Source organism: Buteo buteo, unplaced genomic scaffold (assembly GCF_964188355.1).
Source record: "Buteo buteo unplaced genomic scaffold, bButBut1.hap1.1 HAP1_SCAFFOLD_87, whole genome shotgun sequence".
In the NCBI taxonomy this organism is placed as follows: domain Eukaryota; kingdom Metazoa; phylum Chordata; class Aves; order Accipitriformes; family Accipitridae; genus Buteo; species Buteo buteo.
Window position 1 is genome coordinate 260,293 of NW_027439251.1, and position 69,302 is coordinate 329,594.

The window sequence follows — 69,302 nt, forward strand, 5'->3', positions numbered from 1 at the left end:
TTAGGCCCACAAGACTAACACCCTCCAACTGCTGGAAATGGGGAGTCTGCTGAAGACCTGTCGATAGCATTGGGCCAAAGAGAAGGATGTCAGAAATTCAAGGCTGGCCTAGAGCAGATACTGTCATTGTCTACAGCTAGCTTATGGGATAGTGCAGAGGAGGATGAGTCAGACTCTTCCCAGGTGGGCACAGTGGAAAGATGAGCAGCCATGGGAAAAAGTTGGGCCATGGGAAATTCTGACTAGGCTTAAGAGAAAGGCATCTGCACTACAAGGTCTGTCAGGCACTGGGAGCATGCACCCAGAAAGGCTCCGGGATCTCCACAATGGAGATAGTCAAGCCCCAACTAGATGTAGTGCCATGGGGGTTTTTGGTTCGTAATGGATGACTACCTGATATGGGTAGAAAAGAAGCCTGGGCAACAGCACCCAAGGTCCCCAATATTAGAGGGGATCACTCTCATTCCTGCCTTCACTGACAACGGAGCCACAGGTACTTTACCCTGCAGGGAATGAAAAATGTGTGGGTCTAGGTATTGCAGAGTCTGCTTGGAGACTCTCCTGTGTCCCAGATACATTGGACTTAGTGCCTGTTTGGCTCTTCAAAAGAGAGCATTTCATTCACTTTGTCTCTTCTTTCCCCTCTGTGAATCAGGGGAGCTCATGACTTCAATGTGTGACATGCTGTGTGCAAAGAGCGGATATGGACAGATAGAGTGCAGGGCAGGGAGTGTTTTGGGGGGTCCTGGGATCTCTGCTCATACAAAAATGTGGGTTTTGTTCATCCAGGGCTATCCGCTGTGGGAAGTGGACTTCAGAGGAGGTAACGTGGACTTAATATAGAGCCGCTGAGTGTATTGCATCACTGCATGCCTGTGTGTAGCTCGTTCTCCAAGCAGAAGGGAGTTGGTGCCCATGGGCTGAAACATGCAGCTACAGACTTAAGAAAGCTCAGATTTGAACAAGGCTGCTGTAAGTGCCAGGTGGTTGAGACAAAAGGTGGGGCTGGAGGTAGGGATGAAGAATGACCATAGATTGTTCAGACATAAAGGGTCTTGATCTTTGTAATCTTTCAAACTCCATTAGGAGGATCGATATGAATTGAGGATTTCTGATATCACATAGTGCATGAGCAGAAACATAAAGAAAAGGGGGGGGGGGGGAAGAATTCTTTCTTATTGTTTAGTGTTGAAATCTTTCCACTTTGACTACACTCCTGAAGTCTGTCTAATTAACCATATAAGAATTGAAGACCTAAAGGAAAATTATACACAGAGCCTTGGCTCGTTAGGGAGTTTTCATGTTCATGAGCCCTCTGGTGCCAAGTTCCTGAACTGCAGATCCTGAAAGATTGAACAAGCCTCTCGAGAAGTAGAAGTCAGCATCAAACTTGCAAGTTTCTGAGGGTGTTAGTGGGCTCCACTGAGGAACATCACTGAAGAGACTGTGGAGGGAATGACCATACAAGGAGGCTGTCCCTGGGGGCTGGTGAAACAGGAAGTCAGAGGCACTGGTTACAGGTGGAAGATCAATTGTGGAGGTGGCTGTGAAAGCCCTAAAAGTGTTTCACCAAGCAGGATGGCCAACCCCTGACACCCATCCCCCTGGGAAAGGGGATCCTTTCCTTCTTGGGATGCTTAGAGATCTTCCTGGGAGCAGTTTGATGTGTGTGGGGGGGTGTGATGCCAAGTGAAGGACAGCGGTAGGACACCTCCCAAGCTCTTTTGGGGGTTGGTGAGGAGTGAACAAGGGCCTGGGGCTGTAAGGAACCGGTGTCTTCGCAAAGGGCTTCAGTGGAAGAGACAGCAGCCACTGTGGAGATGACAAGGTCTTCAGTTCACCATCAGTGAACACCGTGGGACCAATCACCGGCTCTGATTGATTTAGTTGCTTTTATGCAAAGCGTATTTGACTTCCCATTTTAATTAACGGATGAGAGGGAAGATGATACCCAATTTGCCCAGTATAATTTGCCAAGGCTGCTTGCAATTCGGATCTATTAGTGAGACACCATTCAAAATAATCTGTTTTAACAGGCACAGTGATACATTCTGGGTAGATGGCTATCAGTTCGATACATCGAACTCATGTCTTTATGATAATTTGGGCTAAAAGCTCAAAAAGACCTGGGGTGTTTTTGTTTGGTCTGAACGGTAAGAAGGCCCATTCTAACACATGCAATGGATTTGGCCAATCGGAATTCCATTGTGCGATCATGGCAAAAGGTACCAATTTGTCTATTAATGCAAAAACCTGAATTGAAACTGTCAGATCAATTCTCTGCACATGTCTATGCAAAATTGCTTACTCTACTTCTGTAATTACTTGTTTTGCCTCAGGAGTTAATGCCCATGGTGCAGCAATATCTGTATCACCCTTCAATAAATCCAAAAGTGGCTGTAATTTCGATGATGGCAACTCTAAATAGGGTCGAACCCAATTGATCACTCCGGCCAATTTTTGTACATCATTTAAAGTTTCTATCTCCAATTGTAACTGAATGGGTTGTGGTACGACCGTCTGATTTAATACTTTCATACCCAAATACAGCCACGGCTGTTGACGCTGTACCTTTTCAGGTGCAATAACTAGACCTAATCGCTGTAGTGAATCACATGCTGTGACTTCCATTTCGCTTAACATCTGTTGAGATGGAGCGGCTAACAAAATGTCATCCATATAATGATAACAATAACGTGTTGGGAATGCAACACGAACTGGACTTAAGGCCTTTGCCACAATCCACTGACAAATGGTGGGAGAATTTTTCATTCCCTAAGGCAAAACTTTCCAATGATACCTTTTCACTGGCTCACTGTTGTTCACTGAGGGTAGAGTGAAAGCAAACTTCTCCATATCAGGTGCGGCTAAAGAGATGGTGAAAAAACAATCTTTTAAGTCCATTACAAAAATTTCCCATTGCATTGGAATCATAGTTGGAGAAGGTAACCCTGGCTGCAATGCCCCCATGGTTGCTATTAACTCATTAATCTTTTGTAAATCATGCAATAGCCTCCATTTTCCACATTTCTTTTTAATCACAAACACGGGTGTGTTCCATGGGCTATGAGAGGCCTCAATATGTCCTGCAGCCAATTGTTCTGCAACTAAAGATTTCAAGGCGAGGAGTTTTTTTTGATTGAGGGGCCACTGATCCACCCACACTGGTTTATCTGTTAACCAGGTCAGTGCCAGTGTCGGGCGCTCCACGCCCTGCAGCACAGTGGCCCCTATGAAAAATCCGTGGTAAGACGCACCCCCCCATTGATCCAACACTTCTCGACCCCATAAATTAAGTGGCAAAGTGGTGACATATGGCCTCACAGTGGCTTTCTGTCCCTCTGGGTTGCTTATTAGCACAGGTTTTGCCGCAATGAAACTATTTGAAACTCCAGCTACACCCAACATTCCTTCCGCATTTACAATCAATGGCCAAGAGGGGGGCCAGTTATGCTGTGCTATGATGGTCTTATCAGCCCCAGAGTCCAGCAAACCTATCGATTTTATCTGTGATGGGGAAGCATTTCCCATAGTGAGGGTACAGGTAATTTCTGGCTTGCTTTCCATAATGCATTGCAACCAACATACCTGCGGCTTTCCAGTGGACCCAAAACCTTGAGTACCACGAATTCCCTGTTCCGTCGCAGGCACATAGCTCATAAATGGTACGAGTTGAGCAATTTGTGTGCCTCCTTTTTATAGTGACTGGAGGGGTTGCAGTAGATACCATTGCACGTATTTGCCCATGGTAATCAGCATCAATAACTCCCACATGCACCATTAACCCTTGCAAAGTACTACTGGATCGTCCTATTAGTAAGGCTCTTAATCCTTTACCAATTGGTCCCCAGGCTTTCAGGGGCACTTTATGCACTCCTTGGGTAGATAAAGTTACTGTGTGGGCAGTGCATACATCCATCCTGGCTGCTCCTTGGGTTTGTCCCCGTAACTCGTCACAAAGGCTTGTGGTGTCTGCGCTGGCTGTTGTGCCAGAAAGGAGTTGCTGGAGTGGTAGGGCATTTGTGTCTGCATGCGCCCCTTCGTGCTCTTTCTGTCATTTCCCGACTGGAGGGGTTGACCGTTAACATGAAGTTTAGATTTACATTGCTTTGCAAAGTGTCCCAGCTTTCCGCACTTGAGACATGTAGCTGCTCCCACGGCCACCTGCCTGGATCCTCCTTTTCTCTTTTTTAGCCTTGACATGTCCAGTCTGCCTGCAGCAGTAACATTTCTGATTAGACATATGCATTGCAGACAGCTGTAGCTAATGCAGACATTTTGTGTTCAACAGAGCCCACCTTCCCGCAAGCCGTAATCATAGCTTCTAGGGTTGGATCCCCAGCGAGCGTCTCAATCACCTTTTGACAATCTGTGTTAGCATTGTCACGGGCTAACTGTTTTACCAGCATTTCTCGTATATGTGCATCAAATACCTGCTGCTCTATAGCCCCCATCAATTTCTCTACAAATGACAGAAACGGCTCTTTAGCCCCCTGTTTAATCATGGTATATCTTACCTTAGGCTCTGCCAGCTCTGCCGTTCAGAGCAAAGCTTCTACACCAATAGTCTTTACTTGCTCCAATACAAGCGGATGCCATTGAGCCTGATGTTGAGGATTATTAAATTGACCAATCCCAGACAGAACATCAGCTCCATTACCATAACGTGGATCAGTTTGTGAAAGCTGCAAATTGTGTACTGCTTGCGCCTCTGCTCTCTGTGTCCAGATACTACAAAAAAACGGCACATTGCACAGGTTGGAAAATAATTTGAGCAATTTAAGCAATATCATAAGGTGTCATTTCTTCCATAGTTAATAGGCGTATTAATTGCATAACTGCGGGGCAGTTGGGACCATACTGCGCAGTTGCCTTTTGTAATCCTATATAACTCTCCACGAATATGGTCTATGTACATCCATAATTCCTTGTCCTGGATCACCCCGTACCACTGGGAAAGCCATCGCCCCAGTCCCCCTTAAATTCGTTTCACTGGAGTTGCCTGCTGTTACAGGAATGTTCATTTCCTCGGATAGGTCCAATTTCCTTCCTACAGAGCTCGAGCTTTCACCTGCTGCCAGAATTTCAGGGGGCTGTGGGGACTGACAGTAATTCGAGCTGGCGGAAGGATCCAGGGCTGTCCTCGGCAACGCGAGCCTCCCTGTAATTGTCCCTCCTTCGGTGTTCCTGCAGACCCCCCAGGTTCAGGATCCCCCATATTATTGTCCATGGGATCATCCCAATCCTCTGATGTTTCGTCTGGCAGAGGGGGGTAGAGGCATGAGGTCCCCTGTTCCCCTCCCCACGCCTGGGGGGGCTATTCATCCCTTCTTGATCCTCTGAATCAGGTGGCAAGGGAGGGGCGGGCAGGTTAACCGGTGCCTCTGCTGTTTCAGCGAGGCATATGTCACTACCAGGAAGCAAGTCCCGGGGCCACTTATATGTTCTATCTTTAATAGTCCGAGGATGTCCTGAGGGCTGCTCATCATCAGTCATCAACGAAAGGGTTCTTTTGTCGGCCCCATGGCTTTGGCTCCCCCGCACGCTTGTCAGAGGACTGGGCGACAGACCCCACGTCCTCTGTGGGAGAGGACTGCCCTCCCCCCCATGATAGGGACGTCTGGCTCCTTCATCCTATCCCTTTGTTCTTTAATGTCTTGGTGCCAGGTGCCCACCAAAACTGTTCTATCACTCCCCCATCCTCAGCTGGACAGGGGAGAGAAAAAATATAACAAAAACTTGCGGGTCGAGATAAGGACAGGAGAGATCATTCACTAATTACCGTCACGGGCAAAACAGACTCAACTTAGGGAAAATAAGCTCAATTTATTACAAATCAGCCAGAGTAAGGTAATGAGAAATAAAATGAACTCTCAGAACACCTTCCCACCACCTCTCCCTTCTTCCCGGGCACAACTTCACTCCCGGATTTCTCCACCGAGCCCCCCCAGCGGCACAAGAGGGACAGGGATGGGGTTTACGGTCATCACACGTTATTTTCTGCCGCTCCACCTCCTCAGGGTGAGGGCTCATCACACTCTTCCCCCGCTTCAGCGTGGGGTCACATCCATGGGAGACAGTCCTCCACGAACCTCTCCAACGTGGGCCATTCCCACGGGCTGCAGCTCTTCACGAACTGCTCCAGCATGGGTCCTTTCCACGGCGTGCAGTCCTTCAGGAGCACACTGCTCCAGTGTGGGTCCCCCGCGAGGTCACAAGTCCTGCCAGAAAACCTGCTCCATGGGCTCCTCTCTCCACAGATCCGCAGGTCCTGCCAGGAGCCTGCTCCAGCGCGGGGTTCCCACGGGGTCACAGCCTCCTTTGGGAACCCACCTGCTCCGGCGTGGGGTCCTCCACGGGCTGCAGGTGGAATATCTGCTCCACCGTGGACCTCCCTGGACTGCAGGGGGACAGCCTGCCTCACCAGGGTCTTCACCACGGGCTGCAGGGGAATCTGCGCTCCGGCGCCTGGAGCATCTCCTCCCCCTCCTTCACTGACCTTGGTGTCCGCAGGCTTGTTTCTCTTACATGTTCTCACTCCTCTCTCCCGCGGCTGTTTCTCCCTGTCCCAACTTTTTTTCCTTCTTAAAAATGTTATCACAGAGGCGTTACCACTGTCACTGATTGGCTCGGCCTTGACCAGCGGCAGGTCCGTCTTAGAGCTGGCTGGTATGGGCTCGCGCTCTCTCGAACAAAGGGGAAGCTTCCAGCAGCTTCTTACAGAAGCCACCCCTGTGACCCCCCCGCTACCAAAACCTTGCCGCACAAAACCAATACACAGGGCTTGTGGAAAGTATGGAAGACATGTAGGTGTTTGGGAGAGGAGTCTGGTCTGTGCCCTTGGTGGTGTGGATAGACTGCGAAGGTGGCTCAGGGTCTTTGTCACTCCCAGCGTCTCTCATTGGCCATTTCCAGCACTTGCTGGTCACCCCAACTTGACGGGTGAGTGTTGCTGTGAGGCCATCTCCATCTTCCTGGTGGTCCAAGGGTTGTTTTGGGGAAATGGACAGCCCTGCCCAGCCTCCCTCCTTCCGCAGACCCTGGAGCAGAGCTGTCTGCAAAGCCCCATGTGGGATAAGGCTGCAGCAGGGCAGGGGTTGGGACAGGTACAAAGCAGGAATTTCTATTGCCTTTGTTGTGGAGGTATGTGTGTAGGAAAAGAAAAGCTCACCTGGAGATGCTGGTTGCAAGGGAATTAAGAAGCAAACAGAAGAGGTTTGGTCACTTCTGAGAGACCAAGGCTGAACAAGGGAAATGCAGGGCTGCTGCTGAATGGGGAAGGTGATTTAATAACAGCAGATTCAGGTGACGTGGGGAAAACAGACTCCACAATCAGTGAGATTGTAAAGTAGGTATGTTCATTCAGTGCTGGGCAGCACGGGGGGTAGTCCCACCAAAGTCGTGCACACCCGACTCGGTAGTTCGCTTCAAGTTTATACAGTGAAGTGTTACATATTCACAATACGCCTATACATATGCACGACCTATCCTCGCTTCATATTAAAATTAGCTCCGAGAGGTCATTTCCACTTATGCAGTGCCTCTTTATGGTGGTCGTCTGGTGGTCGCAGAGATGAAGATAGATGACTCCTCTTCGTCATCGCTAATAACTTTTTTCTTGCACAGGCTCAGTGGTTTCTTGGTATTCAGCCAAGCCATCAGGCCAGTCTTGGCTGGTTCTTGGGGCCAGCTCCTGCTTCTTATCAGGAACTGTCTCTGCCTCATTGGCTAGTTCTTGGGGCCAGCTCCTGCTTCTTATCAAGGACTGTCTCTGCCTCAGCTAATTTCAACAATGTAAGCATCAAACATCATCTTTCATCCCCCTTTTTTATATCTACTGAGACTCTTTTGACTGCCCTTGTCTCACTTGAGGTGGACAAATCCCCTGCAATGATAGAGGCCAGGGACTGCCTGTGTGAGAAGCAGCTCTGTGGGAAAGGCTCTGGTGGTCCCTGGGTTTCACTAGACAAAACGGGAGCCATCAGCAAAGGTGGCCAACTGCATCCTGGACTGTGCTAGCAGGAGCACAGGCAGTGGAAGGGATTATCCCCCTCTGCTCAGCACTTTTTAAACCACATCCAGATTACTTCTCTAGTTTTTTACCCCCCACAATGACAGAGGGAGACTGGCAAACTGGAAAAAGTTCAGTGGAGGGCCACTAAGGTGGTCAGGGCTGGCGCACATGTGCTGTGAGAAGAGGCTAAGAGCTTGGGTTGTAACGAGGTGGATGTCAGTCTCTTCTCCAAAGTAGCAAGTGATAGGACAAGAGCAAACGGCCTCAAGTTATGTGAGAGGAGGTTCAGATTTGATATTAGGAAAAATTTCTTCACTGAGAGGGTTATTAAGCATTGGAACAGGCTGCCCAGGGAAGTGGTTGGGTCACCATCCCTAGAGGTGTTTAAAGGACATGTAGATGTGGCACTTAGGGACATGGTTTAGTGGTGGGCTTGGTACTGTTAGCTTAATAGTTGGACTCGATAATCTGAAGGGTCTTTTCCAAACCAGATGTTTGTATGCTTCCATGATTCTATGTCTACAGCCTATAAAGGCAGAGGTGCAGGTGTGGGACACCATAGGATAGCCTCTGGTGGAGATGACAGAGGGATGAAGAATGTCTGAAAAGCCCTCAACAGAGAACAACAGTTCTTTCTTTGCTTGGATATGGCTGACCATATGGAACTGGGGTAGTATTACAATGTGTAGATGATCTATTGATAGCCACTGAAATGAAAGAACTGTGTATAGTATGGACAATCAGTCTGTTAAATTTCCTTGGACTTAATGGTTATTGAGTCTCTCCAGAGAAAGCCCAAGTGGCTCAGCAGCAGGTAACTTACCTCAGATACGAGATAACTGCTGGCCAAAGGACCCTAGGAACAGCAAGAAAGGAGGCCATCTGTCAGACTCCTCGACCGCAGGCAGCTAAAGAACTCAGCACATTTTTAGGGATGACGGGATGGTGTCACCTATGGATATGTAACTACAGACTCTTGGTGAGGCCACTTTATGAACTGTTGAAATCTAATCCAAAAGACCTCACCTGGAATGGGGAAGCAGAAAGAGCATTCCAGCAACTGAAAAGGAAATTAATGGACGCCCCTGCTCTGGGGTTACCAGATATTACTGTCTTTCTGGCTATTCTCCCATGACAAGCAGGGAATAGCCCTGGGAATCCTAGCCCAAACCTTGGGACCATATAGAAGGGCATTGGCGTATTTCTCCAAACAACTTGATGAAGTAAGTAAACGTTGGCCTAGCTGCTTAAGGGCGGTAGCAGCATTGGTGCTACATATTCAAGAAGCTCATAAATTTACATTGGGCCAAAAGATTATAGTGTTGATATCTCATACGGTATCTACAGTATTAGAGGTAAAAGGGGGGCACTGGCTCTCACCACAAAGATTCCTTAAATATGGAATGGGATGATGTGGAAATAATGGTTACTAACATTGTCAATCCAGCATCTTTCCTCAGCGGAACCACGGGAGAACCAGTATCACATGACTGCCTGGAAACAATTGAAGCGGTCTATTCCAGCTGACCAGATCTAAAAGAGGAGCTGCTGGAAGATGCTGAAGGTTCCTGGTACACAGACAGAAGTAGCTTTGTTCGACAAGGCGTCCGCAGAGCAGGGTATGTGGTAACCACTGCAGATCAGGTAAGAGAGTCCAAAGCCCTTGCCCGAGTACCTCAGCACAAAAAGCAGAAATAATAGCTTTAACCCGAGCGTGGGAGCTAGCCAAAGACAAGAAGATTAATATCTGGATGGACTCCAAATAGGCTTTTGGGGTAGTCCATACCCACGGAGCCATATGGAAAGAAAGGGGACTCCTATCCACCCAAGGAAAACATATAAAACATGCTGACGAAATTCTTAAGCTCTTGGAAGCAGTACAGTTGCCCGAAAAAGTGGCTATCATGCATTGCAAAGCTCATCAAAAAAGAAATATGGCTCAGGAACTGGGCAATGCTATGGTGGACCGTGAAGCCAAAAAAAGCAGCTGAGGGAGGTGAATTAGAGGTGCAGTCTTTGGTCCCAGACGGTAAAATACAAATGGATGGTGAACCTAGGTATTCCAAAGAGGACCGGAAATTAGTTGAAGACTTAGGTGGAAAAATAGAGAAGGGTGGGTGGGCAAAGACTCCACAGGGCAAAATAATCATCCCATTTGTGTTATTGTGGGCCATAGTTATAGCAGAACACAGAAAATCCCACTGGGGAGCTGAGGCATTGTATAAATACGTAAATGGGTGCATAGTTGCCCAGAACCTCTACGCCACTGTTAAACAAGTGACACAGCAGTGTGAAATATGTTTGCAAAATAATCCTAAGGTAAGCCCTAAAGCCCAACCCAGACAAATAGGGAAAGGAAACTATCCAGAGCAGCAGTGGCAAATTGATTTCTCAGAACTCCCAAGAAAAGGGGGGTTCCTATATCTGTTGGTTCTAACGGACACCTTTTCAGGCTGGCCAGAAGCATTCCCTTGCTGAACCAATAAGGTTAGGGAGGTAACTAAAGCACTCCTACAAGAAATAGTACCAAGATTCAGGATTCCTGCCACAATTTCCTCAGATAGAGGACCACATTTTATTGCAAAAATTGTTCAACAAGTTAGTAAACTCTTGGGGATAGTTTGGCAGTTACATACCTCATATAGACCACAAGCGAGTGGTCAAGTGGAAAAGATGAATCACGTAATTGAGTTACAGATTGTAAAACTAGGGCAGGAGGCCAGATTATCTTGGCCACAATCATTATCTTTGGCACTCCTGAGGATTAGAACTAAGCCCAGAACTAAAGAGGGGTTGAGCCCTTTTGAAGTATTGTACGGGAGGCCCTGTATCATACAGGCGGGAATATCAACTCAGATTGGGGATGAAACATTGTCTGAGTATGTAATAAGCCTGCAAAAACAGCTTGGGGAGATAGAGAAACTGGTCTTAGGAACCAGAGCCCGAGGTCTTGATGGACCGGTGCATGATATTAAGCCTCATGATTATGTGTATATGAAGTCTTTTACAGATCCACCTCTGGAACCAAAGTGGGAGGGCCCCTTCCAAGTGCTGCTAACATCCCATACAGCGATCAAGATGAAAGAACAGACCTCATGGGTACATCACACCAGAGTGAAGAAAGCCCCTAAGCCACAATGGAAATCGACACCTATGGGACCATTGAAGCTTTGCATCCAAAAACGATGATAGGGGTTCTTATGACTCTGCTGAACGGTAACTTAATAAGTGCTTGGGAGTGGCCTTGGACAAATGCTTATTTTAGGTATACGGGAAATGCGGGAAAGGATCTAAAAGGGATGAATTTGGCAACTGTTGTAATACATAATGATGAAACATAACGAAGCACTTTTAAAAAGCAAAAGAATTTGCTTAGGGGAAAGAAAAGGGGGGAATTGATACAGGGAAATAACCATCTGCCTTTTGACCACTTAGATGTTTAATAATTCTGTTGGCCCTGTTAGTTCTTTCGAGGCTTGCTTGCCGGGGCCTGGCGCCTGTGGCGTCTGTCAAGGGTTAAGCTTATCAGGGACTGGTATTCCTCAAGGACTGACCTGCCAGACAAAGGGAGTGATAAGGGGAACTGCAATGCTAGTCTTACCACAGAACTTGTTAGGACTTGTTAAAAACTGCTGAAATCACCAAGTAAGAAGAGAGCATGCGTGAATGACTAAAGTTCACTAGAGGACAAAAGAAGAAGAGGACGATAAGACCCCTGAAGAAGTAAACGACCCCCAGGGACAGATCTGAGCCTGCACAAGATGACATAAACGTTTTAGAACTGCTGACACAAGCTTTTGAACTAACCCCGCCCCAACTTATACATAAGAATATTTTGTATTGTGTGACCCTGTGAATATGTATGCCCTGGTGTAATAAATATCTGGCTGCTTGCTGAGACAGTGTGCAAGCTTTGAGGAGAAATCCCCTTGCACCCCGGTGCCAGAATAAACATGCCTGCTTTATAACTCACTCTCCGAGCTGTAAAGTTTGTTCTGCCTGTCAGCAGAGTGGGCCAAAAAAACGCCTCTAGATTTCAAAGAGAAGAAATGCCAAGCCCTACCCCTGGGGCACCCTAACCCTGGGCAACAGCCCTGGGGTAGAGTGCAGCTCAACAGAAAAGGCCCTGGGGGTCATGGTGGACAACAAGCTGCAGCGAGCCCCTGTGGCCAAGAAGGCCAAGAGCAGCCTGCCTGTATGAACAGAAGCATGGCCAGGAGATGAGGGGGACGGATTCTCCCCCTCCATTCACTGCTTGCTAGACCACATGCACAGCACGGCACTGAGTTTGGGGCCTCCTGCCCCCAGCACAGGAAAGACATTGATCAACGGGAGCAAGTTCAGTGAAGGGGCACCAATACAGTCAGGTGTGTGGGGGGGTGCACGGAGCTAGAGAACTTTCCACCTGAGGAAAGGCTGAGGGAACACTGTTCAGTACGGAGATGAGACGGCTTCATGAAACTTCATGGGAGCATTTCAGTACCTATCAGGCAGTTAAGAAAACAGAGCCAGGCTCTTCATCGTGGTGCATGGTGGGAAAATGAGAGGCAAGGGACAAAAGTTGAAAGAATGTTCAGGCAGGAGGTGAGGTCCATGAGGTCATAACCATAAGGTCACTCACGCACTGGAAGAGGTTGCCCTGAGAGGTTGTGCAGTCCCAGTCCTTGGAGGTTTTCAAGCCTTCTCTCCCCCTAAATATGGTCTCCAAACATTGAACAGAACACTCTTGCTCATGCAAGAAGGAAGCAAAAGCCTGAGGCACCAGCAAAAGCTCTGCCTCCCCTGGGCCCTCTCTTCCCTACGAGAGAGGTCTTCCACCAACCCCACCTTTCTTCCACCTTCAGCTTTGGCAGCTGCCTGTGTCTGGCCTGCCCACTTGCCTTCACCACTCACCTTTGTAACTGAGGCCCGACACATATCTTGGCACTCCCACTGTAAGCTGGCACCCACCCCACACCTGGAGTCCACCTGGCCATGGAGGCGGGGACAGGCCAGGTCCCCTCTGCCCGACACTGGGCACAGCTTTTCCCTGGGAATGTCCCCAAGGAGCTCTCTTCATGTGTGTGTCAGCCTGTGGCCTGGCAGGGGTGGAGCTGGGACAAGGGCTGCCAGGGCAGGGCTGAAGTAGCTCAGCTGGGAGAGCGTTAGATTGAAGATCTAAAGGTCCCTGGTTCAATCCTGGGCTTCAGCAAGGATTTTCTCCTGTAGATTTTTGCAGAGACTGCCTGCCTGCCTTCTTCCAGCCTGCCCTGGCCCTCCTTGCTCCTTCACCCCTTGCCAGAGCACTGCCCGTGCACTGTAGCTGCAGATCTGCAGGTTAGAATGAGCCTGCCTCTTGCACTGCAAGCCCCCAGACTTCCCCTGGACAGGACTCTCCATTCAGTGCTTCTTTGGGGTGGTCTCCAGCCGTCCCTCCTTCCCTGCTCCACAGCACTTGGCATCTCTCCTTTGCGGGGTCTCTGCAAAGACCCTGTCTCTCTCCTCTTTGCCATTCTCCATGGTGCACAGACTGTTCCCCTTGTCATAGACACATCACAGGAGAAGAGCATCTCTCCTGCTAGCAGGCATCAAGGGGATGTAGCTCAGTGGAAGAGCGCCCACTTTGCATGTGGGAGGTCCTGGGTTCAATCCCTGGCATCTCCAGGGGTGGTGCTTTTGCCCTGACTGCCCAACCTCAGGCAGGTGTGGGCTGGAGCTTGGGCACTGCTCCTCTCCAGGCCCTGTGGGCCTGCCCTGCCCACCAAGGGCTTGGCTGTGAGCTGGGCAGCTCTGTGGGACTCTCAGCTGGAGTTTTCCTTCCACCATCGCCACTGGCTTGAGCAGAGCCTCAGCTCAGGGAACCTGGATCTGCTGAGGTCAGGCACCGCCCTGCAGAGAGGGGACTCGTGGGGCTGGTGCCCACCTCTTGCTCCTAGGGTGTGTGGTGACTCTGTCCACCCTGTGCTGGTAGGGTCAGGGAGTCACAGGTCTGTCCACAGCCATGCACAGGCAGTGAGGGCCAGGAGATGGTGCCTCAGCTGCTCCCTGGCAATAACCCCCACAACCAAAATGGGGCATGAGACATGGATTCTCACTGCAGGGTGCCCAGCACCCTGGTGAGCCAAAACTCAGAGAAATAAGGCTGCTCTCCTATGGGCTTTAAACAGCCAAGCTCTGCCCAGCATGGGGGCTGCAGTGCTGAGACCTGGGGGTCTCACTGTGAACCCCCTCAGACAGGTCCTCGGGAGCTGCAGGAACAACCACAGATCTGGGCTACAGCAACAATCTTGCTTTGCTGCAGAGAATGGACCCAGCCTGCAGGGCCAGACTGTTCAGGCCCCCAGATGCCATGAAACAGGCTCTTCCTGCTCAGGTGTGCTGCCCCCCTCAAGCACACACAGGCCTGTGGCTCATCTCCCCCAGGAGGAAGAGGAAAATGTCTGCCAGGTGCCAGAGTAAGGGAGAAATATTACACCTGTGGGAGGGCAGAGCTGGCAGCGAGGTGGCACAGGACAGGCGCTGGGTTCCTCTCCTCAGTCCCCACTTGGAGCACCTTGAGTCTGCATGTCAGTGTCCATACTGTCCATAGCCCCCACCAGCCTGTGTTCAGAAGATAACACTCCCCCCTTCTTCTTTACTTCACTTTGATACCTTCCTTCTCTGAGATGCAGGGCTGGAGCTTGCCCCCATGGGAGTTTTCTAGGGGATGGAGGCTGTGTTTGCAGTGTCCATGTATGTCAACCATCACCGTGGGGGTCTCACCCTGGGAACGCTGCTCTCCCATGGGGTCTGCCAGCAGGAAGGCTCTGGGGTATGGGGCAGAGGATTGTGTGTGCCTGGGCTTCTCCGATCCCCCCAGGATCACCCCAGGGGTGGAGGAGGTCCCAGTAGGGAATGGGGCAATGCTGAAGTGGGAGAGGGTGTTGGTGACAGCCACCTCCTCCCCGCTTCTCCTCTAGGGCCAGATCCTGCTGCTTGCAGCAGTACTGAGCTCCAGCAGCTCCCCACAGGGAACCCTGCCACAGACAGCCAATGCACCTTCCAGCCCGCAGCAGAGGAGCCTTTTGGGGAAGTGCCGGAGGGGTGTGGAGACCCACCAGCAGGAGCAGGGAGGGCGGTTCAGGTGCCAGGTCCTGCCCAGGTGTCAAACCCTTCCCCCCGCCTGGCTGCTACGTAAGAAGTTTCTCTGCCCATAGGCGCTGGGGCAGGTGAAAGCCATAGCCAAGGGAGAGGAACCCTGGCTCATCTCCCAGCAGTGCCTCTTTCAGGGGAGGGACACAAAATCTCCTCTGCCATGGAAATGTGCCCACATGAGCATCCTCCCAGATGAGCCCTTCTCCAGGTCAGGGACTGGACCATGGCTTCTGGCTGCAGCACACATCTCCTGGGGATCTTTTCTCCATCCTCCCAGCCCTCTAGCAGTTCTAGGGGAAAGGTGCCCCCATCCCCCCTGCTCCCATCCCTCTTGTACCTGCACACAAGTTCTGCCCTGACACAAAACCAAACTGACATCCCTGTCGAGGCAGCAGGCGGGCAGGGGTGGGAGCTGGAGGAGAGCAGGAGGAGGGGGTCCCAGGGCTGCCGTGGCACCTTACAGCCTCTGCTGAGGAAGATGGCAGCTCAGTGCCTTGGCAAGAGTGCTCAGGGTCTGCGAGGGCCCAAGGCAGCAGGAGCAGCCCATGGAGACTGGGGTCCTGGCAGAGCATGAGGAGAGGGAATCCCAGCCCCGTGTGTCCCAGAAAGTGGCTCTGCAGCCTGTGCTGGGGCAGTGGGGAGCAGAGCTGCCTCCTAACCATTGTGGGAGGTAATCCATGGGCCATGATACACCCTGGGGCTGGCTGGGATGTTCAGGGCACTGCGGCCACCTCAGGGCTCACTTCTGTGGGGTCACAGCCCAGGGCTTAGCCTGATACGGCAGCTCTATCATGGCCTCTGCACTGTGGGACCAGCACGGCCCAGGCCCTGCTTGGGTCAAAGAGCAGCTGGGAAACCCTAGGACAAGGAAATGGGTGCTCCCACTGCAGTGCATCATGGGAGCTATCAGAGAGCCATTTTGAGTAGAAACTGCCTGTGGCCAGTAGGTTGGAAATGTCTCTGTCAGCAGGATTATTCCCCAGCGACCATGGGCTCTCGCAGCCCCACAGCCTGACCCCAAGTCTGCTGTCCCTGAGACGTGCCCATTTCCCCACCTCCATGACTTTGTTCTCTGCTCCTCCTGATCAGCCTCAGGAAGATGCCCTGACACTTGGGCAGGCAAGCACCAGCTCCGGGTCAAAGCTGAACACAGCTGTTCTATTATGAACAAAGATGATGCACAGCATAAAAAGGGGAATAAAAATAGAGGAAACTTCAGGCGGTTTCTGTTGCCCCTGAGCCAAGGGAGATGGTTCCCTGGTGCTCACGGCTATCCCAGCTCCACAGACCTCTTCTCCCTCCTGGCTGCACCCAGCTGCACAGCAGGGATGGGCTCTCATGGCCTGGGGCTCCGGGACTGTTGTGCACAGAGCTCCGGTGTCACAGCCATTGTGTCCTCAGGGGGATGTGCCAGAGAGACCTCTTCAGCATCATCATAGCCCATGCTCACCAGGGACAAGGGCCACGAGCCTCCTTCAGCTCCAGGGACCCCAGCACTTCTCCAGGAGCGCAGGCTGGCCCCTGCAAGCAGCAAGGCAGGACATTGCAGTTCACCCCATGGGGTCTCTACATCATCTTCCTCCAGGCTCCTCACCACATTCAGCTCCTTCTCCCACCCCTAGTCCCTCCAAGGAAAACTCCCAGGACAGGTTCCCCCTTCCCAGGAGGCTGGGGTCTCAGGACAGCAGCAACTTGAATGGCACCAGGGATGGCATCCCAGGAACAAGCAGTGTTAAATTTCCCTCTCACCTCTGGGTGCATCCCTGGGCTCTGCTCCCTCCTCTGGCTCCCTGGGCATTTCCCTCTCTCCCTGCCCAGGGGCAACATCCTCCTCCAGATTAGAAACCTCCCTGGCATCATCATAGCCATCCGCTGGGTCACCTCTGGGTGGGACAAGAACATCTGAAAGGAGAGGGGAGCTGGTGACAGTCAGAAGATACATCCTGCAGAGCAGAGGACGGGAAGATGTGCAGGGACTCAGGGCTGAGACACTGGTGTTGGCAGCACCACAGGAGACCCCCTTGTCCTCCCCATCTCCAACAGTAACACTCAGTGAAACCTCTGTCCATCACATGTCTTCAGGGAGATCAACTCCTTCTTGCCTCTGTTACCTGCTGCTGATCCCAGACCATCCTCCTCCTCGCTGACCCCAGGGTAGGGCTGCAGCTGGGTCAGGGACTCCTCTGAATAGGAGCCTGGAGAGATGCACGCTGGCTGTTATGAAGTGAGCCCCGCTGACCTGGCTCGTGGTCAGTGCTGCTGGGGAAGGGGGACCCACAGAGCTGGGGCTGCATGGGGAGGAGGGCTGGGAAATCAGCCTGCCTCCCTGGGGCAAACCCTGTCTCAAAGGTGCTCCCAGAGCTGCCCTAGGACAGCCCTTTCCTTCACTCCACGCGTGTCACATGGGGTGCAGGGGCAGGAAGAGAGGGGATGTCCAGTGGGACAGGCAAAGCTGGTGGGGAGAAAGCTCCCCTCCCAGGCCAGGACCTGGATGCTGTCCCCACAGACCACATGGCCCCAGCATCACAGTGGGCTGGGGGCTTCAGGGAATCAGCCCAGGGTTGGGGCCAGGGGAAAGGGTCCTGCAGATGTGCCTCCAGGGATGACCCACACCCACCTGAGCGACCAAACCTCGCCTGCTTCTCCCACACTGGGCTGTAACCGACCTCCTCATACACAGCCTCAGGGAACATCTCCTGAGCACTCCTGGAGCCTGGGGACAGAGGCAGGGCTGGCACAGGGACAGGCAGAGGGGCAATGGGATCACACTGCTCTACCCCAAACCTGTTTCTTGGGCCAGCTCAGGACTGGCCCAACGGCGCAGCCCCACTGCACTGTCCAGGCACATCTGCCACATCCCCAGTGAGGGCAACATCGCTGTGGAGATTATCTGGGGCAGTGTCACTCTTGCATCATCCCATGGGAGACAGTGCTCATGCCCCTCTGGCCCCAGGGTCATACACCCCTTGTCTGACCCTGGAGCAGCTCCCATGTTTCCTCTCCACCTGGAGCTTTCCCCTATCTGTCCCATGGGTCTAGAGTAGGGCCCATGTCCTGCCAGGGGGTGGGCAGAGCTGGGCAGAGGGGACAGCCTGGGGGCCTAACACCATGGGGATGGACCCTGATACCCTGCACTCCTCCCATCATCACCCTTGTCCCAGAGCACCCCCAGCACTACCCAGAGCACTGCCAGCCTTGGCCATCTCCTCTCTGCTCACATATCTCCCAGCCCCGCTCTGCCATTTCTGCTGTCTCTCTCCTCGCCTCATCGCTACCTCCCCCCATTTCTGGGCTCTCTCCACCCCTTGCTGCCGGTGCCCCATGGCCAGGCAGTCAATGGGGTGGTGCATGGGACAGGTGGCAGCACACGGTCTCATCCCCCCAGCTCTGCCTGTGCCCCTCACTGACACCCTGCAGCCCTTCCAGGAGGTATCTCTCTTCCCCTGGGACTGCTGTGGAAAGACCAACCTCTGCGCCCAGCCCTGGTGCTTAGCGCTTGCCCAGCCAGGAGGGCCAGGAGCAGGCAGAGAAGGACCCCCAGGATGATGCAGATGATGATGGGCACTGAGATTCTCCCGCTGGCAGTCAGACGGCCCTGGGGGGAATCTGCGTGGGCAAGAATATGGAAAGGCCAGCACCACACCTGGGTGAGGGGAAAAAAGCACCATTCCTGACCCCCATCACACAAGGCAGCAGGGGGTGGAGGGCCCCAGGGATGAGCGATGGAGAAGCTTCTACCCTGAGGAGTAAATTACAACCTTCCCTAGCCCCTCACCACCAGACCAGTGCCTTCTCCTGGGAGTTTCACACCTCAGCAAGGAGCCCCTTCCACCCAGCTGTGGGTCACAGTCTGGCCCTGGGGATACCCAGCCGCAGGGGAAGACAAGTTACCTGCTTGGGGTGGGGATGCTGCTGTCCTGGGTGTAGCTGCAGAGGAGGAAAAGGAGAGCTGGGCTGAGAAGGTGGCTGTGTGGGTACCGGGGAGCCTCCTCCCCAACACACCGTGTGTGTGTCTGTGCATGTCCCTGACACATCCCACCCAAATTGCCCCTCCTGTAGTGCTAGAAAGAGAGGCTGGGAAACGGCTCATTGCCTCTGCTCTGGGTGTCAGGCGGGATGGCACAGGCAGCCCAGGGGATAACCCTGGGGCTGCAGGGCCCCACAGGCAAGGGCCAGAACACATCCAGTTCCACCGAGGCTGCTCCCCACTTGGCACCAGGCTCCTGCACTCCGCAGGAATGTTCTTGCTCTTGGGAGGTCAGGGGCCATGCCAGGACCAAGGCAGCAAAAGGTCTTCCCCAGCTCCCTGCCAATACCCAAGCAAGGGGTCCCAGCCCTGCCACTCACCTGAGCAGTTCACAGCAGCATCTTCCTTATGCCGGCAAGCACCACCATCCCCAGGCCGGGCCCAGCAGTCCTGCAGAGACAGCTCTGTCCCCCGGCACTCCACCTGCTCCAGCCAGATGGGGCCCGTCCCCATCCCAAACGCAGCCTCATGCAGGGCAGACACCGCGGGGCCACAGCCCAGCTGCCTGCACGCCACCTCGGCATCCCGCATGTCCCAGGAGTCGTCGCACACCGTCCCCCAAGAGCCACGGTGCCAGACCTCCACTCTGCCCGAGCACCTGTCCTCACCTCCCACGGCACGAATCTTCTCCCTGTCTGGAGAAGGCAAAGACCTCCCATGGCAAGGAGACAGCAGGCAGAGCCCTGCCAGACAAGAAGCATCCACAGAGGAGCAGCTCCCTACCTGTGCACGTCGTGGAGTTGGGGCACGGGGCCAGCGGGATCGAGAGTATTTCTGGGCGTCTTCCTGAAGAAGGAAACATTGTGGTGAAAGGGCTGGTTTGGGAGATTGTGCAGAAGAGAGCAGGGCTGAGCTCTGCTCCTGCCTCCCTCTGCCATCTCGATCACGGCAGCAACTGAACCCTGGTCATTCATGGGACATGTACAGGACTGTGGGGGGACCCCAACTGCTCAGCCCCAAAAGGTCCCTGTTTAACAGAGCAGCAGGAACGTGTCTATGGAGGGGAGGCTCTTCTGAACCCTGTCGGGTCTCTTCTGAGACCTCACCTGGAGATGCCTCTGCCTCCCCCAGGTGCTGCTGGCAACCTGGGTGGCAACTGCTGCTGGACGTGTGTGGCTGTGATCGCTTTTCTGCCACCAGCAGCAGAAGGGACTGACATGGAAAGGAAAAGCCCCTCCAAGCTCTTTTTCTACATTTGGCTGTGCTCAACAGGGAACAGGAGCTAGAGTGACACTGGGGTGCCCAGGTGGCTCACAGTTACCATTGCAGGTGATGTGGGCCTCCTCTCGTGGGTCTTCACATGACTGTGGGTTCCAGGGAGCAGAGGGACACTGCCAGAAGGAGCTGGTTTTCTCCCCACACCGCACGTTATCCAGCCATGTAGGGCCAGACACCCTTCCATAAGGCAGCTGTGTTTCCAGGGATCCTCCGTCCCCGCAGCCCAGCTCCTTGCATGCCAGCGACACCGTGTCGAGAGTCATCGAGTTGGAGCAAATGCTGCCCCACGTTCCGTTGTAGAAAACCTGCAGGCGCCCGGAGCAGCCATCACTGTTCTCCAGCCTCAGGGCCATGAACTCTGGGAAGAAAAGTACCAAGAGGGAACAGGCTGGTCTGGGGCTGTGGGAGCCAGGACACCTCTGCACCCCCCAGGCCCACAGCTGGGTAGGGCCATGGCCAGTACGTCCCCCTTGCACCCAAGGGCAGAGAGAAGCCCCTGATGGACAGACACCCCTGCCCTTCCTGCTAGCCCTCAGGGATGGCTGAGCTCCCCAGGGATGTGCAGTGGGACTGAGGGTACCCGTGCATGGGTGTCCACAGGACATGCTCGGGCAGGAGCTCAGAGGCAGCCAGGGACATCCTTGGCCATGCCCGCCTCTTCTTGCATCCTGGCCTCCGTGAGAGCCAGGCTCCCACTACAGCTCCCGGCACAGACCTGAGCAGATGACTCCCGCATCCTCTTTGTGCCCGCAGTCGTGCTGCCCCCAGGGCCTGGCAGGGCAGTCCCAGAGAGCAGCTTCGGCCCCAGAGCAGTTCACACCATCCAGCCAGATCTGCCTGGAGCCTTCCCCGAACTGAGCGGAGCCGGCTGCCTCCACTGCCCCTCCACAGCCCAGCTGGTAGCAAACGACTGCAGCATCAGACAGGTCCCAGCCATCGTCACAGACAGTCCCCCAGATGCCCTGGTAGTAGACCTCTACTCTCCCAGCACAGCGCCCGGCCCCATTCACCAGCCGGACCCTTCGGCTCCCTGTAGTGGGTAGAAACCCCAGTTGCTGTCAGGGGCCGGCAGCCCACCCACCCCATCACCTGGGGGGCCCGTGCAGCGCCACTCACCCCAGCAAATGACTCCCACGTCCTCCGCAACCCCTGCCGCCGGTGCACTCTCGGGCAGGGAGGTGTTGCAGAGGGCCAGGCTGGCCTCGTGCCCTGCGCACCGGACCCCTCGCAGACCCACGGGACCCGACCCTCGCTCAGGTTTTGGGGGGTTGTAGGCTGTCCCTGCCTCTCCGCACCGCAGCTGCCGGCACACCACGCTGGCCTCCTGCAAGTCCCACTGGTCATCCAGGACTCTGCCCCACGTCCCATTCTGGAAGATCTCCACTCGTCCGTCGCACCGGCTCTCTCCACCCACCAGCCGCAGGGATGCAAAGCCGGCTGAGCCTGGGGAGAGCAGAGATGCCACAGCCATTGGTGGCACCGGGGAGCATGGCATCCTTCAGGGATAAGGGCGAGGGGGGATTTTCCAACCAAACATGGCAAGATTGAGCCTTTTGCTGACAAGAAGCGAGGGCAAAACCCTCTCTGCAGCTCACCCCCAGGTCTGCTGCTCCTGGGGGCACCCAGGCACCTGCTTCCTGGGTGGTGGGATGAGACTCTGCAGAGCTCTCTCTGGGCATGGGATGCAGTTGTCTGCAGCCAGAGATGGAGCACAGCCCTGCAGCCCTGCTCTGGGCTTGTCCCACAGTAGGAGAATGGAGGAGCCCAGGCCTGGTGGTGGTGCTGGGGCCTGAACCACTGCCCTGGGGGCAGATGCCTGCCTCCTTTCAGCCCTCAGCTCTCCCAAAGTAGAGCGGTCACTCTGAGCAGGCAAAGCCCTCCAGATGGCTCCTGGGGAAGCCAGGGTTTCTCCAGGGAGAAATTCAGCCTTGCACTGCTGTGGGACCCCTGCTTTGGGTGGCCACATCATACACAAAGGGCACATGGAGTTATGCAGCATTTTTCCAGCACTCACCTGAGCAAATGACAGCAGCGTTGTTCCCGTGGGAGCATGGTGAGGCCCCCAGGGTGATCACTGGGCACTGTCCCAGATGGGCTTCTGTCCCATCACAGTGGAATGAGTCTCTCCAGACAGGGCCAGTCCCTCTCCCAAAATGCTCTCCTCCAGGAATGGACTCAGCAAACCCACAGTTGAGTTGACGACAGAGAACATGGGCATCCGAGAGATCCCAGTGGGAGGCACAGAGAGTTCCCCAGGTCCGCAACACCTGGATCTCTACCCTCCCTGCACACGCTGTGCTGCCGTTCACCAGCCTGAATCCTGTGTATTCTGGGGACAGAGGAGGAGGATAGAGGGTGGATTGGTGCTTGTGTACCCTCAGTAGCTGGTGGAGAGGCCAGGGGGACAGCATGCCTTTCTTCTCCTTCTGTACTATTTTCGTGCTGCAGACAATCCCATCATCCCTCCTGTCCTCACACCTGGCCCAGCACGGTCCTTGCTCTGTTCCCCAACCCCTGACACAGCCCAGTTGTAAAACACCCCTCCCTGAGTCCTTACGTGTGCAGGTGACAACAGCGCTGTTTGCATGGGTGCAGGGCTGCTCCCTGGAGGACCCTCTGTGGCAGGAGATGAGGCGGGATTCATTGCCCACACACTGCAGCTCTCCATCCCAGATAGGACTGACAGCTTCTCCAAAGTGAGCTGGCCCAGCGACAGGCAGGGCCACGCCGCACTGCAACTCCCTGCAGACCACGGCAGCAGCGTTGGGACTAAAATGTGAATCACAGACAGTTTTCCACTGGTCCCCATCATGGATCTCCACACGTCCCGAGCACTGGCTCTTCCCTTCCACCAGCCGGACAAATCCTGAAAAAAAACATAACAACTGGGAGTTCCCAGAGACCTCTGGCAGTTAAATGCCCATGTCCCACATCACCTCCAAGCAAGCCATGACCAAACTGCCCATTGCACATTTCAGAGGAAGTTGTTGGGGGAGTGTTGGTGACATAGGCACATCAAGACCCCCACACATCCTATCTCTTACACCATCACAGCACTCGAGGGTATGTGTCTGTCACAGACTCACAGCCACAGGTACTCCTCAGACAAAGTGCTCCCACACAAGGTTCCCTGCGTTGCCTGGTGTAGTCTCCCCAGCACTGCAAAAGTGTGAGCATTTTCGATCCAGGAGAACTGGCCCAGATGATAATGACTGCTGCAGCCTGCTCAGCCCCTGCAGAGCTTTGGGCCAAGCAGGACCATCACCTTGATGCAACCAGAAGCACCCCCTGATCCCAGGGGTGTTCCTGGGGTCTTGGAAGGTTCATTTTAGGTGGAAGATGTCACAGAGCACAGAAATGGTGCAGCTGTCATCATGCCTGGACCTATCCACATCCCTCTGATGTCTGCTCGGGGGGAGGGTGTCCTCACCCAGGGACACCGTGGTCTGCCTGGAGGTGTCCACAACCCAGAGGGATGGCCGGACAGAAGGGGAGGATAATCCCACTGGCCCCATACCAACTCTCAGAGACCAGCAGGCACAGATGAGGATCAGTAACTGCTGCCAAAGGCCCCATGTCATGGGGCAGAACGGGGAACCATGGGCAGGCGGGAGGACTTGGGCAGTTCATCAGTGCTGCTTGCACAGGGTCATGTCCCCACAGGACTACTCACCGCCCCAGGGACATCTCAGTACCAGCCTGTGCATGCAGTGCGTAGGCTCCCTCTTGGCCTTCCCAAAGGACTGGGGACATCAGCAATGACAGTCCCAGCCTGGCAGTTAGACCAGCATCACTGGACCCTGCTCTGGTGTCCACTTGTCGCTCCCTGAGGGCACAGCTACAGGCCCTTCCCCAATCCCAGACCCAAAGGGTCTGTCCACTTACCTGAACACATCACTCCAGCATCGAGAGTGTGAACACAGTTATTTTCACCCCATCCTTTGTGTTCGCAGTCAGACAGGGCAGACTCGGTGCCATTACAGCCAACATCATCCATCCAAATGGGGCCAGATCCTGCCCCAAAGTGTCCATACTGAGGAGCTCCAACAGCAGACCCACAGCCCAGCTGCTTACAAACCACTGCCGCATCGTTCATGCTCCAGTAGTGACCACAGACGGTCCCCCACTGGCCCTGTTGTTTCACCTCCACTCTCCCAGCACAGTCTCTGCCGCCATCCGCCAGCCTCACCTCCACAGCACCTTCAAACACTGACACAGGACCAGTTAGAACAGTGCCAAGCCCCAGCAGTGTGCGTCTGGGGGAACCCCTGCCCGGGTGGCATCAGAGGTGCCAGGGTGGGAGCCCTCTCCCCTCCAAGTCTGTCCCCCGAGCAGTGCAGGGGTCCCTTCTATCCTCACGAGTGCTGCAAGGCTGGGGGTCTGCAGTTCTGGCCCTGCTGGGTCATTTGTGGCCCCACAGCCTTTGGCACCTCCTTCTACCCCAACAGCCAGCTGCCACCTGCCCCTGGCCCATGCCCACCTAGGGCACCTGCTCCTCCCCTGCCAGCACCCTGAGGAGAGACCTGCCCCACCAAGGCTCCCCCAAGCACACTCTGCTGCTTCTCCCCAAAGCCCCCAGCTCCCCTGGACCACAACCTGCCCTGATCCCCTCCCAGCTTATCCTCTGCCTTCAGGCCTTTCTGTGTCCCCTGTGGAACAACACGATGATCTCACTGAGCCCTCCCACCCCATGCCCCCTCCTTGTCCTTGGCCAGCAGCCCAGCCCTGCCCTGTGTAGGGTCCCCCAGGAAGGTCACCTCTCTGCCAGCCTGTGGGAACAGATAGCCCACTTGCCTTGTCGCTACAGGCACAACCTGCCCCCACTCAGGCTGGAGCTCACCCCAGCATTCAGCACCCCGTCCCTGAGTCCTTACATGTGCAGGTGACAATAGCACCATTCGCGTGGGTGCAGGGCTGGTCCCTGGAGGACCCTCTGCGGCAGGAGATGAGGCGGGATTCATTCCCCACACACTGCAGCTCTCCATCCCAGATGGGACTGACCCCTTCTCCAAAGTGAGCTGGCCCAGTGACAGGCAGGGCCACGCCACACTGCAGCTCCCTGCAGACCACATCAGCAGCGTTGGGACTAAAATGTGAATCACAGACAGTTTTCCACTGGTCCCCGTCATGGATCTCCACACGTCCTGAGCAGCGGCTCTTCCCTCCCACCAGCCGGACAAATTCTGGAAAAAAACCAAAACAACTGGGAGTTCCCAGAGCCCTCTGGCAGTTAAATGCCCATGTCCCACATCACCTCCAAGCAAGCCGTGACCAAACTGCCCATTGCACATCCCAGAGGAGGTTGTTGGAGGAGTGTTGGTGACACAGGCACATCTAGACGCTCATGCACCCCATCTCTACACCATCACAGCACTCGAGGGTATGTGTCTGTCACAGCACCAGGCACCACTCAGACAAACTGCTGCTGCACAGGGTGCCCTGCACTGCCTGGCATGGTCCCCCCAGCACTGCAGTAGTGTGCACAGTTCGGGTCCAGGAGAACTGGCCCAGATGATAAAGACTGCTGCAGCCTGCTCAGCCCCTGCAGAGCTTGGGACCAGGCTGGACCATCACCTTGATGCAGCTAGAAATGCCCCTTGCTCCCAGGGGTGTTCCTGGGGTGTTGGAAGGTTCATTTTAGGCGGAAGATGTCACAGAGCACAGAAATGGTGCAGCTGCCATCATGCCTGGTGCGTGTCCACATCCCTCTGATGTCTGCTCAGGGGTAGGTTGTCCTCAGCCAGGGACACAGTGCTCTGCCTGGAGATGTCCATAACCCAGATGGATGGCCGGGCAGAGGGGCAGGAGACTCCCACTGGGCTCATGCCAGCTCTCAGAGACCAGCAGGCACAGATGAGGATCAGTAACTGCTGGCAAAGCCTTCATGTCATGGGGCAGCGTGGGGAATCATGGGCAGACAGGAGAGCTTGGGCAGTGGGTCAGTGCTGCTTGTGTGGGGCTGTGTCCCCTCAGGACTATTCACAGCCCCAGGGATGTCTCAGTACCAGCCTGTGCATGCGGTGGTGCAGGAGGAAGCAGCCAGACTCAAGCAGCTGCCAAGCTCCTAACCCTCGCACATGCTGGTCCACACAGCCGAGCCCTGGGCACAGGCAGTGAAGGGCTTTGTGGCCACCCTGCTCCATTCCCCAGGGCCCAGCACTCATCCTCTCTGAAAAGCCCATTTGATCCAGTTGAGGTAATCACGTCTGTGAAGGGGAATGACCCAGGAGGATCAGCCATCTCATGCCATTCCTCCAAAGCGTGGAGTGCCGAGCAAGTGCCCCCGGGTGTTTCCAGCACAGGGACCCTCAGCATTGTTGGCTGCAAACTGGCAGAATGGGTGGAGATCGATGAAACCCAATGGACACCCCAGGGCAGGGATGGAGGACTCATCTGCAGCCTAAGACACTGACTGAGGATGACTGAGACACTCTGGCAAGATCAGATCACCCTGTGGTAGGCTCCCTCTGGGCCTTCACCAAGGACTGGGGACACCAGCAATGACAATCCCAGCCTGGCATTTAGACCAGCATCACTGGGCCCTGCTCTGGTGTCCACTTGTCGCTCCCTGAGGATGGTCCCTTCTCCTCTCACAGGCCTAAAGGTGAGGAACAGGCTGTCCCCCTACCTGAACACATCACTCCAGCGTCGAGAGCATGAATGCAGTCATTTTCACCCCATCCTTTGTGTTCGCAGTCAGACAGGGCAGACTCGGTGCCATTACAGCCAACATCATCCATCCAAATGGGGCCAGATCCTGCCCCAAAGTGTCCATACTGAGGAGCTCCAACAGCAGACCCACAGCCCAGCTGCTTACAAACCACTGCCGCATCGTTCATGCTCCAGTAGTGACCACAGACGGTCCCCCACTGGCCCTGTTGTTTCACCTCCACTCTCCCAGCACAGTCTCTGCCGCCATCCGCCAGCCTCACCTCCACAGCACCTTCAAACACTGACACAGGACCAGTTAGAACATTGCCAAGCCCCAGCAGTGTGCGTCTGGGGGAACCCCTGCCCGGGTGGCATCAGAGGTGCCAGGGTGGGAGCCCTCTCCCCTCCAAGTCTGTCCCCCGAGCAGGGCAGGGGTCCCTTCTATCCTCACGGGTGCTGCAAGGCTGGGGGTCTGCAGTTCTGGCCCTGCTGGGTCATTTGTGGCCCCACAGCCTTTGGCACCTCCTTCTACCTCAACAGCCAGCACCACCTGCCCCTGGCCCATGCCCACCTAGGGCACCTGCTCCTCCCCTGCCAGCACCCTGAGGAGAGACCTGCCCCACCAAGGCTCCCCCAAGCACACTCTGCTGCTTCTCCCCAAAGCCCCCAGCTCCCCTGGACCACAACCTGCCCTGACCCCCTCCCAGCTTATCCTCTGCCTTCAGGCCTTTCTGTGTCCCCTGTGGAACAACACGATGATCTCACTGAGCCCTCCCACCCCATGCCCCCTCCTTGTCCTTGGCCAGCAGCCCAGCCCTGCCCTGTGTAGGGTCCCCCAGGAAGGTCACCTCTCTGCCAGCCTGTGGGAACAGATAGCCCACTTGCCTTGTCGCTACAGGCACAACCTGCCCCCGCTCAGGCTGGAGCTCACCCCAGCGTTCAGCACCCCTCCCTGAGTCCTTACGTGTGCAAGTGACAATAGCACCATTCGCGTGGGTGCAGGGCTGGTCCCTGGAGGACCCTCTGCGGCAGGAGATGAGGCGGGATTCATTGCCCACACACTGCAGCTCTCCATCCCAGATGGGACTGAACCCTTCTCCAAAGTGAGCTGGCCCAGTGACAGGCAGGGCCACGCCGCACTGCAGCTCCCTGCAGACCACATCAGCAGCTTTGGGACCAAAGTGTGAATCACAGACAGTTTTCCACTGGTCCCCATCATGGATCTCCACACGTCCTGAGCAGCGGCTCTTCCCTCCCACCAGCCGGACAAATTCTGGAAAAAAACCAAAACAACTGGGAGTTCCCAGACACCTCTGGCAGTTAAATGCCCACGTCCCACATCACCTCCAAGCAAGCTGTGACCAAACTGCCCATTGCACATCCCAGCGGAAGTTTTTGGGGGAGTGTTGGTGACACAGGCACATCCAGACCCCCATGTACCCCATCTCTACACCATCACAGCACTCGAGGGTATGTGTCTGTCACAGCACCAGGCACCACTCAGAGAAACCGCTGCTGCACACGGTGCCCTGCACTGCCTGGCACGGTCCCCCCAGCACTGCAGTAGTGTGCACAGTTCGGATCCAGGAGAACTGGCCCAGATGATAAAGACTGCTGCAGCCTGCTCAGCCCCTGCAGAGCTTGGGACCAGGCCAGACCATCACCTTGATGCAGCCAGAAATGCACCTTGCTCCCAGGGATGTTCTGGCGTGCTGGGAGATTCCTGTTAGGTGAAGATGTCACAGGGCACAGAAATGGTGCAGCTGCTATCATGCCTGGTGCCTGTTCAGACCCCTCCAATGCCTGCTTGGAGGGGCTGTCCTCAGCCAGGGACATAGCGCTCTGCCTGGAGGTGCACAGGTCCCAGGCCAACAGCCAGGTAGAGAGGCAGGAGACCTGCCTGCCCCCCTGGCCTCACGCTGGCACCGACAGTAACAGCAGGCACAGATGAGAGCCGGTAAGTGCTGGCAAAGACCCTGTTTCATGGGGCAGCACGGGGAATCATGGGCAGACAGGAGAGCTTGGGCAGTGGGTCAGTGCTGCCTGTGTGGGGCTGTGTCCCCTCAGGACTATTCACAGCCCCAGGGATGTCTCAGTACCAGCCTGTGCATGCGGTGGTGCTAGAGGAAGCCGCCAGGGTCAAGCAGCTGCCAAGCTCCTAACCCTCGCACATGCTGGTCCACACAGCCGAGCCCTGGGCACAGGCAGTGAAGGGCTTTGTGGCCACCCTGCTCCATTCCCCAGGGCCCAGCACTCATCCTCTCTGAAAAGCCCATTTGATCCAGTTGAGGTAATCACGTCTGTGAAGGGGAATGACCCAGGAGGATCAGCCATCTCATGCCGTCCCTCCAAAGCGTGGAGTGCCGAGCAAGTGCCCCCGGGTGTTTCCAGCACAGGGACCCTCAGCATTGTTGGCTGCAACCTGGCAGAATGGGTGGAGATCGATGAAGCCCAATGGACACCCCAGGGCAGGGATGGAGGACTCATCTGCAGCCCAAGACACTGCCTGTGGGTGACTGAGACACTCTGGCAAGGTCAGATCACCCTGTGGTAGGCTCCCTCTGGGCCTTCCCCAAGGACTGGGGACATCAGCAATGACAATCCCAGCCTGGCAGTTAGACCAGCACCACTGGGCCCTGCTCTGGTGTCCACTTGTTGCTCCCTGAGGGCACAGCCATGGTCCCTTCCCCAATCCCAGACCCAAAGGTGAAGAACGGGCTGTCCCGTTACCTGAACACATCACTCCAGCATCGAAAGCGTGAACACAGTCATGTTCACCCCATCCTTTGTGTTCGCAGTCAGACAGGGCAGACTCGGTGCCATTACAGCCAACATCATCCATCCAAATGGGGCCAGATCCTGCCCCAAAGTGTCCATACTGAGGAGCTCCAACAGCAGACCCACAGCCCAGCTGCTTACAAACCACTGCCGCATCGTTCATGCTCCAGTAGTGACCACAGACGGTCCCCCACTGGCCCTGTTGTTTCACCTCCACTCTTCCAGCACAGCGCCTGCCGCCATTCACCAGCCTCACCTCCGCAGCCCCTTCAAACACCAGCATGGGACGGGTCAGGAGAGTGCCAAACCCCAGCACTGCAGGTCTGGGGGACCCCCCGACCTGGGCTGATTCAAAGGTACAGGGGTAGGAGCCCTCTCCCCTCCAGGCTGTCCCTGGTGCAGTGCAGGGCTCCCTTCTATCCCCACAGGCTGCGCAAGGCTGTGGGTGCCCAGTTCCAGCCCAGGTGGGTCACTCGCCATCCCACTGCACAAGGCCTCCCACGCCAACAGCCACCTGCCCCCCCATCCACACCCACCCACACACAATGCCCAATGCTGCACTGAGAACCCGCTACTCCCCAGCCCAGCACCCCCTCAACAGCTCCATGTACGCAGGCCTGCAGCTTCCAGCACCAGCCTGTGCCTGCCCCAGCACCATCCAAACCCACCCCCACCCCCAGGGGGGAGCACTGCGATGATTCTGAGGATCCCCCAACCCATGTCCCCTCCTCGCCCCTGGTGTCAGCCCAGTCCCTACACTGGGCCAAGCTCCTCAGGAAAGATGTCTCTCTACTCTAGATGCCCCGGTCCCCTTCTCTCTGTGGGGTCCAAACCGCTCTCATGGGGTCAGGGGTCCCCTGGACCAAGGGGGCAGTGAGCAGCACACAATCCCTCCGAGGTACCCTAGAGCTCGGCAGTGCCCTGGGCATCTCTGGGTGCTGCCATCACCAGCTAGGCCACCACCAGCTCCAGAGGTACAGTGCTGGGGAAGAGGGGATCCCAGAGGGGTACCCCAGGACAGGTTGTCTATGAATCCAGCCAGGCACAGGCTGCCCTGAACACTGGAGCCCTGCAAAAGGAGATATTCTCGCCCACCCAGATGGGCACAGGGTCCATGGACCTGAGCACCTTCTGCCCCTCATCTCAGTAGCACCTGCAAAGAAGCCCCATTCCCAGACAAATCCCAATGACCACACTGGTACCTGCTGGCCCTGGGCTGTGGGACAAAGGAGTGGGCACTTACCCCTGCACAGCTGAACCCAGAGGAGCAGCCACAGCATCTGAGGGGACAGGAGTCCCTCAGTGCCCATCCTGAGCCTCCTGCCCTGCCAGAACATCCCTGCTATGTTACATTCCCTGCCACGGCTCCTGGGGACTCATGGGGACAATGACGATGGGAGGGCAATATATCTCTGCAGATGCCAGCCCAGCTACAGGAGGAGCCAATCGAAGCAGCAGCACCTTTTTAGACATTATCGGGAGCCATCTCCCCTCCGACACAGCCCAGCCCTCCAATGAACTTCTCCAGCGCCATTCATGACCATATATGAGAGATGGCTCAGCTACAGGTGTCACGTCACTGTGGTGGAGGGCTGTCACAAGACAGGGCCAGTTATGGGGGGAAACAGGTTTTTCACTCCCTGAACCGTGCCGTGTGGACTAGGAGCACTGAGCATCTCCTATAGCCGGCACATCCAAGAGCCCCAGGTGCGAGTGTCCAGCCACCCCTGTGCCATGGGAATCACAGGGCTGAGACTGCACCAGGAGCTGTGTCAGGAAGGGAAGGAAACAGCCCCTGCCCCTGCTTCAGACCCCGCTCTGCTGGGAGCAGCAGCTGGGAAAGGCCCTTAGCCCAGGCCAGAGCCCCATCCCAGCAGCGCTGGCTCGCCCGTCCCTCCCTGGAGAGCCCCACAGAAGGTCCCTTCCAATAAGCTGGAGCTGGGACATGTCTCTGTCCCGACAGCAGACATGCAGCCCAGAGGCTCAGACACATCCCTGACTCTTGGCATGTCACCGAGGGGCCGTTATTCCCCGCGGGTGGCTTGGGAGCTGCAGCCTGCAGGTGCACAAACCACAGCCCACGTGACCTCGCAGAGCTCCCCGCGCTCCGGAGGAAGTCTGTGGTTTCTTCCTGGCGCCGTGCCCAGGCACATCCCTGCGGTGCCCCTGAGCCACCCCTACCCTGAATGCTCCAGCCAGAGCTGCAGGGGCTGCTCCTTCGGCCTCGCAGTGACGGGGCCAGGCGGATCCCGTCCCCTCTGATGCCCTTGTGACAGCACACGGCCACCCTGCACCGAGCCCTGCAGCCTTGGGTTGCCATCAGTGACGTGAACACTGCCATCCTCCCATGGCTGTGTGCTCATGATTTATACTGAGGGTGACCTCACACCCCTCCTACTGGCACCACTACGTGTGCCTGAGTTACAGTGCCACACGTGTGTGCGCGGTGGATGGCCTTCTGCTAACGATGGTTCTTCCAAAAAGCGGCGTTTGGTCGTGGTCTGAATATTATTTTGGTGAGACCAGAAGCACCTACCCAAGCTATGTGCCAGCTCCTGGCCTATCAGCTCTCCAGGCACCAGTGACATCACAAGTTCATCCATACACAGCCATGTGCCTACTCCTAGCCTATCTGCTACTCAGCCACAGGTGACGTCATAATATCTGTATCTGACATGGGCCTTTTCCTGGCCTATTGGCTATTCAGACACCAATGACCTCAAAACCACTGACACAAACTAGGGGCCTGCTCCTGCCCTAGCAGCTACTCAGGCAACAGTGACATTAGAAGCACCTACACGTGCCATTGGTCTACTCCAGGCCTATGAGCTACTCAGGCAGGAGTGACCTCATAAGCACAGACACAAGCCATGGGCCAGCTCCTGCTCTATCAGCTACTAAGGCACCAGTGACCTCAAAACAACCTACACATACCTGTTGCTGTTTAACCCCAGCTGGCAGCTAAGTTTCACACAGTCGCTTGCTCACTATTTCAGTAAATAATAAGTTACTTCTATCCCAGCCAAAACCAGTACAATGCCAGATGCTTGCTCCTGCCTTATCAGTTACTCAGGCACCAGTGACCTTGCACGTACATGTACACCCATTTGCCAGGTACTTGCTGTTGCAGTAGTCTGCCTCTGGTGACCTTACAAGAACCTATAAGGGCCATGCGCCTGGTCCTGGCCTATCAGCTCTTCAGCCCAGAGTCACAACACAAGTACATACCCAAGCCATTGTGTCTCCCTCTTGCCTATCAGCTACTCAGGCACCAGTGAGCTGACCACCAAATATCCACCTAATTGCTATCTGCTTGCCTGTGAGATGCAAAGGCACAAGTGACCTCACAAGCTCTGACATAAGCTATGCTCATACTCTTGGCCTATCAGCTGCTCAGGTATCAGGTAATCTCACAACCACTTACACAAGCCTTGTGCCAGCTCCCAGCCTATGATCTACTCAGGCACCAGTGACCTCACAAGCACACACCAACCTATTTCCTATGTGCTCATCTGGTGGGGTGACCCCATGTGGCAGCCCCCACCCAGTCACTTGCTCACTCCCCACCAGGGGGATGGCGGAGGAAAGTGGAAGGACAAAAGCGAGACAAAAAATCTCATGGGTCGAGATAAAGACAGTTTAATAAGTGAATTACCTCTTCTACTTTGAAGAACGACCAGCACTCCCCTAGTTCTATTGCTGACTATGATGTCATATGGTGTGGAATATCCCCTTGGTCCCTTGGGGTCAGCTGTCCTGACTTTGTCCCCTCCCCGCCTCTTGCCGCCCCCAGCCTCCTCGCTTTCGGGGCAGAGTGAGAAACAGAGAAGGCCTTGACGCTGTGCAAGTGCTGCTCAGCAGTAGCTACAATGTCAGTGTGTTATCAGTCAACACTCTTTTGACTGTTACTAATTGGTCACTGATTTGTTATTGATTAGAGTTAATCATATTAATATTAATAGTAATATAGAGTTATAGGAAATATTTTAGTAAAATCATATTTAATTTTAATAGTTTAGCAAAATCATATGTCTGCTGTATTTTATATATCTAACCACCAACCAGTTCCTGCTGTGAAATCCCCTGTATAGCCCTGTACCAAGGCCGGAGAAATTGGCGAAAATCATCTAGTAGGAACATTTAGAACTTAGATAACAAGATAAAAGAAAATTAAAATCTGATTATAAAAGAGTTGGGTTTGACTAAAAAGTAGAAAATTGTGAAGCACAAGTATGGGAGTGTTAAGTTTGAAATGTAGTCTTAGGAACTTAGGAGCTTAGAAAATGTATAATGTGTAACCATAAGAATTTAAATATTGTTCAAAATCATTTAACCACAGAAGTTTTGACAAAGATTGGTAGTCTTGTAGTGTTTGTTTTAAAGGCTAAGGAAACCGTTATGGACACCAGTTTGCTGCTTGGAAACACCTGAGAGGTCAAGAAGCGGACGAGTGAGGAAGACTACGAAAGACCACCAGAGGACTCTAGAAGACCACCAGAGACCTTTAGTGCGCCTGCGTGATGGACATTAACATATGCAAATGATTTCCTGGAAATCTGATGAATATGTAAATGACGTCTTTGTAATCTTATGAATATGCATAAGTGAGTTCAATATAAGGTGTATTGTTTTGGTTACAGGTGTGCGTGGTTTGTGAGAGGACTCGCCCGCGCACCCGGCCGTCAATAAAGAAGTGTCTGCTTATCTACACTAAATTGGTGTTGATAAGTTTTTTTATTCCAAGATTTCGGTAACATGACCACCAAGGCAAAGCACAGCACCATCGGGGCTGCTAAGAAGAAAATTAACGCCATCCCAGCCAGACCCAGTACAATATTCACACCTTTTTTCCTCTTGTGAGATATGTTCATCTGATTCGTGTTAATATAAACAATGCTAGGGCCGCATAATAAAATGTGACCCTCACTGTCTATGTAATCTTTAACCATTTTGTCGATCCTTGAATAACCACAGGCCGGGAGGAGACAGATGATATGTGCATAGTTCGTTCTCTTTTTGCCAACCTAAAACAGGTTCTGTTGTTAACTATCCTGGAGGAGAACTGAGGCATTTGGATGTGTGTTTGGCCTCAGGGATTGCAGTGCTTGGGATCTTGATGGGCCATTTGTTGTATGTATTTGTTGGGGGGCAAGGTGTCTGTTGTGGACTTGTTTGGGTTCTGGTGACTGCGGCTGGTGCTGTGCCAGGTTTCGACTGTTACACAGGATGTCTGCTGTCTGGCGCAAACAGTGGGGAGCCTGGTCAGAGATAAGTTTCTAAGCACCCCCCACAACCAGGAGATGGAGAAGAACACGCCTAGTATGAATATGTAACGAACGTTAGACTATAAAAGAAGCTGGTCTTTTTTTCATGGCGCACATTGTGGTAGAGCAGAAGCTCCCTGCATGCCCAGCGCTGTTTGCTTGCCTTTATTCATTTAATAAATTGTTAACTTTTTTGGAATCCTGTTTGGGACTAAATTCATTTATAACATAGGGAAGGCATTTTGAGGGAGCACCCTGATTTCACCCAGATAAAAAAGAGACCAAGTAGTGTGCTGATGTGATGGTTAGAAGTGTCCTGGGGTAAAAGAGTGTGGATGAGAGAAGGTGGGAGAGATTTGGTTTGCAGAGATTTGAGGGAGTGCTTTCAGTGTCTGAGCAGCCTGAGGTTTGGAACCAAGGAAAAATATAGAAGCTCTCAAGGATATTTTGGAATTAGTGGAACTATCACTACTAGCAGTAACAGGAGAGTGCTGAAAGGGAACGGCTTTGTATTCTCAGTGATGAACTAAGGCTATTTAAAATTTTTTTTCACATGACAAAAATAGCTATAAGTTCTCAGTGATTAGCCTCTGGTATACAATTCTTAGAACAAGTGTCCATGATGGCACCTACTGGCAGCTGCTTCGTGGTCCCTGTCAGTGTCCTGTCCCTGTGCTGGCCCAGCCCCACTGACCATACACGGTCCCACTCTGCAGGCACAGCATGGGAAAGGGAAGAGTCAGGGTTGGGGACATTCCCCCCATTGTGATCCCAATGATGACCTTCAGATCATAGTTGCCCCATGACCCTTCTACATTTGCAGCTTCCCCAGCACCAACCCATGCCCTACCCCATCCTTGTCCCAGGTGGGGCTTTGCAGACAGCTCTGCTCCAGGGTCTGCCAGGGTCTGGGGAGGGAGAGAAGCTGGGCAGGGCTGTCTGCTCCCCGAAACCAGCCTTCGGACCACCAGGAAGATAGAATTGGCCTCAGCAAAACTCACCTGTCAAGTTGTGGTGACCAGCAAGTGCTGGAAATGGCAAATGAGAGATGCTGGGGGTGAAGAAGACCCTGAGCCACCTTCCCTGTCTGTCCACACCACCAAGGGCACAGACCAGACTCCTCTCCCAAACACCTGCATGTCTTCCATGCTTTCAGCAAGCCCTGGCTCTGAATGACAGAACCCCGCTGTGAGTCTTCCCTGCACGGTCATATACTACAAGCTCTACACTGATGATTTTCTCCCCTGGGCACTTCCCAAACCAGCACAGGTCCCCCTAAACTCTTCCCACTGCCCTTGACCTCTCTCCACCTCCCCTGCCCTCTCCCCACCACAGCCCAATCTGGCATGGCCCCACAGCAGAGCCAACCACAGGGTGCGGCAGAGCTCTGGGCAATCACCCCACAGCCCCAGACCCTCTGAAGGACACAGCAGCTCCTTGGGAGCGGAGAGGGGTGAGCCCAAGAGGTGGGGGGCATCCATGGCACAAGGCCTGAGGAGATCCCCTTGTGCGATGGAAATGCTGCAATGGAGGCCAGCTCTGTCACACAAGTGCCCACTGCCTGTCCTGGACTGCAGCCACAGGCCTGCCACACAGCAGGACTCTAACCATGCTTGAAGAGCACTCAGGCCTTCCACCAACCCAAGGGTTCAGAAGGAAAGCATGGAAGTGGGAAGAGAGCAGCTCGGGAAAGAACAAGCTCTGCTGATCCCTGGCTGCTGTGCAAGGACTCTTTTCTTCTTCCCCTCTGCACACAGGCACTGCTCCCTGCAACTGCAGAGAAGGTCTTGGAGGAAGGATCTCAAAAAACCAAATCACTGCAGGGCCCTTTATTTGGTTAAACACACAGAGGTTATGGGTCCTCATTTGCACAGCCTCCAGGTCACACAAAAGCTGGATAGAGTGTAAATTACAAACCACAGGAAGAAAGACTTTTCTTTGTGGAAAGCATTCAGATAAGTAAAACAAAGCAAGAATGAACCAAAAACACCCGGCACTCAGAACCCCAAATCAACTTAGGAAAACCACGAGAAGACAAGCTATACTAAGATATATTATGAATCCTATGCAAAGAAGAACAGGCAGTTTATTCCTTTTCAAAAGCATCCATTGGTTAGTTTTCTCAGGGCATCCTTGATCTCATGGTTTCTCATGCTGTAGATGAGGGGGTTCAAGGCTGGAGGCGCCACTGAGTATAGCAATGCCACTGCCAGGTCCAGGGATGGGGAGGACAGCGAGGGGGGCTTCAGGTAGGCAAACATGGCAGTACTTATAAACAGGGACACCACAGCCAGGTGAGGGAGGCACATGGAAAAGGCTTTGTGCTGTCCCTGCTCGGAGGGGACCCTCAGCACAGCCCTGAAGATCTGCCCGTAGGACAGCACAATGAAAACAAAACACCCAACAGCTAAACAGACAGCAACTACAAGTACCCCAGCTTCCCTGAGGTAAGCATCTGAGCAGGAGAGCTTGAGGATCTGGGGGATTTCACAGAAGAACTGGTCCACAGCATTGCCTCGGCAGAGGGGTAGTGAAAATGTATTGGCAGTGTGCAGCACAGCATTGAGAAACCCACTGCCCCAGGCAGCTGCTGCCATGTGGACACAAGCTCTGCTGCCCAGGAGGGTCCCGTAGTGCAGGGGTTTGCAGATGGCAATGTAGCGGTCGTAGGCCATGACAGTGAGAAGAAAATACTCTGCTGACATCAAAAAGAGAAACAGAAAGAGTTGGGCAGCACATCCCAAGTAGGAGATGGCCCTGGTGTCCCAGAGGGAGTTGGCCATGGCTTTGGGGACAGTGGTGGAGATGGTGCCCAGGTCAAGGAGGGAGAGGTTGAGGAGGAAGAAGTACATGGGTGTGTGGAGGCGGTGGTCACAGGCTACAGCGGTGATGATGAGGCCATTGGCCAGGAGGGCAGCCAGGTAGATGCCCAGGAAGAGCCAGAAGTGCAAGAGCTGCATCTGTCGCGTGTCTACAAATGCCAGGAGGAGGAACACGGTGATGGAGCTGCTGTTGGACATCTGCTGCCTCTGGGTGTGGAGCACTGAACAGGGAGGCAAGGGCAGCGACAAGTTAGGGCATTGGTCTTTAATAGAATCAAAGCCATTTCTCATACTACATGTTCACTGCATTTTTTCCATTTCAGTGAGATCTCTGTTCAGCTCTGTGCATGGAGCTCTGGTTGTTGCTGGCTGCATATCTCGTGAGGATCAGGACCTCTGTGTACTGGCTGCCAAGGAGTCAGCCCTGCTCTGTAGCAGTGTGTTGCTGGAAATGGTGTCCATCAGGGGGGTCAGTCCTGGTGTTTGAATTGGTCAGATGAAACTGCTCCTAATGTAAAAGTGCTTGTCAGCATCTGTACTCCCAGGGCTAAGAAACCACAATCAAAACAGTTTTTGATAGAGAGGTAGGAGTTAGAGCTCTCCACTATCTCACCTGGAGATTTTCTTTGATTTCATAAACCCTCATCGTTTCTGCTTCACTCGGAGAAAACAAAGTGTGTCCTGTGAGGCATGAGGATTGTCTGTGGCTTAGTGCAGAGGGAGGGGACCTGGTCTGTCACTCTTTCTTGTTGCCAGCTACCCTAGGCTCTCACCTTTCTGAGATGGAGTGTATTCACAGCCTCGTGTTAACCTGAAAAGACTTCAGGCAGTAATGAGAGCAGAGACATCCACTGCCCAGCACAAAGTGACTCCCCCTTTCTCAAGGTCTCTGCACCCCACTTCTTGCCAAGTTCACACATGGTTCATTTCACAAACCCAGCAGCATTTCCTCAGTCATAGTGTCTCTGTGCTTCTCCATGTGGCATTCAGGAACAGCAAGATGCTGTGGGACAGACCTGCATCCTGGAGTGCAGCTCACAGCTTGGAAGGACAGCCCAAGAAAATAGCCAAGTGTCCTGATGATGGTATCTCAGGAAGGGAGAGTCAGCTCATTTCCTAGGGAATGACACAGGCTCCATTGCCCACAGCCCCACAGCTTGGAGGAGAGCTTGGACACCTGTAACCTTGTTCCCATGGACACAGCTGCATGGGAGGACCCACAAGATCAGTGTGTGACTCTGCAGCTGAAACTCCCACCACCACTGAGCCTGACAGCAGGAACGAAATAACAGTAGCAATAACACAGACTAGAGGAGAATCAAGGAAAAATGCAGTGATTGACTGGCTCAGAGAGGCAAAGGCAGATGCAGCCAGGCACTCAGGGAAGACTTACCCTTACCCAGCTGTACGTGCCATTTTCCAGACACCAGCACAGCCAGGCAGTTGTTCTCAGTCCCTGTGCTCTACTTCAGGAGGCTCCTATCAGACTGACTGATCCCTCAGAGTTACAGCTCAGGAGTCTCAGTGAGCTGTCCAAGCATGACAGCTCCTTTTCAATGTCTTCTGAAAATTCCCCAAGAGTAACAAACTGAAAACATGAACTCAGGAAAGCTCCTTATGTTTATAGTAATCCCTGCTTGAAAAGTGCCCTCGGAAATGTCCTGCGGATGATCTGGAGCTGTGAGCAGCCCTCATCCACACAGCACCCCCTTGTCAGCAGAAGGACCCTGCCCTGCTGCAGGTTGCTTCTTCCACCCACAGCTTCTCCCCACTCTGCAGTTAGAGCTCTCCAGGCAGGCTGAGTCCTTACCCTGACCAGCAGCAGAGTCCCTGCCCCAGCACACAGCCCCCTGGGGTGCAAGGACCCTGCTCAGAAGGACAGCCCTGGGCACCCCTGGCTGCACACCCACCTTCACACTCTGCAGCCATCCCCGGTGAAGACAGCTGACATGCCCTGTCCCTCTGAGGGTGCAGCAGGGAAGCTGTGCTCCAAAGCACGTCCTTTTTCTCTACACTGCACAAACTGTGAGAGTCCCCCTGAAAGATCCGCTAGGCTGTGGGATGTGCCAGATTTAGGACACCATTCCAGGAACCACAGCCGTATTGCCCTGAAGCAAGACACTTACCTTGTTAAGCGCTATGAAAAATTTTCTCCAAGTCCACTCTTCTCTGTCCTCCCTCCCCAGACTGCCTTTAAACTCTCTCTGCATCACTTCTCTCCCCTCGGTGCCTGCAGGCAGTGCCCTCAGCCCTGCTGCGCTTTGCAGAGGAGCTGCTCCTGGGCAGAGCTGTCTCTCGGCAGTGCTGCCTGCTTGCCATGAGCTCCCTCCAGCCCAGGAGCCCAGCCCAGCTCAGCAGCAGAGGACCAGCCCAAGGCAGCACTTTCTCTGCCCCCTCTGGGCTCCCTCCAGGTGTCCCTGAGGCTCCAGGGGAACCTGCTGGGAAACAGGCTGAAGCAATCACTGATGTTCCTTCCCTCAGCTAGGGAGAGCCACTTCTTTCCTGAAATAAAATTCTCCTCTCAGAGACAAAGTTACATTTACATGTGACACTTTTTTCTTTCCAGAAATATAATCCTTCTCTCAGAGTTACTTTTAATGTATCAATTTTTCATGTTATTTTTTAAGCAGGATACTCAGAGAGTGGCAGGCAGGGATCTTATTTACACCTACAGAAAGAAGGGATCCATGGGTCAGTGCTGGCATTTCATCCTGCGTTTCTACTCATGGCATTTGAAGGAGGCTCAGCTCCCTCCCATGCACACCACAAAGCCACAGGAGGTGGGATTCCTCTTGCCTCACTTCAGGTGTGAGCAGAATGGACACCTGCATGGGAGCTCCTTGTCTCAGCTCCCATCTGTATTAATGGAGAGCAAAGGCAGGGGTAAGGTGTTCAGATGCAAATCCTTGGTAACATTTGAACTGCCAGAGGTGGTCCAAGATACATGTATGTAACAGCAAACTGTAATGGAGAAGTTCATAGAGACAGGGCAACATCTTGGGAATCATGTATGAGCCTGCTGGGAAATTGCTTTGGCCAAGTGACATGGCAGTTTATGCCCAACTAAAGGCGAAAAGCCATCAGTCAGAGGCATTGGTCATCAGATGCCATCAGAGAGGCAAGGTCTGTTCCTTCTCCACCCAAGAGCTGCAGGCATTGCATGAACAGGAAGCATGTCACACAGGGGTTTTTACTCACTCCCTTGATGATTCAATCAATGAAAAGACCAAGAATTTTCAGAGTGCACCTGGATACATCTTGTCTTCAAGGACATCATCCTCCAAGCACAGCAATGGTCCATATCAAAACTCAGTGGAAGCTCAAAAAGGATTTCAAGGGCACCAAGATGAACTTTTGATACTTCGGGAACTGTTACAGAAGAAAAAGAGATAAGGTAGGACCACTGCTGAAATGAGGAAGAGTAGCTCTAGATAGATCTGAGGTACTCTACGTCACAGCCTCGGTTAATACCAGCCAGGTCTCCCAGGCCTTTGAGCTGTGAGGCAGGACTCTGGAGGAGAAGAACCAGCAGTGGATGGGGATCAAGCGCGGGGTTACTCAAGCAAACTACACCCTTACCAGACCATGGGAACCATAGGGGCTGCATCCAAGGGTGCTGAGAGAGTGTTTTTCCCCATGAGGTGCTGCTCTCTTGTGATCCCAGTTAGAAAGGCACTCAGACTCTCAAGTATCTCTTAAAATGATGTTCAGGGGTACACATGGCCTCACTGCTGCACCAGTGGGGTAGACCTGGTCTCCCTAACCGAGAGGGCGGGGTACACCTGGCCTCCCAAACAGCATGAGCGGCATAGACCCGGCCTCCCTACCTGCGCGGCTGGGGTAGAACAGGCCTCCTTAACCGCACAGGTGAGCTAGACCTGGCCTCCAAAACAGTGCGAGCGCATAGACTTGGCCTCCCTAACTGCATGGGTGGGGTAGATCTGGCCTCCCTACCCTCACGGGTGGGGTAGACCAGGCCTCCCTGCTGGCGCCAGTGGGGTAGACCTGGCCTCCCTAATAACGCGAGTGGGGTAGACATCGCCTCCCTACCTACGCGGCTGATGTAGACCAGGCCTCCCAAACCGCGCAGTTGGGGTAGACCTCGCGTCCCTCCCAGTGCCGGTGGGGTAGACCAGGCCTCCTTAAATGTGCAAGCAGGGTAGACCTGGCCTCCCTAATGGCTCCAATGGGGTAGACCTGGCCTCCCTACCAGCAAGGACAGCGTAGACCTGCCCTCCCTAGTTGAGCGGGCGGGGTAGACCAGGTCTGCCTAGGCAATGGCAGGGTAGACCTGGCCTCCCTGCTGGCGCCAGTGAGTGGACCTGGCTACTTTAGCCAAGCAGGCAGGGTAAACCTGGCCTCCCAGCTGGTGCTGGTGGGGTAGACCAGGTCTCCCTATCCATACGGGCCGGGTAGGCCTGGCTTCCCAACCAGTGCCAATGGGGTAGATTTGTTCTCCCTAACAGCACGAGAGAGGTATATCTGACCTCCCAGCCCACATAGGCCGGGTAGTCCAGGGCTCCCTAACTGCATGGGCAGGCTACACCTGGCCTCTTTAACCATGCGGGTGTGGTAGAGCTGGCCTCTCTAACTGCACAGGCAGGGTAGACCAGGCCTCCCGAATGGCGTCGGTGGGGTAGACCTGGACTCTGTAACCACGTGAACGGCGTAGATGTGGTCTCCCTACCCGCACAGGCGGGGTAGACCAGCCCTCCCTAACGGAAAGTGCAGGGTAGAGATGGCCTCCATAACTGGGTGGACAGGGTAGACCTGGCCACCCGTTCAGCACCGGTGGGGTAGACCAGGCCTTCCTAACCGTGTGGGCAGGGTAGACCTGGCCTCCCTACTAATGCAGGCGAGGTAGACCAGGCCTCCCTATCGGCTACGGCGGGGTAGAGATGGCCTCCCTAACTGGGTGGGAGGGGTAGACCTAGCCTCCCTACCCACGCAGGACTGGTAGACCTGGGCTCCCTACCAGCAAGGGTGGGGTAGATGTCGTCTCCCTGATCGTGAGGACGGGCTAGACCTGGCCTCCTGAACCGCGCCAGTGGGTTAGACTAGGCCTCCATAAACACGTGTGTGGGGTAGACCAGGCATCCCTAGGGCGCCGGTGGGGTAGACATGTTCTCCCTACCTGAGCAGGCCAGGTAGACCTGGCCTCTTCTAACACACAGCCAGGGCATACCTGACCTCCCTAACCGCGCGGGCGGGGTAGACCTGGCCTTTCTACCCGCGAAGGCGGGGTAGAACAGGCCTCCCTAACTGCATGAAAAGGGTAGACCTGGCCTCCCTTACGGCACCAGTGAGGTAGACCTGGCCTCCCTAACATCGCCAGTGAGGTAGACCAGGCCTCCCTAACCACGCGGGTGGGGTAGACCTGGCATCGCTAACTGCACGGGCGGGGTAGATGTGGCATCCCTCGCCAAGCAGGTTGGAAAGACCTGTCCTGCCTAACCGCGAGGGTGGGATGGAACTTGCCTCTCTAACTGCACAGACGGGGCAGACCAGGCCTGCATATGGGCAAGGGCGGGCAAGACCTGGCCTCCCTTCTGGTGTGGGCGGGGCAAACCTGGCCTCCCTATCTGTGCAGACGAGGTAGACCAGGCCTCCATTACCGGCAAGGACAAGGTATACCTGGCCTCCCTACCGGCATGGACGGAATAGGCTAGGTTTCTTTACCCATGTGGGTGGCATAGACTTGGCCTCCCTACCTGACCATCTGGGGTAGGCCTGCCGTCCCTACCTGATCCTGTGCGGTAGTACCGGTACCCCTACCAGTACTCCAGGGTAGTACCGGTACCCTTACTGGTACTCCAGGGTAAGGGAGTTCTACTGTGCACTAGTACCGTTAGCCCTACTGGTACTCCAGGGTAGTACCAGTACGCCTACTTATACCCCGGGGTATACCTGCTGCCCCTACGGGGGTGTGGAAGTAGACCCACCCTCCCTACCTGACCCTCTGGGGTTGGCCTGGTACCCCTACCTGATGCTCCGGGATAAGCATGGCATTCCAACCTGCGTGGATACGGTAGACCAGGCCTCCCAGCTGGCATGGGCGGGGCAGACCTGACCTCCCTACCCACGCAGACTTTGCAGAACTGGCCTCCCTACCTGACCATCAGGGGTAGGCCTGGCATCCCTACCTCATCCTCCGGGGTAGTATCATTACCCCTACTGGTACTCCAGAATAGCACCGGTACCCCTACTTGTACCCCAGGGTACACCTGCTCTCCCTATTGCCACTCCGGGCTAGACCAGGCCTCCCTTACGGGCACTGGAGAGGTCGACTTGGGCTCCCTACCTGATGCTCCGGGCTCGGTCTGGCGTCCCTACCTGACGCTCCGGGGTAGTACCAGTACCCCTACCTGATCCTCTGCAGCAGTACCAGTAGCCCTACTGGTACTCCAGGGTACACCTGATGTCCCTATGGGCGCTCCCGGCTAGACCTGGCCTCCCTACCTGAACCTCTGGGGTAGGCCTGGTGTCCCTACCTGATGCTCCAGTATAGGCCTGGCATCTCTACCCGTGTGGACGGGGTAGACCAGGCCTCCCGACCTGCGCGCGCAGCGCACACCTGGCCTTCCTAGCCGCGCAGACCACGTAGACCTGGCCTCCCTGCTGGCGTGGGCAGGACAGACATGGCCTCACTACCCATGCAGACAGGATAGACCTGGCCTCCCTACTGGCAATGGTGGGGTAGAACTGGCCTCCCTACCTCAAGGGCAAGGTTGACCTGGCCTCCCTACCCACGTGGATGGGGTAGGCAAGCCTCCCTGCGGGCAAGTGTGGGGTAGACCTGGCCTCCCTGCCAGCGCGAGCGTGCTAGAACTGGCCTCTCCACTTGATCATCAGGGGTAGGCCTGGCGTCCCTACCTGATCCTCCAGGGTAGTACCAGTACCCCTACTTGTACTCCAGAGTAGTATTGGTACCCCTACTGGTACACCTGCTACACCTGCTGTCCCTACTGGCGCTCCAGGTTAGACCTGGCCTCCCTACCTGATGCTCCAGGCTTGGCCTGGCATCCCTACCTGATGCTCTGGGGTAGTACCGGTACCCCTACCTGATCCTGCGTGGCAGTACAGGTACCCCTACTGGTACTCCGGGGTACACCTGATGTCCCTACGGGCACGCGGGGGTAGACGTGCCCTCCCTACCTGACCCTTTGGGGTCGGTCTGATATCCCTACCTGATGCTCCGTGTTACGCCTGGCTTTCCTACCCATGTGAGGTGGGTAGGCCAGGCCTCCCAGCTGTCAAGGGAAAGGTAGTCCTGGCTTCCCTACCCTTGTGGACAAAGTAAGCAAGGCCTCCATACCGGCAAGGGCGGGATTGATATGGCTTCCCTGCCAGTGCGGGTGGGTTAGACCAGGCCTCCATACAGTCAAGAGCGGGGTAGACCTGGCCTCCCTGCCTGCATGGGTGGGGTAGACCTGGCTGCCTTACCCGTGTGAATGGGGTAGACCAGGCCTCCATACCAGCAATGGTGGGTAGACCCGGCCTCCCTGTCAGCGTGGGCGCAGTACAACTGGCCTCCCTACCTGACCGTCGGGGGTAGGCATGTGTCGTGGTTTAACCCCAGCCAGCAACTAAAGCACCACGCAGCTGCTCATTCACTCCCCTTCCCCCGCAGTGGGATGGGGGAGAAAATCAGGAAAAGAAGTAAAACTTGTGGGTTGAGGTAAGAACGGTTTAATAGAACAGAAAAGAAACTAATAATGATAATGATAACACCAATAAAATAACAACAGTAGTCATAAAGGATTGGAATGTACAAATGATGTGCAGTGGAATTGCTCACCACCCGCCGACCGACACCCAGCTAGTCCCTGAGCTGCGATTCCCTCCCCCACTTCCCCATTCCTATACTAGATGGGATGTCACATGATGTGGAATACCCCGTTGGCCAAATTGGGTCAGGTGCCCTGGCTGTGTCCTGTGCCAACTTCTTGTGGCCCTCCAGCTTTCTGGTTGGCTGGGCATGAGAAGCTGAAAAATCCTTGACTTTAGTCTAAACACTACTGAGCCACAACTGAAAACATCAGTGTTATCAACATTCTTCACATACTGAACTCAAAACAGAGCACTGTACCAGCTACTAGGAAGACAGTTAACTCTATCCCAGCTGAAACCAGGACAGCCTGGCATCCCTACCTCATCCTCCGGGGTAGTACCGTTACCCCTACTGGTACTCCAGGGTAGAACCAATACCCCTAGTTGTACCCCAGGGTACACCTGCTGTCCTTACTGCTGCTCTGGGCTAGATCAGGCCTCCGTTATGGGCACGGGCGAGGTAGACCTGACCTCACTACCCGCACTAGCAGGGTAGACCTGGCATCCCTATCAGCAAGCGCGGGGTTGACCTGGCCTTTCTAATGATGCGGTCGGGATAGACCTGGCCTCTGTACCCACAAAGGTGGGGTAGACCTTGCCTGCCTACCTGATCCTTTGGGGTAGTACCGTTACCCCTACTGGTACTCCAGGGTAGAACCAGTACCCCTAGTTGTACCCCAGGGTACACCTGCTGTCCTTACTGCTGCTCTGGGCTAGATCAGGCCTCTGTTACAGGCACGGGCGAGGTAGACCTGGCCTCCCTACCCACACGGGTGCGGTAGACCTGGCCTCCCTACCCACGAGGGTGGGGTAGATCTTGCCTGCCTACCTGATCCTTTGGGGTAGTACTGTTACCCCTACTGGTACTCTGGGGTAGCACCAGTACCCCTACTTGTACCCCAGGGTACACCTGCTCTCCTTACTGCCTCTGCGGGCTAGACATGGCCTCCCTACCTGATGCTCCGGGCTCTGCCTGGCATCCCTACCTGACACTCCGGGGTAGATCCAGCACCCCTACTGGTACTCCAGGGTATACCTGCTGTCCCTACGGGCTTGCAGGGGTAGACGCACCCTCCCTACCTGACACTCTGGGGTAGGCCTGGCATCCCTACCTCATCCTCCAGGGTAGTATCATTACCCCTACTGGTACTGCGGGGTAGCACCGGTACCCCTACTTGCACCCCGGGGTACACCTGCTGTCCCTACTGCCGCTCCAGGCTAGACCAGGCATCCCTTAAGGGCACAGGAGAGGTAAACTTGGGCTCCCTACCCACACAGGTGGGGTAGACCTGGCCTCCCTACCCATGCGGATGGTGTAGACCAGGCCTCCCTACCTGACACTCTGCGGTAAGCCTGGCGTCCTGCCTGACCCTCTGGGGTAGACCCGGCCTTGCTACCTGATGCTCCGGGGTAGGCCTGTCCTCCCTACCTGCATGGAGGGGGTCGACCAGGCCTCCCTGCTGGGAAGGGCGGGGTAGACCTGGCCTCCCTTCCAGTGCTGGTGGGGAAGACCTGGCCTCCCTACCCACGCAGACAGGGTAGACCAGGCCTCCCTACTTCAAATGAGGAGTAGACCTCGCCTCCCTACCTGACCCGCTGGGGTAGGCCTGGTATCTGTACCTGATGCTCCGGGGTAGTCCTGGTGTCCCCACCTGATGCTCCAGAGTATTGCCTGGCGTCCCTACCTGATCCTGCGCAGTAGTACCAGTACCCCTACTAGTACTCTGGGGTACACCTGTTGTCCCTATGGGTGTGCAGTGTTAGACCCACTGTCCCTACCTGACCCTCTGGGGTATGCCTGGTATCCCTGCCTGATGCTCCGGGGTAGGCCTGGCGTCCCTACCTGATCCTGTGCGGTAGTACTGTTACTCCTACTGGTACTCCATGGTAGTACCAGTGACGTGCAGAAAACAGACTCCATAATCAGTGAGATTGTAAAGTAGGTATGTTCATTCAGCGCTGGGCAGCAGGGAGGGGTAGTCCCACCAAAGACCTGCGTGCCTGACTCGGCAGTTTGCTTCAAATTTATACAATCAAGGGTTACATATTCACAATATGCCTATACATATGCATGACCTATCCCCGCTTCATATTAAAATGAGTTCCGAGAGGTCATTTCCATAGTTTCCTCTCAACTGCGCTTGCACAATGCCTCCTTATGGTGGTTGTCGGGTGGTCACAGAGATGAAGATAGACAACTCCTCTTCATCACCACTAGTAACCCCTTTTCTTGCGCAGGCTCCGTGGTTTCTTGGTGTTCACCCAAGCTACAAGAGCAGTCTTGGCTGGCTCTTGGGACAAGCTCCTGCTTCTTATCAGGAACTGTATCTGCCTCATTGGCTGGTTCTTGGGACCAGCTCTTCTTATCAAGGACTGTCTCTGCCTCAGCTAATTTCAACAATGCAAGTGCTAAACAGCATCTTTCATCCCCCTTTATCATATCTACTGAGATTCTTTTGACTCCCCTTGTCTCAGTCTGCCCTTGGCCCTGGTGCCACATCTGAGGGGCTGCAGTCCTAATGGGCATCAATGCCCACCACCTGGGGCGTGGACAGCAGGAGCCCTGTGTGCCGTGACAGAGCTGTAACATGAGTGGAGTAAGAGCTGAGGTGAGGAAGGACAGCTCCCATGGGTTATTTGGTGAATGGAGACACAACATGTTTAGGAGAGACCGACAGGGAAGATGAGAAGCAGGAGATGCCTTGTGTGATGTCAGGGCAGCTCAGATATATATGGACGCTCTCTATGGGACAGGCAACTGATGAGGTGGGAGCTTCTGTGTGGGTCAGCTTCTGAATAGGCCATCCAGTCTGATGCTCACCTGGACCTAGAACTCCCAGAAGAGGAAGAGCTGGTCAGGGATGTGAAGACTGGAGTCAGCCTTGGCCATAATGACCATGAAATTGTGGTCTCCCAGATCCCCAGGGATAGGAAGAAGGAGAGTAGCAGAGAGCAGACCCTGCACATCAGGGAATGAGAATTTGGCCAGTTGAGGGCACTGGCAGGTGGGGTCTAAGATGGCAGTGTCAGGGCCCTGGGCAGCATCACCTGCAGCTTCCACCCACACCTGTGTCCATGAGCCCAGGAGACGATTGAAGCCTAGGCCTGAGTTTCAGCCCCAGCTTGGTCTATGCTGTAGGGCTACTGGTCTCCAGACACAGCCATAGACACAGCCTTGCCTGTCCATGGACCTTGTTGATTCGGACTTGCAGGCTCACGTCCCACCTTGATTCTTTATGGGTTGCACAATGGAAGGAAACTGTGGCCCTCCAAGTGCCAGATCCCAGCTGATTCATGGAGGCCTAGGGCTTTTCTGCTTCCTTCTTTCCCTCCTGTCATCACTTGGTCAGGTTTTGGGAGGAGAGGAAGGAAAAGCGGGGTGGTTTCCAGGTGCCAATGATTGAACTGGGGGAGCAGAGCCATCACATGTGAAATGATCTAAAGGCTAGGCCAGTTCAACACTGTTATCCTCTGCTGCTATCTCAGAGGCCTTAAATCTTCAGCAGGAACCTGGCAGCTCTGAGATCCCTCCATCTCCCCCTCTTGTAGCAATTAAGCTGATAGTGCCCCAGTCACAGGCTTACTTTCATTTCTGTTTGCAGCTTAAAGCACCCCATTGGTCTGCAGATATGCCAGGAAACTTGCATAAGGAACCTACTCCCATGGGCAAGAAGGTGGATGTTCCCAGGAATCTCAGGAGGCGTGGCATACCCCTAGCTGTGTTCAGGAAGCTGTGTTCAGAGAAGACCTTGATGCTGTGCAAACACTATTCAGCAACAGCTAAAACACTGGTGTGTTATCAGCACTGTTTGAGGCACCAATGGAACACATAACATCATAGGGGCTGCTATGAAGAAAGTGAACTCCACCCCGGCCAGACCCGGGACACTTGAACTAGGGTCCCAAAAATGGACACAGCAATGCACAGGTGGTTTGACAATTGTTGGGCAGGGGAGACAATATTTTCCTTCACGCTTTTGGTGATGCTTTTCTTTCTACTCTCCAGGACACTGCTGGCCACCTCTGCTACCAGGTAGCCCTGGATCATGTGGATCACTGCTGGACTGTGTTTTGCCTTCTGTCCCCCACCACCACCAGAGCTGTTCTTCAGAGTTGCCCTCTGGCCAGGCAGTCCCCTTCCCCTGCCACTGCAGGGTTTTAGTCTATCCCAGGCACAGGATCTGGACTTTGTCTTTCTTGATCTCACAACGTTCCTGACAGGACAGTCCTTCTGCCTGTTAGGTTCCCCTGAATGGCATCCCAAGGCACTGGAATGCTGCTCCCAATACAGTGACATCAACAAACATGTTGAGAGTTGCGTCCTCTGGGTCATGGACACAGAAGTTAAACTGCACAGCGCCCAGTAGAGTCTCCTGTGCAGCCCCACAATACCCCAATATGTCCCACTGGCCTCCACGCAGGGTATGGCCCCTTCAACACTGCGCTCTGAGCCTCATCATCCAACTGGTGCTTTGCCCATCTCTTTGTCTGTCCATCCAGATCATAATGTCCTAACTTGAGCAGAAGAATATTGAGGGATGTCCTGGTTTCAGCCGGGATGGAGTTAACTGTCTTCCTAGTAGCTGGTACAGTGCTATGTTTTGAGTTCAGTATGTGAAGAATGTTGATAACACTGATGTTTTCAGTTGTTGCTCAGTAGTGTTTAGACTATGGTCGGGGATTTTTCAGCTTCTCATGCCCAGCCAGGGCACCTGACCCAAACTGGCCAACGGTGTATTCCATACCATGTGACGTCCCATCTAGTTTAGGAACTGGGAAGCCCTAAAACTGGGCAGTTTTTTTGGCCGTTCGGGGACTGGCTGGGTGTCGGTCGGCGGGTGGTGAGCAATTGCCCTGTGCATCATTTGTACATTTCAATCCTTTTATTACTTACTGTTGTCATTTTATTGGTGTCATCATTATCATTATTAGTTTCTTCTTTTCTGTTCTATTAAACCGTTCTTATCTCAACCCAGGAGTTTTACTTCTTTTCCTGATTTTCTCCCCCATCCCACTGGATGGGGGGGGGGTGAGTGAGCGGCTGCGTGGTGCTTAGTTGCTGGCTGGTGTTAAACCACGACAAGGGAGAATTTGCCAAAAGTCTTGCTGAAGTGGAGGTAAACAACATCCACCGTGCTCCCCTTGTGTACTTCATCATGATGGTAGTCAGGTTGGCAAGGCCTGATTTACCCTTCAGAAGTCCATGCCAATGTTGTCCTTTTTTAGGTGCTCAGAAATGTCACCCATGAGGAGTCATTCAATGGCACACTCCTCATCCAAGTGACCCTGTACAGCCTGTGGTTCCCTGGGTTGCACTTTTGGCCTCTTTAGGAGATGAGTGCAACTTTGGTTTGTCTTCACTCTCAAGAGACCCCTACCGATTCCATGAACCTTTACAGAGGACATTCCAAAGAAATAGCAGTCTTTCCCTGCAACTTCGTTACCACTATTCTGCCTGTTCTTCGGTGTATTTAGTTGCTCTAGTCTTTCATGTAGTTACACCTGTCCTGACAAAATGACCATTTGTGAAAGTCATCTTTCCAGATGCAGACTGCCTAGGCAAAGGCCCTTTCCATGATGGTCCACTTCTCTCCTTCCCTTGCTCTTTGTTCATTCAGATACCTCTCCCCTATGCAGCTGCTTTGAGCTTCAGGGAGCTAAGACCTTGCCTGTCTTCCAGTAGTCTAATAGTCTCTTTAGCCAATTCTTTAATTGTGTTTACATCTAACTTCTTAGTATCTATCACAAACATTTCTCATAAGATTATCGCTTGTAGAAAGGCAGCCTCATTAGGGGAAGCTTGTACGTTGCATATGGTTGAGGACTGTGTTTATGAACTTGAAAATGATTTTCTTTGCTTTGCTTGCAAATAGGAAAAATTCTTCTGGGCCTGTGTGCAGCCAGTTCTCTAAGGAGAGCAGGGGGGAGATGATGCAATGGAGCTGTAACCTCCAGCTGTAGAGATTAGTGGAGAAGTCTGAGGCCAGGAACAGAGATGTAAGCCCCAGGTGGCCAATGTCAGAAGGGGTGAGGTTTGAGTGGTGAGGAGCAAGGGTGTCCATACAGTGTCAGACCTCAAGGGACTGCTTTTCCTAGCTGTCCAGACCTCCTGAGGAGACACTCTGGATCAGTATCACTTGGACAATGCTTCTATCACCTCTTCTCTAACATGAAAGTAAGAAAAACTGTTCTTTAAAAGAAAAAAAAATCATGGGTATAGGTGCAGTTTGAAATATTCCTCCTTAACTACACTATGACATTTTTCTAATTAGCTGTCCAAGTCTTGAAGACTTGGAGATAATTGCAGGAAGACACAAGGCTCGTTAGAACTTTCTGTATCCTAATGAGCCCCATGGTGTATTTGAGGCTGAGTCCATGAACCTCAGCTACTGAGAGCAGACTGAAAGAAACTTCTCAAGAAGCCAAAATCAGAAGCAAAGTACCTTGAAGAATTAATGGACCCCACTGAGGGCCATTCCTGACAAAGCCTCCCCAGGGACTCGTTAGAGCAGATACTTAGAGGCTGTGATTGCAGGTAGGCAAAAGCACTGTGAAGGTGGCTACAATGCTGACAAAGTATTTGGTTTGTTTTATGAAGCAGAAAGGCCAAGCCCTGATCTCCAGGCCCTGGCAAGACAGATTCTGTCCCTGACATGTGGGTCAGGGCTCTTTCTGGGGGCAGCAGGATGTGAGGGTGAGCAATGCCAAGTGTAGGAAAACTGTACAGTGCATCCTGGTTTCCCCAAGCAGGGGTGAGGAAGAAACTAAGTCCAGAGCCTCAAAACAAGTTTTGCCTGGTAGGCCTCAGTGGCAGAAGCTACTGTCAAATCCAAGGTGACAAATCCCTTGGACCTGTTTGGCCCTTCAGCCTTGCCAGAGCACTTGGCCATCTCTACTGCAGGCTGTCATAACCTGTCCCATGCCTTACCTCCTTCCCTTCAGGCTGTTGATGTCCATCTTGCTTTCCCACCTAGCTCTCACCCCAGCATTTCTGTTCCTTCATGGATGTCTCTCCAGCCTGGCTGGATTTTCCTTGAAACACAAGGCCATGGGCTGATCCGGTCTCTCTCTGGGTGACCTCTTGCACCACAAGGCTACCCTTTGAGTGACATTTCTTTCTCAACACATCCAGTCTGAACCTTCCAAAGCTGCACTTTGCGCAGGTTTCCTTCTCTTCCCACTACCAAGAAAAGCTCCATCATCTCTGAAGCCACCCTTCAAGCAGGTGCACCCTACTACTATAGTGCCCTGAGCCTTCACTTCGCGGGGCTGAAGAAGGCCAAGTCCCTCAGCCTCTCCAAAGAGGCCCAATCCTGGCAAATGTCCTCTGGGACCACTCCAGTTCTTCCCCACTCCTCCAGACCGGGGAAGAACCCCACACGCAGACACACTAGTCCAGATGTGGCCACAGCAGGGCCGAGGCCCGAGGGATGAGAACACCCTTGCCTGGGTGGCCACGCCTCTCCTAATACAGCCCTGCATGTAGTTGGCCTTATTCACTGTTTGTAGTTTTTGCTCTATCAAATGGCATTTGAAATGATACTGCACAGAGGCTGCGTGCCTTTCTTAGTGGGGACATAACAATCCAGAACCTCTGGGTACAGAGCAACCAACAAGCCATGTGCCTCCTGCTGGCTACCAGATTCTCAGGCAGAAGTGATGTCATAGTCAACATGCCAGCCATGTGTCTGCTGATGGCCAATGACCCCAAGAGATTGGAGATTCCAGTGACGTCACACTCGCCTTCATGGCCATGTGCCTCCTACTGGCCTATGACCTTCTCAGACAGAATTGGTGTCGGAGTGATAGCCCAACCCATCAGCCTTCTTGTGGCATATCAACTGACCAGAAAGAAGTAACCTCACCATGATCTTCCAAGCCACGTGCCTGCTGCTGTCCCATCATGTACTCAGGCAGAAGAGGTGTGAGAAGCCATATCCGAGCCCTCGTCCTGGATGGGCCTACCAGGTACTTGGGGAAAGGGATTCTCACAATCAACACGCTTCTGCTGGCCTGCCAGAGGCACTGGCAGATGTGAGCGTAAAAGCACATATCCCAGCCATGAGTCAAGGGCTGACCTATCAGCTCCTTCAGAAAGAAGTGACCTCACAGTCCCTTTCCCAGCCATCTTCCTGCTGCTGGCCTATCAACTCCAAGGACAGAAGGGACCTCCCAGCCACCTTCCCAGCCTTGTGCCTCCTGCTGTCCCATGAGATCCTGAGGCACAGCTGACCTCACCATAGCATTCCCACCCATCCCCTCCTTGTGGCCTATGAGCTTGTCAGACTCAGGTTACCTCATATTCCTCTCTTAATGCCATGTGACTGTTCTGGGACCTCATGATCCCTACCCTGGTCCCACAGGGCCAGACAGCTTAAGTGAGGTTGAGCAGAGGTGACCAAGATGAGGGCAGTAGAGCGTGGAAAAGACAGCTTCAGGGATTTGGTGTTCAGGTTGGAGCTTAGGGATTAGAGCTCACCTTTTTAGGGATGGGGATTAGGCAAAGGCTTAGGGAGAGAGTTTGGTGTTCTGCTGAGGTTCCCTGGCTAGTGTTTAAGGTGCAGGCTAGCATGGTGGGTTAGGGTTTAGTTTAGGGCTGGGGTGAGGGCTAGGATTAAGGCCAACATGTTAATACTAGGGGTAGAGGCTAGGGGCTAGGGTGAGCAACCGGGTAAGTGTAAGGGTAAGGGGTTGTGGGTTTGGGATTTGGCTTAGATGTAAGCTTTGAGGTTAGGGATAGCCTAAGCTCAGCTAGGTTAGTAACAGTGGATTACTGTCATGGGGAGGAGGAGTATTTAGGGGTAGGTTAGGGCTTAAGGTTTCTAGTTAGAGTGTAAAGGCTTAACAGGAATGTTTTCACAGTCAGTGTTTTCACAGCAACGTCCCCTTAACCCATTTTACCTCTTCAAAATCTTTTGTGTCCGTTGGTCAAGGCCCTCTTCCCTCCCCCAGATCTCCCATTTCTTTTGCCCAGGCTCCTCCTGACCTCCCCAAATGTGTCATCTTGTTGAGGGCAGCTTCCTGATGACCTTCATGACCTCAGAGTATCTCTCTCCCTGCTGCTGTTGACCAGTGAGAAGTGACCTCACAGCCACCATCCAAGGGGACATACTGTCTGCTGTGCTTGAGAGGCCTCTTCACAGCCCACCCAGCAGCACTGGAGGAAGGTGATGCCCTGCACCACCCCCGAGGTTCCCTGCCTGCAAACCCACTCATACATCCAAAGGTTTCCTGCATCACTTTTCCCACATGGCTGCTTCAGTTACCACAGGGCAGCTTGGATGCCATGGCCACCTCTGTGCGGACAACTGAATCAAGTCCAGAATGTAACTTTTAGAAAAATGTGGAAGCCTATGCAGAAAAAAAAGTCTATGTAACAGCAGAAAAAGTCTTAATTTCCAGCTTTTAATGAACTTTTATGAAATTTTGCCAATCACGGAGAGATGCTGCTAGTATCTGGCTTCTCAGAGGACTTTGTGCCATTGATGGAATTTGATCCTGATCGTCCAGCCAACTTCCCATGCACTGCATCGTCCACATCTTCAGTCCAGATGTTAACAATGCGCTCTAAGGAGACTATGGGAAACCACATCCAAGGACTTGCAAAAGTCCAGGAACACAGCATGCCCTTCTTTCCCCTCCCACATGGGTTCAGCAATCCTTTTCTTCTCCTTCAAGTGATGGAGATGGCTGCAAGAGCATTTTCCCTGTCACCTTGCTAGGGACTGAGGTGAAGGTAGCCAACCTTTTACACTCCCAATCCTCCTCTTTGCCCTTCTTGAAGATGGGTTTGAGATTTGCCTTTTCTGAGGATCTTGGAACCTCCCTGATCTCTCTGCCCCTTCCAAGATGTTTGAGAGGGGCCTCATGATGACACCAGCCAGTTCCACCAGCACCTCTCTGCTGCATCACACACCAAAAGCCGTCTTCTTATCCCACACTTCCAGGGGAGTGCCCAGGACACCGCACATGCCAGTCCAGGTCCTCTGGGCTGGTTCAAAAGAGAACCAGAAGCCATCTCTTCCTGCAGGCCCACAACTCCCATGGGCTCTCCGTGCAGCTCACAGCTTCCCTGAGCATTTTTCTCAATGTCCCCCTCCCAAAACCTTTCTAGTCCACCGGCTGTAGATGAGAGGATTGAACAGGGATGTGAGGATGGTGTAGATAAGGGGCTTTGTCAACCTCGCTCAGGAGGGTTCTTCTAGGCATCACGCACTCAAAGATGAGGGTGTCGTAGAAAAGAGTGGCACTAGTGAGGCAGCAGGAGCAGGTGGAGAAGTCTTTCTGCCTGCCCGTGCCGGATGGGAGACGTTCCTCAGGGCGGCATCTCTGATGCACACAGGATGATTATGTGAAGAGGAAGGGGAGGATGGGATCTAAAAAGCAGGTCACGACAGCAAAGAGCATGAGTGTCACAGTGCCAGTGTGTGAAAGCTCCAGCAATGGGGTGAAATCACAGAAGAAGTGGTCCACTCCACTGGGACCACAGAACGGTATCTGGGTCATGACTGAAATGATTACTGTAGCTGACAGAAATCCCCCTAGCAAAGGAGACAGACCTGGCAGTTCCTGAGTCTTGTAGAGAGCAGGGGGTGGCACACAGCCCAGTACTGATCGTAGGATGTCGTCAGCAGCAGTAAACACTCTGTACTTGCAAAAGGACATGAGGTCCTTACAGCTCCAGTGCCTCGTTGCCTCCTCACCCACCCTCCACAGAGCCTGCTCATGAACCTGGCGACTTCCTGGGGTTGCTGACTAAAGACTTTTTCTGTTTTGTCTCCCTGAGCAAGCAGTTTGCAACTTGCAACACAAGGTCACTCCTTCTGACTCCTGCTCTCATCCTAAATGACAAAAGCTAGTCCAACCTGTTGTCTGTCACAGAGAGGACCTCCACAAATCCGAGCTTCCCCTTGATACAGGGGGCATGGTCCTCATCCTCCCTGCTGCTCCCTGGGCAAAGCCTGTATCCTTCTATTGCAGCACCACAGCTCAGCAATGCCCTTGATCATCCCCATTGCAGGCTGTCCTACACTGTCCTATGCCTGTGCTGCTTTCCCAGCAGACTTTAGCTACGTCCCCTTTTCCCCACCACACTTGGACCCTGGGATCTCCCAAGCCAGACTGATGCCCTTCTGTCCTTACTGGCTGTTGCTTCAAACACACAGCTGTGGTTAAGCAAGGATTGGTCAAGGCCTGTGAGTTGCCCACAACCTGTCTGCCTTCTTCCAATACCCTGATCATGCTCCTTTTGCACCCAAGGTATTACAGCCCCACACTTGCTTGAATCTTCTATTTCTCTCTGTATACCAGCCCTGAAATACATGTCCTCCATCTGCCACCTCAAAAACAAAACTCAACTTATTTCACTTCAGCAGGATGCCCCACTACCCCTGCCACCACTTCCAGTCTGCTACCAAAGATGCAGACAGCTGTGTTGCATATATTTATGTTTTCGAAGGTCAATGGTTCTTTTATTTCTTTCTCTTTTTTTTTTTTTTTTTTTTTTTTTAATACATACTGACACACCTGAGGAAATCTCAAAAACACATATTGATGGATTCTAGATATGGTCAGGGCTGTATGTATGGGGGCACATACAAATCATCCCGGCACCTGATGTGAATTATTTCTGTGGTCAGGGAGACCCTGAGAGCTCTCCCTAATTTGAAAGCATGAAAGGGAAGGAAGGGCAGCATCATTCAGGCTGGAAGGGACCTCAGGAGGCTTTTGGAAAAACGTCCTGCTCAAAGCAGGGCCAGACCAGATTACTCAGGGCTTTATCCAAAGACGTCTTAGTCACTTTCTGGGATAGAGCCGGCACAAACTTCCCGGGAAACAGCTTCCAGCGTTTGGCTATCCTCATGTTGGAAATGTATTTCTCTATATATGCACTAACCCCCTTCTTTCAGCCCATTGCCTCTTGTCCTTGTGTCTTGTACCATGGACACGAGCCTGATTCAGTCTTCCTGCGAACACTGCAATGCTGCTACATGTTTCGCCCAAGACCTTCCTTTCTCCAGGCTGGACAAGCCCAGCTCCTTCAGCCTCCCCTCACAGGTAAAGTCTTCCTGCCTTAGACCATTAGGAGGGCCCTTTGCTAAGGTGGCTCCAGCTTGCTAACATCTTTCCTACATTGGGATCTGAAATCTGGACACAGTGTTCTGTAGAATCTCTTCCCCCAATCATCTCACTGTGCTCCTGTTTGTATAGCCCACGGTGCTCCTGTCCTCCCTTGCTTCCAAGGCACCAGGCTGTGTCCTGTCCCTCTTGCCGTCCACCAAGACCTTTCCAAAAGGCCTCCTCCCAGCCAGGCAACACCCCGCCTGTGTCATTGCCAGGGTTAGTCTCCTGCAGGGGCAGAAACTGGCATCAGTCCTTGCAGGATTTCCTTACTTTCATGCCAAAGCATGCTCTCCTCTCCCTTAAAGCCTTTCCCTGAGCACAGGGGCCTGCAGACAATTTCACTAAAGACTCAGGCACAGACGGAATTCATTCCTTCAGCCCCTCCTGTGTCTGCTTTTATTAAATCACCTTCTCCATTCAGCAGCAGCCCTGCATTTCCCTTGTTCAGCCTTGATCTCTCAAAAGTGACCAAATGTCTTCTGTTTGCTTTTGAATTCCCTTGCAACCAGCATCTCCAGGTGAGGTTTTCTTTTCCTACACACACACCTCCACAACAAAGGCAATAGGAATTTGTGCTTTGTACCTGTCCTGACCGCTGCACTGCTGCAGCCTTGTCCCACATGGGGCTTTGCAGATAGCTCTGCTCCAGGGTCTGGGGAAGGAGAGAAGCTGGGCAGGGCTGCCTGTTCCCCCAAACTAGCCCTTGGACCAGCAGCAAGATGGAGATGGCCTTACAGCAAAACTCACCCGTCAAGTTGGGGTGACCAGCAAGTGCTGGAAATGGACAATGAGAGACACTGGGAGTGACAAAGACCCTGAGCCACCTTCCCTGTCTGTCCACACTACCAAGGGCACAGACCAGCCTCCTCTTCTCTCCTGCACCTGCATGTCTTCCATGCTTGCCACAAGCCCTGCCTCTGCACCACAGATCCCTGGTGTGAGTCCTTGCCCTGCATGGTGACACATTACAAGCTATACACTAGTATTTTTCTCTCCCTGGCACTTTCCAGCCCAGCATAGCTCCCCCTAAATTCTTAACACTTGCCTTGACCTCTCTGCACCTCCCCTGCCCTTTGCCCAGTGCAGCCCAGTCTGGCATGGCACCACAGCTCTGCCCACCACAGAATGCAGCAGAACTCTGCCACTCACCCCACAGCCCCAGACACTCTGAAGGGCACAGCAGCTCCTCAGGGGTGGAGAGGGGTGAGCCAAAGGACTGGGGGGCATCTGTGGCACAAGGCCTGAGGAGATCCCCTTGTATGATGGAAATGCTGCAATGGAGGCCAGTTCTGTCACACAAGTGCCCACTGCCTGTCCTTGCCTGCAGTCACAGGCCTGCCACACAGCAGGACTCTAACCATGCTTGAAGAGCACTCAGGCCTTCCACCAACCCAAGGGTTCAGAAGGAAAGCATGGAAGTGGGAAAGAGAGCAGCTCAGGAAGGACCAAGTGATGAGGCTCCCTGGCAGTGCTGCTATGGCAGGACTCTTTTCTTCTTCCCGTCTGCACACAGGCACTGCTCCCTGCAACTGCAGAGAAGGTGTTGGAGGAAGGATCTCAGAAAAACAAGTCACTGCAGGGACCTTTATTTTGTTTAAACTCTCAGAGGGTACAACACTTCATTTGCATAGCCTCCAGGTCACAGAAAACCTGCATAGACTGTGAATTAGAAACCAGAGCAAGACACACATTTCTTTGTGGAAAGCATTCAGATAAGTAAAATAAAAATACCAACCAAACAAAAAAAAACAACCAAAAGAATTAAAGAAGCCATTAATCCCAAAATCTTCATAAAAGAAAGACCAGAAGAGGCTGGCCCTGTAGTGAGATGTACTATGAGTCCTATGAAAAGGACAAGAATTAGTTCATTCCTACTGAAAAGCATCCAGTGCTTAGTTTTCTCAGGGCATCCTTGATCTCATGGTTTCTCATGCTGTAGATGAGGGGGTTCAAGGCTGGAGGCACCACTGAGTACAGAACTGCCATCAGCAGGTCCAGGGATGGGGAGGAGATGGAGGGGGGCTTCAGGTAGGCAAACGTGGCAGTGCTTACAAACAAGGAGACAACGGTGAGGTGAGGGAGGCAGGTGGAAAAGGCTTTGTGCCGTCCCTGCTCAGAGGGGACCCTCAGCACGGCTCTGAAGATCTGCCCATAGGACAGCACAATGAAAACAAAACACCCAAATCCAAAACAGACACCGACTACAATTACCCCAGCATCCCTGAGGTAGGCATCTGAGCAGGCAAGCTTGAGGATCTGGGGGATTTCACAGAAGAACTGGTCCACAGCATTGCCTTGGCAGAGGGGTACTGAAAATGTATTGGCAGTGTGCAGCACGGCATAGAGGAACCCACTGCCCCAGGCAGCTGCTGCCATGTGGACACAAGCTCTGCTGCCCAGGAGGGTCCCATAGTGCAGGGGTTTGCAGATGGCAACGTAGCGGTCATAGGCCATGACAGTGAGAAGAAAATACTCTGCTGAGATCAAAAAGGCAAACAGAAAGACCTGTGCAGCACATCCTGGGTAGGAGATGGCCCTGGTGTCCCAGAGGGAGTTGGCCATGGCTTTGGGGACAATGGTGGAGATGGAGCCCAGGTCAAGGAGGGAGAGATTGAGGAGGAAGAAGTACATGGGTGTGTGGAGGCGGTGGTCACAGGCTACAGCGGTGATGATGAGGCCGTTGGCCAGGATGGCAGCCAGGTAGATGCCCAGGAAGAGCCAGAAGTGCAAGAGCTGTAGCTGTCGCGTGTCTGCAAATGCCAGGAGGAGGAACACGGTGATGGAGCTGCTGTTGGACATCTGCTGTCTCTGAGTGTGGAGCACTGAACAGGGAGGCAAGGACAGTGACAAGTTAGGACATTAGTCTCTGACCAAATCAAAGCCATTTCTCATACTACATGATCGCTGCATTTTTTCCATTTCAATGAGATCTCTGTTCAGCTCTGTGGATGGAGCTCTGGTTGTTGCTGGCTGCATATCTCGTGAGGATCAGGACCTCTGTGTACTGGCTGCCAAGGAGTCAGCACTGCTCTGCAGCAGTGTGTTTCTTGGAATGGTGTCTGTCGGTCAGGGGGTCAGTCCTGGTGTTTGAATTGGTCAGATGAAACTCCTCCCAATGTAAAAGTGCTTGTCAGCATCTGCACTCCCAGGGCTAAGAAACCACAATCAAAACAGAGGTTGGGGGGGTGGGGCTGGGTGGGTGTTAGTACTCTCCCCTATCTCACCTGGAGTTTTTCTTGGATTTCAGAAACCCTCATCACTTCTGCTTCACTCAGAGAAAACAAAGTGTGTCCTGTGAGGCAAGAGGATTGCCTGTGGCTTAGTGCAGAGAGAAAGGAGATGTTCTGTCACTCTGTCTTGTTGCCAGCTACCCTGAGATCTCATCTTTCTGAGATGGAATGTAATCACACCCCTGTGTTAACCTGAAAATATTCCAGGCACTACTGAGAGCAGAGTCACCCACTGTCAAACACCAAGTGACTCCCCCGTTCTCAAGGTCTCTGTACCACACTTCTTGCCAAGGACACACATGGTTCATTTCACAAACCCAACAGCATTTCCTCACTCATGGTGTCTCTGTGCTTCTCCATGTGGCATTCAGTAACACCAAGATGCTATGGGACAGACCTGCATCCTGGAGGGCAGCTCACAGCTTGGAAGGACACCCCAAGAAAATAGCCAAGTGTCCTGATGATGGTATCTCAGGAAGGGAGAGTCAGCTCATTTCCTAGGGAATGACACAGGCTCCATTGCCCACAGCCCCACAGCTTGGAGGAGAGCTTGGACACCTGTAACCTTGTTCCCACGGACACACCTGCATGGGAGGACCCACAAGATCAGTGTGTGACTCTGCAGCTAAAACTCCAAGCACCAGAGAGCCTGACAGCAGGAACAAGGTAACAGTAGCAATAACACAGACTAGAGGAGAATCAATAAAAAATGCAGTGATTGACTGACTCAGAGAGGCAAAGGCAGAGGCAGCTGAAGTCTCAGGGAAGACCCAGCTGTACATGCCACCTCCCAGACATCAATATAGCCAGGCAGTTGTTCTCAGTCCCTGTGCGCTACTTCAGGAGGCTCCTATCAGACTGACTGATCCCTCAGAGTTACAGCTCAGGAGTCTCAGTGAGCTGTTCAAGAACGAAGAGTGGAAAACAGAAAACACAAACTCAGGAAAGCTCCTGATGTTTATAGCAATCCCTGCTTTGACCTTCCCCTTGAAAAGTGCCCTCGGAAATGTCCCGGTGGTGATCTGGAGCTGTGAGCAGCCCTGATCCACACAGCACTGTTATGTCAGCAGAAGGACCCTGCCCTGCTGCAAGTTGCTTCTTCCACCCACAGCTTCTCCCCACTCTGCTGTTAGAGCTCCCCAGGCAGGCAGAGTACTTACCCCGACCAGTGTAAGAGTCCCTGCCCCAGCACACAGCCCCCTGGGGTGCAGGGACCCTGCTCAGAAGGACAGCCCTGGGCACCCCTGGCTGCACACCCACCTTCACACTCTGCAGCCATCCCCGGGTGAAGGCAGCTGACATGCCCTGTCCCTCTGAGGGTGCAGCAGGGAAGCTGTGCTCCAAAGCACGTCCTTTTTCTCTGCACTGCACAAACTGTGAGAGTTTTCCTGAGAGATACGATAGGCTGTGGGATGTGCCAGCTTTAGGAGGTCATTCCACAAACCACAGCTACATTGCTCTGCAGCAAGACACTTACCCTGTTAAGGGCTGTGACGATTTTCCTCCAAGTCAGCTCTTCCCAGTCCTCCCACCCCACACTGCCTTTAACATCTCTCTCTGCCTCACTTCTCTCCCCTCGGTGCCTGCAGGCAGTGCCCTCAGCCCTGCTGCGCTTTGCAGAGGAGCTGCTCCTGGGCAGAGCTGTCTCTCGGCAGTGCTGCCTGCTTGCCATGAGCTCCCTCCAGCCCAGGAGCCCAGCCCAGCTCAGCAGCAGAGGACCAGCCCAAGGCAGCACTTTCTCTGCCCCCTCTGGGCTCCCTCCAGGTGTCCCTGGGGCTCCAGGGGAACCTGCTGGGAAACAGGCTGAAGCAAACAGTGATGTTGCCTCCCTTAGCTACAGAGAAACTTATGTCCTTTGGCATTTCTTTCATTAGAAGAAGAGTTGGGTATGTGTTATGGAGGCTCACACAATCAATCCAAGAGGTGTTAAAACTCAGATTTGTTCTTCAGTAAAAAGTTACTCAGAACTCTGGTAACATTTGTGAACGACAGGCTTGTGGTTGTAAGGGGAATTAGTACTTCACAGCCAACTTAAGTATTCTTAAGATTTAAAATGATGACTCAAAAGGTGCATATCGCTCACCTAAAAGATGAGGGCTCTCAACTTGCAGGAATTACCTAGGGCGTCATCCCGACCTAAGGGGAGAGTCCCCGACTGCAGACCCGCTGCTCTGAGGAGGACTGATTCCATAACGTCCTCCGGCAGGACCCCGTTTCTACCCTTGTCGAATCTGATCTGTGGTTATTTTAATCCTCATTGGCCAAAAGGTCAATACTTCAGTGTACCTGGCGCTTCTTGATTGGTCACTTTAATTTTCAACCTGCGGCCTCTAGAGTTTGGGGTTTTTTTCTTCTCCTCCCTGCCTGGAGAAGTTTTGTTTCCTTGCAGGGTCAGGGTGTCCTGGCACACGATGCATCCTGTGACCACAGTCCAGGTTTCCTTGGAGTGGTGGTACAGTTAGCTCTTGCCTCCAGAGCTAAAAGGGAGCGCAGTCTGATGAATTTGACTCTCATTGTGGGTCATCATTTCATTCTGGTCTAGAGTTCAAGTGGACTATCTGACACACGAACAGGTTTTTAAGGGAGTATACTTAACCGTCAGTACAGGCTTCACTACCAAGCATTTGATACAACTTAGTGCAATACAGATTACAGTAATCATAACTGCAAGCATTATTAAAGATTAGAGAAGGCTGGTCATCCACCCTGTCAAAGAAAATCCCGACATATCAAAACTTTCCCACCCAGCCAAGTAGTCCCTGGTGCAGAAGCAATTGCCTCTGAGTCTCTTGCCACTTTCTTTTGTTGGTTTGATCTTGAAGCTACATTGACACATTTGGAGTGAACACAGCAGTCGTCCATCAACAGGTTCAAAACTCCACATACACCTTTCTCTTTCAGTAGCATCAAATCCAGTACGGCTCAATTTTGGATAGTCATTTTACCCGTATGTTGTAACTGCTTGTTCAAGAGTCCCAAACTGGCAGATGCAAACTTGGCTGAGGTTGATAGTTGTAAACTCAATTCTAGAATGCTCTATTGGTGTTCCCTTGGGTACCGTACACAGCCACCCCCATGGAATTTCAGGGCATGGTGTAGTACCATTCCAGCTCCACCCCGTGATCTCATGGGTTAGTTAGAGGATATAGTGACAACTGGTGTTCCATACCGAGTAGCATTTACTGCATCTGGTGACCAACTATAAACAACCTGAGTATACCCTCTTCCCCCATCCAATCTGAACCTCCAACTATGATAGTTACATTGCTCCCACGTGAGCTTAAGGGCTTGCGATATATTGATGTCCATCATCTTTGCCATGAAGTTGTCATCCAAGTCTTCACCATCCACATCCGCCACCATCATCACTACCAGCAGAAGCACTGGAATGGGTTGTTTCTTCATTGTCCTGTAAGAAAGCACAAACTAGGCCTCAGTCTTAAAACTAGGTCACAGGGTTAGAAGTCCAGGATTATCCACTGGGCAGTGTGGTGACATGGTGAGTCTTTCCGCTCCCTTCTAAGGCTTCCCAGGCATACAAGCCTCCGGGTTTTGCTAAGATCATAGGAACAATACCAATGGAAGGTAGTTTCACCATGACAGGTTGGCCCACATATGTCCCCAGTGGGAACTGGCATCTCTGACCCTCATCTCCCGTTAACAGTCCCGTAGGACAAAATGCTCGAATTTTTGTACTACCATAATTTCCCCACCAGTTATTAACAGTAAAAGCTGCTCGTGGTAATCGTGTGTCCCAGTTATGGCATGAGACATCCCCATGGTTTTTAATCAAGCCATTGGTTTGCTCAACTATACCATTAGCTTGGGGGTAATATGGTGTGTGAAACACCCATTTGATGCCTTCCCCTCGCACCCAGTCTTGTACCACTGCGGCTGTGAAATGCGACCCATTATCACTTTGAATACATTCAGGAATAGGTAGAATACCAAGCCATTCTGACAAAACCTGAACTGTTTGGTCTCCAGTAGCTGTGCCAACAGCTGTTGCCATAGACAATCCTGATGCTACCTCCACTCCTACCAAAATATATTTCCTCCCAGATGATGGTCTCAGAGGACCACTGTAATCAGCCTGCCACATGCTCCAAAGAGCCTTGCCTTGTCTGATATGCTGGGCTGGAGCTTGGTTTGGGTGATTAGCCTTAAGCCTTATTTGGCATTGCTGGCAAGCTGTGAGAGTTGCTTCACGGGTTTTCATAGGCACCAGCCAACCCTGAGATTGGCATTCATAATAGAGTTCCGCTTTCCCTGAGTGGCCTTTCTTGATATGCAACCATTCAGCTAGCCTACCCCAATCTTCCTTCTCACTGGTGACCATCCTGATTTGGGCCAGGTGGTCCACCTGTTGATTACATTTTGCACCTGGGGTTCCATCCTGAGCATGTCCCTTCACCCATACCACCTTTAAAGCTCAGGACCTCCCTACTGCCAGGAGACGTTGCCAGTCCTCTCTCCTCCACACTTTCACATGACCTACTTCCCACTTACTAGATTCCCACTGACATATCCACTCTGTAGTGCCCTTAAAGATTGCGTATGTCTATGTAGGCCTAAGTTTTCCACTAACACAGTCTAGCAGACAAACAGCCCAGCCCTCCTTTCTCTTTTCTCCACTGACAGTGGTTTTGCTTGGCTTACAGACCTCCCGAGTTCCTTTTCAGGACGAACGATTGTGCATTTTCCTCCACCACCATTCTTCCCTTGATGATGGTAGGGAGAGCACTCAGGTTCCCCGTGACCATGGAAGTAAGCAGACATAAGTTTGGAGTGATCAGCTGTGGCTTTTTTGTCCCACTGAAGTCATGGACGCAGGGCTGCTAGGCAGGTAACACCAAGCATGCCTCATCATAGCTGAGCTTAACTTTTGGGGTTATTTTCCTTCTTTTCCTTCCCAAATTCTCCTCCGGTCATCCTCACCCATTCCTCTACAAACAGCCCAACTCTGCTCCTTCCCCACTGGCCCTGGCTTTTCTGGCTTTGTACTCTCATGTGGTGTTTCTAAGACGGTTGTTGTGCTGATTCCTACATTGGTCAGTACAAACCCAGTAACTCCTTTTATTAGCTGCAGTGTCCTGCAACTTCTCATGCTGTGGTCTTGTGTTGATGGCTTACCACAATCAGGGTGACAAGAGGAAATGGCCTCAAGTTGAGGCAAGGGAGGTTTGGATTAGATATTAGGAAAAAATTTTTTACTGAGAGGGTTGTCAACCATTGGAATGGGCTGCCCAGGGAAGTGGTTGAGTCACCATCCCTGGAGATATTAAAAAAGCGAGTGGATAGGGTATTCAGGACATGGTTTAGTGGACATGGCTAATGGTTGGACTCGATCTTGAAGGTCTTTTCCAACCTAAATGATTCTATGATTCTATGATTCTATCTGTACACAAATATTAATAGCTGGAAAAATGGAGCTTCACTCCAGGGGGACCTTGAGAAACTGTTGTGGTTTAACCTCAGCCAGCAACTAAGCACCACACAGCTGCTCACTCACTCCCCCCACTGGGATGGGGGAGAAAATCAGGAAAAGAAGTAAAACGCATGGATTGAGATAAGAATGGTTTAATAGAACAGAAAAGAAGAAACCAGTAATGATAATGATAACACTAATAAAATGACAACAGTAGTAATAAAAGGATTGGAATGTACAAATGATGAGTAGGGCAATTGCTCACCACCCGCCGATCGGCACCCAGATAATCTCCCAGCTGCGATTCCCTGCCCCCACTTCCCAGTTCCTATGCTAGATGGGACGTCACATGGTATGGAATACACCATTGGCCAGTTTGGGTCAGGTGCCCTGGCTGTGTCCTGTGCCAACTTCTTGTGACCCTCCAGCTTTCTCACTGGCTGGGCAAGAGAAGCTGAAAAATCCTTGACTTTTAGTCTAAACGCTCCCAAGCAACAACTGAAAACATCAGTGTTATCAACATTCTTCGCATACTGAACTCAAAACATAGCACTGTACCAGCGACTAGGAAGACAGTTAACTCTATCCCAGCTGAAACCAAGACAGTGGGAAACCCCATCTCCCAGGCTGAGACATGCGGTCATGATGCAAACATCTGCAGTGTCCACTTGTTACTGGCCTCCAGGCAGTGTGTGACCCATTTTTCGTGACCAACTGAGCCTGACTGTCAATCCCAGTTCCTGCCCATCTCTATATCCATCCACCCATCCACCTGCCCATCCCTCCCTCCCTCCAAATGTCCTGGACACAATAATAGATAAAGACACCCACTGATCTCCCTTCATCCAGAAACCCAGCCCTTTCATCCTAGAAAGCAATGAGGTTTGTCCACCATGATCCACCCTGTGTAAATCCATGCTGGCCATTCCCAGTCGACTTCCTCTTCATCTTCCCAGAAGTATCATCCAGGATCATGCCAGATGTCTCAGTCTCTTGAGTGTGTCCAAGTCTTCTCCTCTGGAGTCCCAGGTCTGTGCTCTCCTGCTGGCCTTAGCCACTGCCCATTTGTGCCTGATCCCCCACTAATTCATGGCCATGACAGCCAAGACTGACACTGAATATCATCACATCCCTAACCAGCTGTTTCTTTCTGGCCAGGTTCAGGTCTAGGTGAGAATCACCCTTGGTGGCCCACCTGGCAGCTGTCTGAAGAAGTTGACCCAATAGCCAACTTCAGGCTGTTGGCACCCTGTTGTTTTGCCTTGCCAGGGAATACCAGGGCACTTGAAGTTGTTTACCACAGGAACCTGCTCGTGAACCTGGAGACTTCCTGGTGTTGCTGACAAAAGACCTTTTCTGTTTCCTCTTCCTGAGCAAGCAGTTTGTAACTGCAAACACAAGGTCACTCCTGCTGACTCCTGCTCTGATCCTAAATGACAAAAAGTAACCCAACCTGTTGTCTGTCACAGAGAGGACCCCCACAAATCCAAGCTTCCCCTTCATACAGGGGACATAGTCCTTGTCCTCCCTGCTGCTCCCTTTGCAGAGCCTGTATCCCTCCTTTGCAGCACCACAGCTCAGCAAGCTGTCCCACCATGTCTCATTTAATCCCAAACCATCACAGTTCTGTGACAAGCCATGGGTCTCCAGCTCCTCCTGGCAGTGCACATTTGGGCCACGGCATCTCAGCTGTGGCAGTGTAGTGGACCACAGACTTCTCACAGGAAACCTGAACACTGGTCCTGACCAGAAAAATATTGAACATTGAGTTCTTAGGGCTGCGCTGCGCTGCACCCTGCTGCACATACAGCACGGCCGTCAAACCTGTGTTATGCTGCACAGATCCCTCGGCCACAGGACAATCTCAGCAGCGTATTATCACACAAGAGCCTGCAGGCAGGTCCCACTCTGTACTGGACATCATGCCTCCTGCGTGGCCTTGCCTGTATCTAACAGTGCAGCAAAACATTCTCATGAAAACATCATTTCTGTTTGACTGTTGAGACGATGAGTAGAGTTGTTCCTTGTAAGAAGATCCCATAGTAGCTTGAATGACCAAAACAGGAGACTGTCTTCTATGGATGGGGTCTGCATTTGGGTAGAAGGACCGTTCAATGCTACATCACCTGGAGTTCCCACCATCTAAAGGGGCCTAAGATGATCTGCATGATTCTCTCCTTAGAGTGTTAATGATGATGAACATAATTTTAAAAGGTAGCTCACAGTGTCCAAATCCCTTTCTTACTGGGGTCATAACACACCAGCACCTCCTCAAGAAAAAAACACTCTCTCAGCACCCTTGGATGCAGCCCCTATGGTTCCCATGGTCTGGTAAGGGTGTAGTTTGCTTGAGTAACCCCATGCTTGATCCCCATCCACTGCTGGTTGTTCTCCTCCAGAGTCCTGCCTCACAGCTCAAAGGCCTTAGAGACCTGGCTGGGATTAACCGAGGCTGTGACGTAGAGTACCTTCAGATCTATCTAGAGCTACTCTTCCTCATTTCAGCAGTGGTCCTACCTTATCTCTTTTTCTTCTGTAACAGTTCCTGAAGTATCAAAAGTTCATCTTGGTGCCCTTGAAATCCTTTTTGAGCTTCCACTGAGTTTCAATATGGACCATTGCTGTCCTTGGAGGATGCTGTCCTTGAAGACAAGATGTATCCAGGCACACTCTGAAAATTTTTGGTCTTTTCATTGATTGGATCATCAAGGGAGTGAGTAAAAACCCCTGTGTGACATGCTTCCTGTTCATGCATTGCCTGCAGCTCTTGAGTGGAGAAGGATCAGAACTTGCCTCTCTGATAG

General features: G+C 53.1%; 2 protein-coding genes, 2 non-coding genes and 1 pseudogene across 4 annotated transcripts; 2 read left to right on the forward strand and 3 right to left on the reverse strand.

The window, feature by feature from the left end:
• Positions 1–13,132: 13,132 nt before the first annotated feature.
• On the forward strand, positions 13,133–13,205 carry TRNAF-GAA (transfer RNA phenylalanine (anticodon GAA)). Its single transcript has one exon. It is a non-coding gene; the product is annotated as a tRNA-Phe (tRNA).
• Positions 13,206–13,585: 380 nt separating this feature from the next.
• Positions 13,586–13,657, forward strand: TRNAA-UGC (transfer RNA alanine (anticodon UGC)). Its single transcript has one exon. It is a non-coding gene; the product is annotated as a tRNA-Ala (tRNA).
• A 2,806-nt stretch (positions 13,658–16,463) lies between these two features.
• LOC142027926 (scavenger receptor cysteine-rich type 1 protein M130-like) lies at positions 16,464–32,164 on the reverse strand. Its single transcript, XM_075022085.1, has 18 exons — positions 31,983–32,164; positions 29,754–30,124; positions 27,988–28,296; positions 27,001–27,324; positions 25,247–25,555; positions 24,258–24,581; positions 22,930–23,238; positions 22,387–22,701; positions 21,489–21,815; positions 21,088–21,402; positions 20,416–20,730; positions 19,878–19,940; positions 19,475–19,789; positions 19,019–19,054; positions 17,745–17,840; positions 17,239–17,322; positions 16,877–17,029; positions 16,464–16,648 (listed from the first exon to the last, which is right to left on the reverse strand). Exons 1-18 carry the CDS (start codon positions 32,162–32,164, stop codon positions 16,464–16,466), a joined length of 4,332 nt encoding a protein of 1,443 aa, XP_074878186.1.
• A 4,997-nt stretch (positions 32,165–37,161) lies between these two features.
• Positions 37,162–38,085, reverse strand: LOC142027920 (olfactory receptor 14A16-like). Its single transcript, XM_075022079.1, has one exon. It carries the CDS (start codon positions 38,083–38,085, stop codon positions 37,162–37,164), a length of 924 nt encoding a protein of 307 aa, XP_074878180.1.
• Positions 38,086–59,741: 21,656 nt separating this feature from the next.
• LOC142027921 (olfactory receptor 14C36-like) lies at positions 59,742–60,639 on the reverse strand (annotated as a pseudogene).
• Between the last annotated feature and the right edge of the window lie 8,663 nt (positions 60,640–69,302).

Bases quoted from the DNA above. Each gene is read 5' to 3' on its own strand.
- LOC142027920 (XM_075022079.1), bottom strand. From the start codon at position 38,085: ATGTCCAACAGCAGCTCCATCACCGTGTTCCTCCTCCTGGCATTTGTA.
- LOC142027926 (XM_075022085.1), bottom strand. From the start codon at position 32,164: ATGAGCACACAGCCATGGGAGGATGGCAGTGTTCACGTCACTGATGGC. The intron at 25,556-27,000 runs GTAGGGGGACAG...GTTTTTTTCCAG, and splicing joins CGCTGGAGTGATGTGTTCAG to AATTTGTCCGGCTGGTGGGA. The intron at 17,323-17,744 runs GTGGGTGTGGGT...GCATCTCTCCAG, and splicing joins GGCGAGGTTTGGTCGCTCAG to GCTCCTATTCAGAGGAGTCC.